Consider the following 72089-nt stretch of genomic DNA (forward strand, 5'->3'; position numbering starts at 1 on the left):
TACTTAGGTTATGAACTAGTTGTAACCCATGAAGGGGATATGCTTCCTTCCAAGGGAGAACCTATCACTGATTCAGGGGTCAGCAGGTGCTAGCTGTCGTCATCATTCTGAATAGAGCCAGTGAAGCTGTGGACATGCCCTGAGGGAAAGAGTGGAAGTGACAGCAGGTCTCTGCTGATGAAAGCTTCACATGCTTTTTGTACTCCTTGAGATCTTAAAATGGCTGGTATTCCTACTCCCTGCATTTGCACAAGTTTCATGTCCCTGATCCACTGTAGTTCTGACTGTGTGGACCCAAGGGCAGCGGGGGTGTCTGAAGCATAATTTGCACGTGGCTAATAGGGTTTCAGTTCCTCACTAGGCAGGTTTTTTTCTGGCCACTGAAGAATGCACATTAAAGATCCCATTTTTAAACAGTTTTCCTTCCATCTACGTTCTTGGTCATAGTCCAGAAGCATGTACTCAGTGTCCCTGGCTGCTCCTGCTGGCTGCCCCAGAGAGAAAGCTACAAAGAATGTGAATTTCAGGACTAAGTGAACCACATCATGTTATTTACAGTAACAGCGGGCGGCTGGCTTGCACCTGCAGGGGAGAGCAGAGGGAGTGTTTACAAGCCCCTCCTGGAGCCACACTCCTGCATCTGGATCCCAGCTCCGATGCTAGCTGTCCGGCCTTGTGCAAATTTCTTAACCTCTAGGGGCTTCAATCTCCTCACCCATATAATGGGGGGATAATAATAGCAATTTATAGGACTATTGTGATGAGTCAATTATTTACTAATTGTGAAAACAATTGGAACATTAACCGCAGGCATGTGAAAAACTCTACCTAAGTATAAGCTATGAATATGGTGACCAAAGTCTTAAAAAGGTGTTTTTCTTAGTTTTTAAGTCATCAGTTTGTAGAGAAAGCATTTTGTTTTCTCCTCTACACTCTTTCATCATCCTTTTCTTCACAGTTATGTCTTCATGCTTGTGAAAGGAATAACTTTTTGGTGTGTGTGTGATTAAATGTGAAAATTAGTTAAGGCTGAGAAAAATGTATTATAGAAGGTATATTAAGCCTTCCTCTCTTGTACAGCACATATAGGCCATTTAAATAGTATGCATTTTTTAAAAGTCTGCATAGTAATTTTTTAATTATGTATTAAGTAAACATAATAGTTAAGAATGCTTAAATACTTACTATTGCTTCAGCACATATCTATTTTTCAAAATCCTCACAATCACCCTGTGGGGAAGGTAATATTATATCTCTTTTACAGATGTGAAAATAGAGCCACGTGGAGATGTTGCAATTTGCCCCAAATGAAGCAACTATTAAGTGAAAGTACTGAAATTCTCAAAGAGCCCAAAGACACACTAACTGTATAGCACTGTCTCCTACATGGTCTGTAAAATCAATTCTAATTCATTTCAGAACTTTTACAAACTTGACACATTTCCATTTTTCTTCCAAGCACTTAATGGGCTCACTATTTCTTAAGAAACAGGAAAGCTTTCCGTTCTCCTTCCTCAAGTTTCTTCTTATTTATCATCTTTTCTGATCATAAATTTAACATTTGCTCATTAAAGAAAATTTGAAAGTACTCAGTAGTGGACAGAACTGCTGTCCTGGATCTGTCCCCAGTCTTAGAAGAGGACCCAGAAATTGCTTTAGGATAAATAACCTCCCTTTTGTTTTTAGTCCTGTGATTTAACCTCGATTGACCCACTCTTTCTGAAGCACCAGAAGTAGATCTCAGTTGGTTTAAGACAAATAATACCCCTCATTGTATTGGCCTCGCACATGATTGGAGAATTGGCAAATAATCCAGGAAGAGCCACTATTATGTGAGGAGATACATGCTGGTGCCCATGTGAAACATAAACTTCTTCTATCAAGAGAGGAAGCTGCCAAAAGAGACCTGTCTTGGTTTGGATGGATGATCTGGGATGCTGTGTGCCTAGAAGCATCATGCTGAGACATCTTTGGACACAGAATGAAGACAGGACAAAAGTAGCCCTTGACATCATCTGGGCTAGAGTATCTCTCCTTGACTGAAGCCAGACCTCAGACCTGAGGTTTTCATTTACAGGAACCAATAAATCCCATGGATCCCCATTTTTTGGTTGTTGTTTAAACACATTGGAGATTGATTTTGTCACCTACAATCAAAAGACTCCAACTCTGAAAATGAATAAAAAATAAAATAAGAATAATGCTTCGACCTATAGACATAATTCCTTCAGAACGGTGCATTGTTTGTATATTACAAATCATTTTATATATTAATTTAATTCTCCAATCTATCATAAGCATAACAATTTGACATGTCATAAAATATTTTCATGGACACACTTTTTCATGACTGCATACTATTCTACTTTGTGAAGAGTTGGAAGAATATTTTGGCTGAGATTTTATATATATATATACACATATAAAAGTATGTCTGTGACTTGCATCCATACTGACTTCTCCCTGCCATTTTGAAATAATTCCTGATTAAAAGTTTTTCAAAGCTGAATTAGTGGATTAAAACATATGAATATTTTTGACTCTTAATATCAACTGCCAGACTGCTTTCTAAGAAGGCTTGAGGAGTACACCAGAAATTAACACAGCATTGTAAATCAACCATACTTCACAAAAATTATCCAGTAACCTAGGCATGGGATTGGTGATCACTGGCAATTCATCCTCATAAACAGAGCTGTGTCACTTGAGAGGTGGAAAACTATTTCATTTTGATGTGCACTGAGTGAATTACCATTGAAGTGTGACATCTATTTTTTCTTTTGTGAATGTGTGTTCATCTTCTCTGGCTTCTACGCTTCTGAGATATTTTGATGTTACCTTTGAAGGGATCTGAACTCTCTATATATTGAAGGAATTAGCCCCTTGTCGGATTTCTAAACAAATAACATTCTCTGGAGTTTTGTTTAAAATTAGGATGCTCTGATGCATGGAAATCTTTGTATACGTTCCTCTGATACTTACTGTTCATCTAGAGGTTGTATACTCATCCATATTTATTTGTAGTTTTTTTCTAATTGTGTTACCTTTTAAATGTTTCTGGAATTTATCACAATATATGGTTCACTGTATGATTTCAATCTTTTCTTTTCCCCCAAGTAGCTAACAAGTGTTCCATTCACTGAATAACCTTTATTTATCTCCCTGATTTGTAATGCCTTCCATCTCTTATATTAAATTATTATTGATATCAGAGCCCATATCTGGACTTCCTGCCTTATTTTATAATCTGGCTATTCTTGAACTAGTAAAACTCTCATTATCTTATTAATTTTTATATTACTAATATGATTTTATTCACAATAAACCCAAATCAATTTTATAACTTCTGATATTTTGGAGATATGATCTTTTAATCTAGAATCATGTGATTAAAGCACCTTTTATATCTTTCAGTAGTTTTTACTTTTATTTTTTGATAGTTCCTTCTATCCTTTTGTTAGGCTATTCTTAGACATTTTACCTAGGTTGTTACACTTGGAAAATTTTAGAAATTTAATGCCTCCATCTGGTCTCTTAATCAGACCCTGGAGAATCCTAAACCACTGATCTGATTTGAACATATGAGGTGAAAAGAATTGGGGGAAGAACTGTGAGCAGAAGAGACTGTGGAACCTCCGGAACGGCGCCCTGCATTGGCTCAGAAGTTCTCTGGAAAAAGTTTTCTCTATGAGACTACATAGTTCCCAGCTTGACTTTCAGTTTTCTCAGCATTTCACATTAGATTTTAAAAGTCTGTGGCATGTTCTTACCCAGAAAAAGAGCACTTGCACAAAGGGTTATATGTATACACTTACCCCAGGAGGTAAAGGGAACACGCTCTTCTTCTTAATTAAAAAAACAAGTTTAGTCAATCAAGGGATTACACCAATGAAATGATATTTCTCCTAACTGGTCAGTAAATCCTAAACATAATATAAAAACAAAATTTCAGACATAGCCTCCTTGTTTGTAAATGCATGGGTTTTTTCCTGTTTTTTTTCCTTTTCTTTTCTGTTAACGATGTCAAACACACAACAAAATATGTACAGTGCTCGTTTTAATACTATTTTTTGAAAACGCACATGTGAACAGTAAACTGTTTCCCTGCCATGGTCTGAGCACCTGACGAGGCCAAGATTTAAAGCTCTATTCCTTAGCTTGCCTTTGATTTCAGAAGTGAAGGTAGTGACAGCTTAGGGTCTGTGCAGGACAGAAAGGATCACAGGTGTCTGCAGCTAACTGGTGTCCACTGTGTGTTTCTTGGTTGAGCTTTATGTGTTAATCAGCTACAACTATGAAGTTTAAGAGTTTCCATTTTAGAGTTTATATTTAGAAATTTTTTAAGAGATGAAATCAGCAAGAATCAAGATTTAACTGGATTATAAAATCAGATATAGTATAATAATAGCTGTAACTAAGTACATGGTCCTTCCTCTGTGCCAGGAAGCCTTCCAAGTAGATTCTATACATTACTTCGAGCCGTCCTTACCACTGTCATGAAGAAGCAACTCTCTTATTCTTATTTTATAGAAAACTATGGCACAGAGAAGTTAAGTTGTCCAAGATCACTCAGGAAGCAAGCTGCTGTGCTCAAATATGAATTTAGGCAACTTCATTCGCAAGATCTCACTACCAGAACGCTGGCCTCTCTAAACAATAGAGCATGCTTTCTCAAGTAAAGTAAAATACTTCAAATAAAAAATTAAAAAAATAATAAGGCAATTTTTTAAATAAGGAAGAATGATAAAGTTAAATGAGTCTTCATCTTCAATTTTTCAACAAGCATGTCCCAATGAAAATTTAAACTTATTAGCTTGCAAATTTAAATTTAAACTTGGCAGTTTAAATGACCAAAAAACTTCTCTTCAGTATTTTTTGTATGCTGCCAATATGATAAGTTTTTGTTTTTCAGGACTCAAAAGCATTATGAACATCTAATTTTGTCTAAGATTCTGCTTTCATCTCTGAATGTACAGTCTTTCACCAACATATGCTTTTACCCCCATCTTCAGTTGTAAACAATGGGAACAATTCATAATGGGGATTATTAGAAGCTTATTACATTGTAAAAGACAAATGTCACTTTCTATTGGTAGCTGAACCTCATTTTTTTCCATTTATAAAAAGAGGAGTTTGACCTGCTCCCTCCAGACTTTTTCAATGCCAACATTCTGTAGATCTGTGATTCAATTTATTAAATCTATATTTGGAGACATTTTCAGATACTCCTAGTAAAAGCATTTTTTTCCCAAGGGTTATTCATTCTCACAACCTACTGTCCTGCTGCTGCTGACTGCAAGCACCATCAGCTCTAAATTATCTCAGCTGATGGAAAGAAGCAGTAATACAAATGACTCAAAAATCATCTTTTCATAGCTCTGGAATGTTGATACAAAGATATACAGTTTTATTTTTTTAATTTTGCAGCAGGAGTGGCAGCAATACATTTACATTTCCAATTATGTAAAATGACTAGCTTTAACACTGCTCAAACACTGATGGCACCTCAACAAATGTTTCTCTGCTTCTTCTACCCTTTCTCTGACTTTAGGATGAGAGTCATGCTGCTTTGTGCACATCCCAATAGGAAGGGGGAGCAGTGACCGGGACTTAGTTCAAGACAAAGGGGCACCTAGTCTATGATGAAAGGGAGGCCACAATAATGAAGGCGCATGTAAAAAAATGGGAGTCAACTATAAAAACCAATTTGTCTTTCCTTCTACATCTATGTCATTGCAGCTAATTTATATTTTGCATTTTTTTATTGGTGTTATGAAAGGATACAAATCAATGCCTCTTTTCATATACAATTATACCAGTCTTTTTCTTTTCCCCCTTTTTACTGTTATTATGAAGGAAGGACCTCACTTCTCTTCTGTGTCCACCATTCCAGGCAGTGCTCCTTCAACTTGGCTGCACATTAGAATAACCAGAGGAGCTTTAAAAACTTCCCTATGCCAGAATGCACCCCAGGCCACTAAGTACCATCAGAGTTTGCAGTGATGGAACCCAGGCACCAACATTTTTTAAGGTCCCCTGGTGATTCCTACATGCAGCCAAGGCTGACAAGTCCAGAAGTAAACAGAATAAAGTGCATCTAAACAGCGCCCGCTTTTCCTGGGTAATCTCATCTATCTTCACGTGGGGACACCGCGCCTCCTATTCTGGCCGGACTTGTTCTTCCTGCTCAACCGTGTCCCATTTGTACTCAAGTTCTGCCTGGCGCCACTTCCAGAACTCCAAAAGTAAGGTGACTAACAGAGAGACAGAACAGCAGAATGTGGATCTTCAGTGATGCCTGATGCTTCAGAAATCTGCACTTAATATTTATTACACTTAACACTTTGGTAAATGGTTAATAAAATCACATTTTATTTATAGGCGATACTAAAGAAAAAAATGAGTTAATACCTTTTTTAAGAAAAAAGAAAATGTAGGTAATTTATTGAACTTTTGGAAACAGACTAGCTCTGTAGCTCAAGGGAAAGGTATAAACGTGATGGTCAGAGGCAGGTGACTGTTTCTGATGCTAAAGTACCTGCTACCAGCACATTATGCCCACTAAAAACACAAATATCGGGGGGAAGGGTGGGTATAGCTCAGTGATAGAGCACGTGCTAAGCATGTACAAGGTCCTGGGTTCAAACCCCATTACCTCCATTAAAAAAAAAGATAAAAAAAAGCACAAGTAACTGTCACAATTTAAAAGCAATGCACGGTGCACCCTCCAAGCTTTCTCCTCACATCCCTCTGTCTCTTCTGTCCAAAGGACCTGAGGGTGGGGAAGGAGATGAGAATGCTTTAGTAGCCCCTGCATTTCTATTTTCCACCACCCCAGTCACACAAACTTAAAATAATATTCTTAAATATGGAAAACTGCCATTTTTCTCAATCATCGGTAATGTAATTTTTAGAAATCGTCATTGTGTTTTAAGACTCGTAACTTTAAATAGTAGACAAAAACAACATGAAATGTTAATTGAAAATGTGGCTTCAGGGTAAATCCCCTAAGCCCTTCTTCCCACCAGACTGTTACCCCTAGGCCCCAACTCTAGAGAAATTGCAGAATAACCACTGTGCCCTCCACCGTTATACCTGAGTTTCTACAATGCTCTGAGAATAAAGAGGAAAAAGACACAGTCCCTGCTTCCGGGAGCTCCTAGGTGCACAGGACTCATTGTGAAATGATGGCTGAGGAGGCATGTTAAGTGGGCTTGGATAACAGTCAGCAGAGGGTGCTCGGGGCAGGGAGCCGGAACTGTAGCCAAGGCTCTCCCAGAGGAGAGAACCACTGTGGTGAGCTCTGAGATGCCCTAGAATTGATCAGGTGAACTTATAATGTTAAGGCCATTTCTCCCTGGGGAGCTGCGCATGCAAAGGAGGGAGACCAAACAGAGCCAGGTCCCTTCCAGGAACTGTAAATAGTCTAGAAGCGAGCACAGGGTGTGGGAGGCAGATGAGGCAACCAGGTGGAGAGATCACAGGTGCACATCACAAAGGACTCTGTGTGCCTCCAAGGTAGAGGAGACATGCAAAGTGATCTAGAAAGAGACAAGATAGAGGCAGGGAGGACTATTGGCAGGTTCATGTGAAGGCCTGCTGAGGCCCTGCCAGGAGGAGAGAGAAGAAAACATTTCAGCAGGTGGACGGATTGGCCACAGGTGTGATGGAAGGGCAGGAAGAGGTCAAAGATGCCGGCCAGCTTTCTGGGTTTGGCAGTGTCTAAATTATAGTGCCATTCCCTGAAATAAGAAGGGCAAGAACCTCCTAGAGGAAAACATAGGCAAAACATTATCTGACATACATTTCAAAAATTTTCTCCTAGAAAAAATAAAAGCAAGAATAAACAAATGGGACCTAATGAAACTTACAAGCTTCTTCAGAGCAAAGGAAACCAGAAATAAAACAAGAAGAAAACCTACGGAATGGGAGAAAGTTTTTGCAAGTGAAACCGACAAAGGCTTGATCTCCAAAATATATAAGCAGCTCATACAACTCAAAAAGAGAAAAATAAACAACCCAATCCAAAAATGAGCAGAAGACCTAAACAAGCAATTCTCCAAGGAAGACATTCAAATGATCAAAAAGCACATGAAAAAATGTTCAATATCACTAATCATCAGAGAAATGCAAATCAAAACTACAATGAGGTATCACCTCACACCAGTCAGAATGGCCGTCATTCAAAAATCCACAAATGACAAATGCTGGAGAGGCTGTGGAGAAAGGGGAACCCTCCTACACTGCTGGTGGGAATGAAGTTTGGTGCAGCCACTATGGAAAACAGTGTGGAGATTCCTCAAAAGACTTGGAATAGACTTACCATATGACCCAGGAATCCCACTCCTGGGCTTGAATCCAGAAGGAAATCTACTTCAGGATGACACCTGCACTCCAATGTTCATAGCAGCACTATTTACAATAGCCAAAACATGGAAACAGCCTAAATGTCCATCAACAGGTGACTGGATAAAGAAGATGTGGTATATTTATACAATGGAATACTACTCAGCCATAAAAACTGACAACATAATGTCATTTGCAGCAACATGGATGCTCCTGGAGAATGTCATTCTAAGTGAAGTAAGCCAGAAAGAGAAAGAAAAATACCATATGAGATCGCTATTATGTGGAATCTAAAAAACAAAAACAAACAAACAAACAAAAACAAAGCATAAATACAGGACAGAAATAGACTCATGGACAGAGAATACAGACTTGTGTTTACCAGGGGGGTAGAGGGTGGGAAGGGATATACTGGGATTTCAAAATTGTAGACTAGATAAACGAGATTACACTGTATAGCACAGGGAAATATACATAAAATGTTATGATAAATCACAGAGAAAAATTGTGCCAATGAGTGTGTATATGTCCATGAATGACTGAAAAATTGTGCTGAACACTGGAATTTGACACAACCTTGTAAAATGATTATAAATGAATAAAAAATGTTAAAAAAAAAAAAGAAGGGCAGGAAGAGCGGCAAGTCATGAGAGGAGACAACTGATTCAGTTCTGGCTGGGTGCCTGTGGGCTCCAGGAGAGATGTGCAGTAGGCAAATAAAAGTCTAGAAATCGGGAGAAAGTTCTAGGCTGAGCCAAGTAGTTTTACTGTTTCAAGAGGCTAATGGGTGTGAGTGGACAAGCTCACAAGAAGTGTATAGGGATAGCTCTCACCCTCCTGCATATGGGATGCATTTGGGAGCCTTTAAAAAATAGTGCACCACAGCCTGGAGTGGGGCCTTTGTACTGTTTATTATTTTTTAAATACTTCTTTTCTTTTTGTGGGGAGTATTGAGCATTATTTATTTTAATGGAGGTACTGGGAATTGAACCCAGTACCTCTTGCATGCTAAGCACGTGCTCTACCACTGAGCCATACCGTCCCCACCTTTTTTTGTTTTTAGACATTAGCTCTACAGAGCAGCCAGGGTTGAGAATCAACCTGCAGAGAGCAGAGAACCTTGGGGTTAGAGAACAAGGAGAAGCTGCCCAGAGCCCTGTAGACCCCACCAGGGGCAGCCGGAGATGCAGGGAGCCTCAGAAGTGCTGTGAGAAATGTGAACTCAACACTCCCCATTGGCAAAGACGAGAAACATATTTAAAGCACCCACTTCCCAGCAGTGTTTGTTCTGACTTTACTAGTTTTCCAGTAATACTGAGTGAGAATAGAAATTACCTGGACACAGGGATCAAATTCAAATGCTGATTATGACCATTATTAGCTGCGTGATTACTGATTAAAAGTTATTCATCTGCCACGTGTAAAACGGGGGACCTAGCACCGTGCTCGTGGGCTGCTGTGAGCGTAATGGAATGACATCTATAAAGACGCTCCTGACTCTCAGAGGTAATTGCTACTATTGTCCCCAATTGGGACACCAAGAAACAGAGGCACAGAAAGCTTCAAACATTTGCCCAAGATGAGGGTTGAGGTCAGGAATCAAGCCAATGACTTCTTGGATCCAGAGCCCAGGATCTTCTTACGAACAACACGGCACTGCCCAGGCTCCCTGCTCCGAAACCCGCCTCCCTTTGGCTCAGTTCCATGGCACCTGCGCTGCACAGATGTCCTCACTGCCTGCCTGCCCTCCCGGTGTCTGACCCCGGCACTCCTCCCTCTGTCCCACACAGCGTTTCCTTGGGCACACCATCGCTCACGAGGCCATTGTTGTGGCTACTCGGATGTTTACACGGAAACGCAGGTGGCAGCCCAGGTTATTGCTATACATGCTGCTGTCAGTGGAGGCAAAGAGCTCACAGTTGGTGGGGGAGGCCACTTGTGGTCTCCTTGGCTGCAGAGCTGGATGAAATCCAGTTTCTCTTTGCAACTTAGGCATCCAGCATGAGAGATATGTAAGGCCATCTGGCCTCTCAACATAGAAATGATGCCCCTGCAGTCGTTCTTAACATTGTAATCTCCTGGCTCCACCAGGGAGCAGAGGCCACGGCCTGTTGTCCACCAAGTTTTGTTTCCTTGCACAACAGCTACAATGGGGTGAGTTAACATCGGACCAGAAAATCTACAAAGCCCTCGTGTACTATTTCCTGACACTTGCAGGTCACCAAAATACCCCAGATCCTCCAAGTAAACAACTAGTAAGAGGAACTGAGCTGGCTAGTCTGTCAGACCCCTGATGGCAGGACTGATTTGGCCTCTCCTGCTCTCGGGATGATCCGTTCCCCTTCTGTGTGCCCTTCCCCGAGTGAAAGGGACTGTTCCTTGTTTATGGGCTAGGGAGTATTTGTGGCTGTCTGATCAGAACCTTCAAAAGTAGAGCTCTTGGTTAGAGTGGAAGCATGGCACCTACGTCTCATGAGCTCAGCTTCTCAACAGCCTCATCTAGCCAAGACTGTGGCCAACACCAGGGGTCCATGCTGTTGAGTGTTGGGTCTGGGGAGCAATGCCTTCGCCACTGAGAAGCTGCCCCACCACTTTTGACCTTGTCCCCATCGAGGGGGAGGTGACACATCCATGGGATGAAAGCCACGAGGGCACTAGGTGACTGTGGACCAAGCTGTGACTGGCCGGTCCTGCCCCCCCATGTGACCCATGTTAGCCTCAAGTGCAGAAAATCCCCAAAAAGACCCCTGCTTGAGTGAATGGGTCACATATAAGCCAACTGTTCTCGAGCCGCCTAAGAAGCAACACAGTATATACAGTGAGCCACCCACTCACTGAAGTCCCCAAGGCTCACATTTCCCTAATGTGACACCAGGTAATCCCAGCAAACAGAAGACCCTTACTTTATAATTAACTTGAGAATTCTACTACCAACACTGCCTTCCACCTTCCACTTATGAAGTTCTTTCCACTCTATCCCCTGCTCTGCAATTGTGCAATCAGTCCAGAGCTCCTTCATGAGACAGGAGGGAAGGGGGCCGGGCACAGCCATTAAAAGCATGGCACAGCCATTAGCACTGAGACGGTGGAAAAGTCAACTCCCAGTAGATCTTGAGCTTCAATACACACTCACTGAAATACAGCAGGATGCTAACTGGCACTCCCACAGGTGCCAGGACAGGTTCAAGGCTGACCATGAAAGGTCAAAGGGTGAGTGGTGGCCCAATTTCTGGTAATCGCAACACCTTCCCCAAAGCGGTTGGAATATTCCTCCCACTTATTAGCATATGAAGATACTGAGTGCATAAAAACTAACAACCACACCTCGTGGCTGCTCTCTCTGCTGAGGGAGACAGCCCACACTATGTCTGTGGAGTGTGTATCTACTTTTCCTTTAAACTGGAGCACCCAACCCTCACACCTCATGGCCTTTCTGTTGCCATCTGAAACAGCCCACTCTGTCTGTGGAGTATATATCTCTCTGAATAAATCTACATTTACTGAATTGTGGCTCTCTCTTGGATTCGTTCCTGTGCAAACCAAGGACCCACACATCACGAGGTGCATCTCAGGGACCCAAATAAGACCTGGGATACGGCCATCCTCTCCCCCACATTTTCCTGTATCATACATTCCTTCCCAAATGATCTCACCTTGTGCACTCCAAAGTAGACAGCACTCATGTGTCCTGACCTGGATCTGCTTCTGCGTTTATCATTTCTTATGTCCACTAGAATGTCATCTTCATGAGGACAGGGATTTGGTTCTGTTCACAATGGAAGCACCAGCACATGACAGGTGCTGGAGAAGTATTAGCTGAATGAATAAGCTGTGGGAAGTCCTGGGAATTCAATCTTGAACTCCTAGCCACTTGGGCCCCAGCTGACTCCAGTTGCTCCCTCTTACTCATGGCTGACCTCTTGCCACCACTCTCTGCTCTGCCATCACCTGAGCCTGGATGAGCTGAGATGAGCACACACCACGGAGAGCATGGTGAATGGTTCACGTAGTTGCAACACACTCGCCCTGACTGCCAGGGGTTACTTAGGATGGACAAACTGAAGGGAGCACCATGAGCACTGCCCTACCCTACAACTCACTTGAAGCACCAGGACTGCACACATGGGAAGCGCTGGCCCTTTCCTACCTAAGGAGAGGGACTATGGGTGAGAAGTGGGTCTCTGTCAACTAACAGTCTCTTTACAAGCCCAGTCTTAGAAAAGCTCTTTAAAGACACTTTTGGTATCTTCCTTGTGTTTCTGTAATCCCTCTAGATTTTGTCATTTTAATCTATGTATCAGAAATACAGATGCTCTTGAAATCTCTATTGATTTTCAATGAAGAAAATCCTCAATTTCCTTTTCTGCTAGGAAAATTACTGCACTTTATACAAAAAAAAAGCAGCTTCCTTTCATGAGTTTCTATCTTCAAACACCTAATTTCACAAGAATCAGTGAAGCAGGACATGAAAATCTCGCTGTGCTTTATCACCTACTGGTGGGCAGGAATGAAATGAATGAGTACTGATCTCATGAGATGGGAAGGCTGGGGCTGTCTTATTCCTGCTACAGATGGAAGGGTCCATATCTGTGAAGGGGAGGAAGGACCAAGGATGAGAAACCAACATTTACTAACCCATTTCTCTTTCTCAGAGTCTCAGACAAAACACTGTGATTTTATAAACAAAACAAGAACATCTGCACCCTTTTAAAAGCACGTTACAACTTTACTACTACACACGGCACTCTGTCATTGACCTAAAGGCGAATGACAGCCAAGAAATTTGCAGGGATCTTATTCTGTGCTCATCCCTTTTGGTCTTTGGAACCTCAGGAAGTTTGCCTCCTCTCCCTGAGTGTCATTTTTCTCATCCTTCAAATGGGAGTGTAACAGTCATTCATTTGCTCAGTGTCCATTCGACAACAGGAGATGGCTTATGAAAACAATAATAAAAAAAAGCAAAAGAGCAATTCTGATCTGTGCTTCTTCCTCCTCCTCCCTGAACATGAACTTGCAGGCTAAAATGGCATCTTTCACTAAATCCCGAACGTAAGGAGCAGTTCTGATAAGGAAGTCACAGGACTGCATATGTAACTGAGAAATGACCCAGTGAAAAAGAATGAGTTGCCAGCAAATCCTCAAAACCCGTAAGGGTGCAAACCCTGGGAGTTACAGCCATGGGTGGGAGTTCCTTAGTTCCCCATTTCACAAAGTCGAGAACTTTGCAGGGCCCATGAAAGACACAGATAGCCCAGTAAAACCATACCATGTTTTGGAGTACACCGGGGCCACATCGCTGCTGACCTGCACTGCTGTCTGTCCCAGAGCAAGAGCCCTGGGAGGGGGTGACTGTGTTTGAGGCTGGACAAGAACTTCCTGTTCTGTCTCTTTTGCTCTCTCTCTTCCTGCAATAAAACAACTGGTAGGACTCTGGTGGGGAGCACTGCACCCACATTCTCTGGGAAACCACACACCAGACAGCTCTAGCTGATCTGAAAGAGGACTCTTCAATGAACATATATACTCCAAAGTCAGGCAGAAGGCTGCCTGTGGCCTTGGGAATCCAAACTAGCTTGTCCTGTTAATCAGGATATTACACATCTAAAGAAAGTGTGCACCAGATGAAGACGATGCCTTAGACAGCGTCGGTGGTTATGTCCAGCAGTGTCTAAGGACAAGTCATGCTCTGGTAGATGGGAGCATTTTGGTTGCTTTAAGAGTTTGCTACTGAAGGGCTGGGACATTTCATTGGGACTTGAAACTCCAGACCTCTTTACTCACAAAGGCAGACAAGTTATGTGAGCCAGGTCAGCCTTTATTCCAACTTCCTAATCAAAAGGCTATGAGGTCGAAAATATATTTCTCAGACACTTCCGCAACAAGGGTTCCAGATGTGGCTTTAAATATTTCCATCAGAGATTGAGATTTGCAAATATTAACTACTATATATAAAAATAGCTAAAAAACTAAATTTCTTCTGTATAGCACAGGGAACAATAGTTAATATCTTGTAATAAACTTTAGTAAAAAAATATGAAAAGGAATTCATACATATATATGTGAATATGAAGGACTGGAACATGGTGCTGTACATGAGAAATTGACACATTGTAACTGACTATACTTCAATTAAAAAATATATATATATATATAATGCCCATCAGCAGCATCTGAGTGTCACTGAAAGCAGAAATCCAGATGAATGGAGGCAGAGGTGGTTGGAGGAGCTACGTTATTTTGCTGGGGTGGATGCAGCCGGCATGGCAGAGATCTTGAAGGAATGCTCACAATAGCCACTCACTTATCTGCAAGTGAGTTAGGTTAACATCTTCCTGAAATCCTCACCGCCCCTCCTGTTGAGCCAAGTGTCTGGCGTTTCTCTGGGAATCACTAGGCGCAGCCTGGAACTCAAAGGTAAAAATTAAAAAGTGCAGCCAGGTAGCAAAGAGACTGGCAGGACGCATTGGACAAAAGTAGGTCAGAATCAACAAGGAATGGGGAGGGGATAGAACGTGTGTTGAGGACCCTGAATTCAGGGGTGGATTGTCTATGTTGAGTACTCTGAGTCAGTATGAGTAGATGGATTGGTGTGGACTAAGGACTAAAATGGTGGCCATTGTTCAGATAAGTGTGTGATTTGGAGTATATTTATTTGAGGAGGGTTTTTTTTCCCCCTTCAACATTGATCATTTCTAGGGAGCAGAAAAATACTCTGCCACACAACATCTAAGTGCAAAAGTGATGCTATGGGATGATGGTGGTATGAAAAATTTCAGTACTGCAGTTTCAAGCTTTCCTTAATGAGGTGCACAGCAGTAGGTACTTAAAATAAAATAAGGTACTTATAATAAAGACATCATCATATGTACATATCCTTTAAGATACACATATGGTGCTATATGTGGGCCTGAAATGTGTTCTGCATTCTAAAATCCGATGAAATAAAATCAGTAGTTCAATATGCCTGCCGGCTCTAAAAACATGATATAGCTGATGATCACAGAAAGCAAGATCAGCTAGGAAATTTGAGATTTGTCGTTTCCAGTGTTAAAGTTAATATTTTTTGCTTTACTTAAAAAGCATTTTTTTAATTAGGTCTGTCAGCATCCATTGGTATACGGGGAAGAGTAGATGTGTTCAGATGTTCCAGACAGTGAATCAGAGCAAAAACTGAAGTTTAGACAGTAGTTATATGCCTCACCCGTGTGATCAGCATTCACAAACTGCTATACTGAAAATCCATAAATGTGAGAACTTCATTAAAGCAACGATAAGTGAGGGGAAAAAATAGCTACAGACTAGTGGAAGTTTTGTAACGTGTAAAAATGACAAAAGGCTATTCATGAGCATATTTTTAAAAACCCCTACTCTTTAATAAGAAAAACAACAATCTGACAACAGGTTGTACACTGCTGTAGGAGAATCCATGAAGATGGACTCTTATGTGAATGGGGCTGGAGCTGTAGAATTAGTTAGTCTTGCAAGTAACTCAGTTAAGCACAAATGCAAATGGGATACACTTCTAGACTATCTGAGTAAACATCTTGGAAAACTTACTCCTCTATGAAGCAATGACAATGGCAAAATTTGGCAAAATTAACCTCTGTAGAACTCTGGAAATTAAACCAAGACTTCCAGCAATCCGGGGAGTCTTTATTTGAGGAAAAAAACCCAGCTAAATCTCCATAAAGATAGTGAGTTTTGAGGCACTGTAACTTGATCTACCCCATCCCTGTATCCTCACCTAAATGGTGGCCTTTATAAGCAATAGTCTCACAATCAAGGTAGGGGCAGAAGTGACTTAAAGTTACCCAAAAAATCTGCCCCCAGAGAGCTGTCACTATGTGACCTATCACAAACTCATGCTGTGCAAACAGCCTGTCCCCAGAGTGTGTGGGGGAAACAGCAGTGAGTATCTAACATTACAACTGTCTTAGGCAGTGGGACCAGTAGAGGCTAACTAGGTGCTGACTAGGAAACTTAGAAGGCAAAATTGAGTAATGAGACGTTCTGGGGGTGAAGGTAGGGTTAAAAAGCTCCAAAAAATTCTGAGAATTGTAGAAGGCAATATACATGTGTGGCACATGGCAAGGAAAGATCTGAGAAAATCCTAAGCCTTCAACTCTGGCTGAACTTGAGGTTCTGCATAAGCAAGGACTAAAGGCTGCAGAAGAGCTGCTGACTGCATGCCGGTGCTGAGGGCATCCCTCAGCACGTGGACACACAGCCACCAGGCAACAGCTCAAACAATTGGCTCCAGGCATTGAAAGAAATCACTGTCCAATCATTACTACAGTGATGACAACTAGGCTTTCTTCACACACACTGATCTCATGGTCATGCATGATAAAGAAAACAGACTTTACAGAATTTGTTCAGGAAAGTAACTAAATAAATAGCAGCAGCAGCAGCAATGACAATGAAAGCAACGATAAACCCTGGAGATGAGGAAAATCAGGCTTTCAGATCTGCCACATTGTAATATTTTAAATGTCCAGTTTTCAACAGAAAATTAGAAGATGTACAAAGAAACAGAAAAGTTTGGTCATAACAGACGGGGAAAAAGTAGTCAACAGAAACTCCCTGAGGTAGCCCAGACACTGGACTTACTAGACAAAGACATAAATAAGCAATTACACATATGTTCAAAATACTAACAGAAACCATGCCTAAAGGATTAAATTATGTGCTCATCTCATTGTACAGAGAATAACAATAAATAAAATTTATAATAAAAACCAACTAGAAATTCTAGAGTTACAAATATAATGACTAAAATAAAAACTTCAATAAGTGGTTTCTCTGTAGATATGAACTTGTTGAAGAAAAAGTCAGTTAAATTAAAACTACTGAGATTATCCTGTCTGTGGAACAGAAAGAAAAAGGAATGAAAAAAAAATGAACACTGTGTCAGAGATAGGTGGGACACCATCAACAATTCCAATACACACATAATGGGAGCGCCAGAAGGAGGGAGAGAAAAAAAGGGGCAGAAAGAATATATAAAGAAATAATGGCTGAAAACTTCCCAAATTTGATGAAAACATTAATTTGTACATCCCAGCAGCTCAACAAACTCCACGTGGTATAAACGTAGAGACATCTAAAATAGGCACATCAGATTCAGTGTGTCAAAAGACAAGAATAAAGTATCTTGACAGCCGAAAGACAAAAGTGGCTCAACATATAGAAAGGCTCCTCAGTAAGACAGTTGATTTCTCATCAAAAACCATGAAGACCAGAAGGCAGTGGATGGTATCATCAAAGAGATAAAAGGAAAAGAGTGTCACCAAGTATTTTATAGCCAGCAAAATGATTCTTTAAAAAAATTAAAGGAAAAATTAAGACACTCCTACAAAAACAAAATCTGAAAGAATCCATTGCTAGCAGGCCTGCCCTACAAGAAATACTAAGGATAGTCCAGCAGGTGTAAATGAAAAGACACTCACCTGAAAAATAAAGAGCACTACTACATGAGTAAAAAAATAAAACAGTATAAATCGGGTATTACATGTAAATGTTTTGTTCTATTTGATGTAAAGACAACTGCATAAAACAATACTTATGAAACTGTGTAGATGAACTTATAAATGCATAAAGGTGCAATTTGTATGACAGTGACAGCATGAGGAGGGGGAGGGAAAAGACTGATACCAAAGCAAAGTTTTTGTGTACTGTTGAAATTAAGTTGGTATTCATGTGAACTAGTTTGCTTTAAAACAAGATGTTAATTATAATCTCCAGGGCAATGGGAGAGAAGGAGGAGGAGGAAGAGTAGGAGGAAGAGAAGAAAAAGATAAAATAAACAAGTTAAAATGGCACACTTGAAAATGCTTACTTTGTACAAAAATGTGTAGTAATAGAGGAATGGGAAAAAAAGACATATAGAAAGTAGACAGCAGTTGTAAATTCAACCTGATAAGAAATTACATTAATATAAATGAATTAAACATTCTAATCAAAATACTAAAGGCAGAAATAAATGGAATAGAAAATAGATAACAACAGAGAATAATCAACAAAAGGAATAGTTGGTTCTTTGAAAAGATCAATAAAATTGACAAATTTTATCTAGTACTGAAAAAAAAAGAGAGAAGATTCAAATTACTAAAATGAGAAATGAAAGGAAGGATGTCACTACTGCCCTTACAAAAATAACAAGGAATATAAGGGAATACCATGGATAATTATATAGCCAATACATGAGATAATGTAGATGAAATGGATAAATTCCTAGAAGGACATAAATGACTGAAGCTAATTCAAGGAGAAATAGAAAACTCAAATAATCCTACAGTAAGTAGTGACTGAAATAGCAATCCAAAACATTCACACAAAGAAATGCTAGGCCCTTATGGCTTTGCTGGTGAATTCCATCAACTACTTAAAGAAAAAACAAAAACAAAAACAAACAAAAAATGCTTCACAAATTCGTCTGAAAATAATGAGGTGGGCACACTTCCCAATTCATTCAATGAGACTAGTATCACACTGATAGGAAAACCAGACAAAGGCATCACAAGAAAACTAAAGACTATCTCTTATGAATATAAATGCAAAAATCCTCAACAGAATACAAGCAAATCCAAAACAGTAACATATAAAATAGACCACCATTAAGTGGGATGTATCCAGTTATGCAAAGGCAGTACAACATACAAAAGTCAATTAATGTAATACACCATATTAATAGAATAATGGATAAAAACTAGGAATAGAAGAGAACTTCCTCAACTTGACAGAGAACATCTATGAAAAACCTGAAGCAAAGATCATACATAATGCAGAAGCACTGAATTATTCCCTCCCAAAATCAACATTGTACTAGAAGTTTTAGTCAAATCAATCAGACAAAGAAAATAAAGCCTCTAGATTAGAAAGAAAGAAATAAAACTGTTTTGATTCCAGATGACATGATATTATATATTGAAATCACAAGGAATCCACAAAGGAAAAATAGAGAGAAAAGAAAAAAAAATCCTCTTAGAATTAATAACCCAGTCTGACCAAAATTGTAAAACACAAATGAATATATAAAAATTAATTGCATTTCTATTCAACAACAGTGAATAATCTAAAAATAAAATGAAGGAAACCTTTTCATTTACAATAGCATCAAAAATAATAAAATAATTAGTAATATTAAGAAAAATATGTGGAATACTGAGAAAAATATCTGAAACTTGTATATTGAAAACTAAAATACTAGTGATAGAAGTTAAAAATGACCTAAAATAAATGGAAAGCTCTTCTGTGTTCATGGATCAGAAGCCTTATTATTGTTAGGATGGCCATTGTCCTCAAAATGACCTATACATTCAATGCAGCTCTGGCTTTTTGGCAGAAATGAACAAGCTGATCCTAAAACTAAAATGGAAATGCAAGATACCCAAAATATTCAAAACAATCTTGAAAAAGAACAAAGTTTTGAATTTTCCAAATTCAAAACTCACTAACAAAACTGTGATCCATACAGTGTGATACTTGCAGAAAGGACAGAAAAATAGATTGAGAGAAAAGAACTAAGAGACCATAAACAAAGTCTTACACACAGCCATTTAATTTTTGACAAAGGTGCCATGACAATCCAATGGGGAAAAAATAATCTTTACAAAAATGATGCTGGAACACCTGTACATACACCTGGAAAGAAAGAAAACTGAACTTTTATCTTAACACCATTTATGGAAATTAACTCAAAATAAATCACAGACCTGAAAATATAAAACATTTAGAAAATGAACAATGAGAAAATCTTCAGGAATTGGATTACAAATACTTGTAATATATGACACCAAAAGCACAAACAACAAAAGAAAAAAAATCAAGTAAACTGGACTTCAGTAAAATTAAAAACTTCTGTGCTTCAAAGGACTTCATCAAGAAAGTAAGAAGACAATCCACAGGATGGATGAAAATATTTCCAAAATTTTCCCTGATAAGGGACTTTTATCCAGAATAGACAAAGAAGACTTAAAACATGACAATACAAAGACAAATATAATTAAAATGGGCAAAGAATTTGAATAGGTGTTTCTCCAAAGAAGACATACGAATGGGAACTAAGCACATAAAAAGAAGTTCAACATCAGTAGGCATTAGGGAAACAGAAATCAAAATCACAATGACATACCACTTCATACCAACTAGGATGACAAATATATATGATATATGATATATAAATATGAATCTATAAACCCAGTAATAAAAAGTGTAGATGAGGATTTGGAGAAACTAGACTCCTCATACATTATTTCTGGAAATATACAATGCTTCAGTCACTTTAAAAGCTATATTAGCAATTCCTCAAAAATTTAGAAGTAGAATACATCCCAGCAATTCCATTTTTTGATATATCCTGAAGAGAAGTGAAAATATGTGTTCACACAATAACTTGTCCATGAGCATTTACAGCAGAATTATTCATCATCAACTGATGGATGGATAAGCAATGTGGTGTATTTATAACTATGGCATATTATATGAATACAAAAAGGAATTTGGGTATTGATATATGCTACACGATGGATGAGCCTTGACAACGTCACACTAAATGAAAGACGATAATCAAAAAAGGCAGCATACTGTATGGTTCTACTTATATGAAATGCCTAGAACTGGCAAACCCATAGAGGCAGAAAGTAGAGTGGTGGCTGTTGAGGGCTAAGGGAAAGGAAGGTTAGGGACTGACTTACTAAAGGGTACTGGTTCCTTTTGGGGGTGATGGCTACACAACCCTGAAATGTACATAAAACCCTAATGCACACTTTCAAAGGCTGCATTTTATGGTATGTGAATTATATCTCCATAAACCTGTTATTCTTGAAGCTGAGCCCACCTATGGAGCAACTGACACAGCACTGACTGTGGCATCCGGACGGGGAGTGACCCACCCACCCACCGCGAAGGAGAGCAGCACCTGACCCAGTGTTGGAGGGGTGCAATCTTCTTGCCAATGGACACTGTGAGCAGCACAGACGAGGGGGCCAACAGAGCAAGCTGAGTTCATGAAACAGGGCAAAGACACAAAGACCTCTCAATAAAACCATTAAGAGCGTTCAGTCTCTAGGAGAACACATCTTTGTTTTTAAAATCTTTTTATACCTGTTTTATTTTCTATTAGCTTTTTAATCTTTACTTTTTAAACAGTTCTATATGTTTACAATTCTCATTTCATTTTTAATTCTCTTGGATTTGATCTGTTATTGATTATTCACAGGTTTTAAATATTGTGTTTTGATTTTTTTCTTCTTTTTATTAAGGTTTTAAAAAGACATCTCAACTCGATTCCTATTCTTCTTCAACTTGCTCTTCTATTATTGATTATGCACTGTTTTCAAAACTTCTTTTCCTCCATTCTTTTAAAATTCTATTTCTCTCTCTCATTTTTAAGTTTTATTCCAGCATAGACCTTAGATACATAAAGAAATAAACCCCTTTAAAGGCCACAATAGATAACTGATACTCCTTAAGCCACAGTGCCAGAGAGATATGAGCAGTTGAAGAAGCAGAGGAAGTATTCCCAATTAAAAGAGAAAGAGAAATCCCCTGAAAGAACGATCAATGAAATAGATATTAATGGCCTATTAGTTCAAGACTTCTAAAAAGAAGTGATTGAATTACTGAAGGAATTAAAAGAGATAGTGTTTAGAGACATAAAATATGTCAAAAACAAAACAGTAGCTATAAAGAAGAGCCAAGTAGAATTGGTAAATTCATTGGCTGAAATGAGATCTGACCTAAAGGCAGTACAACGCAGGCTAGATAATGCAGAGGAACGAATAAGTGACCTAGAAGACAGGACAACAGAAAGCACACAATCAGAACAGTTGAGAGAAAAAAATAAAAAACAATGAAAACAATATAAGAAACCTATGGGATAATATATAGCATGCCAATCTATGCATCATAAGAGTTCCAGAAGGGGAAGAAAGAACAAAGGGGATGGAGAAGGTATTTAAAGAAATCATAACTGAAAAAATCCCAAACGTAAAGAATCAGACACCCAAGTACAGGAGGCTCAGAGGTTCCCAAACAGGAAGAGCCTAAAGAGACTCACACCAAGACAACAAAATCAAGATGGCCAGACTGAAGGTTAAAGAAATGATCCTAAAGGCAGCAAGAGAAAAACAAAGAGTGAGTTACAAGAGATGGCTCTCAGCTGATTTCTCTACAGAAACACTACAGGCCAGAAGGGAGTGGAAAGATATATTCAAAGTCCTGAATGAAAAAACAGATGCAGCCTAGGATACTTTCTGCAGCAAGGCTATCCTTTAGAACAGAGGGAGAGGTAATGAATTTCACAGAGAAGAAAAACTAAGAGACTTTAGCAACACTAAACCCATGCTAAAAGAAATAATGTAAGGTACACTCTAAATAAAAAAGAAGCAGGATGATACAGAAATGAGAGCTTATAACTGGAAAGGTGATAACTACCATGAATTACAAATAGAATAAACATGAAATTGTAAAAGAAGACATCTAAATCACTGAGTGGGAGAGGGAAGCAAGAAAATATAGAGTATATTTCTTTCTTCTTTTTTCTTAAATTTTTTGTTCTCGGTAGGATAGGTTTGAGATTACATTACTATCTGTTTAGTACACACAGTTACAGTAATTGGTTAACAGACTTACAAAAAAGTGTAACCACAAGCCAAAAACTTACAAGTGAGTAACAAAAACTAAATACAATCCAAGATAACACAAAGGAAACTTACCATACCACAAAAGGAAGAAGAAAGGAACAAAGAAGAAATATGAAATCAACTGCAAATATAAGTTCAAATAGCAATAAACACTCATTTATCATTAATTACTCTAAATGATAATGGACTAAATGCTCCAGTCAAAAGACAGAGTGGCAGACTGGATAATAAAGCAAGAAACTTCAATAAACTGCATACAAGAGACACACTTTAGGGAGAAGGACACATATAGATTGAGAGTGAATGGACGGAAAAGGATATTCCATGCAAATGGAAATGCCAAAAAAGCAGGTGTAGCAGTTCTGATTTCAGACAAAATAGACTTTAAAACAAGGGCCATAAAGAAAGATAAATAAAGGCATTTTATAATGATTAAAGGAGCAATACAAGATGAGGATATTACAATCATTAATATATATGCATCCAACATGAGCACCTAAGTACATAAAACAACTACTAACAGAGATAAACGGGGAAATTAATGGGAATACAATCATTGTCAGAAGTTTTAACACCACATTAAAATCACTAGACAGATCTTCCACACAAAAAATAAATAAGGCAACAGAGAAATTAAATGATACAATAGAAAAATTAGATTTAGTGGATATTTTCAGAGCATTACAACCCCCCAAAATAGGATATACATTCTTTTCAAGTGTGTGTGGAACATTTTCTAGGATTCATCATGTACTTGGTCACAAAAGAAGCCTCAAAAATTTTAAGATGATAGAAATTACCTCAAGCATCCTTACTGACCACAATGCCATTGAAACTAGAAATCAACTTCAGAGAAACAAAACATAAAAAAAAGGAAAGCATAGAGATTAACAACATGCTATTAAAAAAACAAGGGTCAATGATGAAATCAAAGTTGAAATTAAGGAATACTTTGAGACAAATGAAAATGAAAATAACCACAAAAAACTTACGGGACAAAGCAAAAGCAGTGCTAAGAGGAAAGTTTAGGGCGATACAGGCCTTCCTCAAAAATGAAGAACAATATCAAAAAAACAATCTAACCCACCAGTTAAAAGAACTAGAAACTGAAGAGTAAAAACACCCAAAAGTCAGCAGAAGGAAGGAAATAATTAAGATCTGGGATGAAATAAATAAAATAGAGATTAAAGAAATAGAGAAAATAATCAATCAAACCAAAAGCAATTTTTTGAAAGAGTAAATAAAATCGAGAACCTCTGGCCAAACTCACAAAGAAGAAAAAAGAGAGAGCATAAATTTGCAAAATAAGAAAGGAAAATGGAGAAATTATAACAAATAACATAGAAATATAGAATATCATATGAGAATATCATGAAAAACTACATAAAAAAAGGGATAACCTAGAGGAGATGGACACGTTTCTGGAAACATACAGTCCACTAAAACTGAATCAAGAAGAAACTGACCACTTGAACAAACCGATCACTAGGAATGAAATCGAATAAACAATAAAAAAAAATCCCTACAAATAAAATCCAGAACTGGACAGCTTCACCAGGGAATTCTACCACACATACAAAGAAGTACTCATACCAGGCCTTCTCAAACTCTTCCAGAAGATTGAAAAGAAGGAATATTCCCAAACTCATTCTATGAAGCCACAATCACCCTGATACCAAAACCAGGCAAAGACACCACCAAAAAAGAGAATTACAGACCAATATCACTGATGAACACAGATGCAAAAAAGTCCTTACCAAAATACTAACAAATAGAATTCTACAGCACATAAAAAAGATTATACAACATGCTCAAATGGGGTTCATCTCAGGGACACAAGTGTGGTTCAACATATGCAAATCAATCAATGTAATACTTCACATCAACAAGAGAAAGGACTAAAACCATATGATCATCTCAATAGATGCATAAAAGCTTTTGATAAAATTCAACACCCATTTATGATAAAAATTCTCACCAAAGTGGGTATTGAGGGAACATAACTCAACATCATGAAAGCTATATATGACAAACCTACAGCCAGCATAGCACTGAATGGTGAAAACCTCAAAAGCTTCTCACTAAATTCTGGGACAAGACAAGGATGCCACTATCACCACTCTTATTCAACATAGTCTTGGAAGTCCTGACCATAGCAATCAGGCAAGTAAGAGAAGTAAAAGGGGTCTAAATTGGAAAAGAAGAGGTAAAAGTGTCACTACATGCAGATAACATGACACTATATATAGAAAACCCTAAAGGGTCCACACCAAAACTACTAGAGCTGATCAAAGAATTTAGCAAGGTAGCAGGTTACAAGATTAATGTTCAAAAATCAGTTGCATTTCTTTACACTAATGATGAATCAACAGAAAAAGGAAGTAAAGAAATAAAACACTTTAAAATAGCACCCAAAGTAATAAAATTTCTAGGAATAAATCTAACCACAGAGGTGAGAGAATTTTACACAGAAAACTATAAACCATTGGCGAAGGTAATTGAAGAAGAATTTAAAAAATGGAAAGGCATCCCATGCTCTTGGATTGCAAGAATCAATATTGTTAAAATGGTCACACTGCCCAGGGCAATATACAGATTTAATGCAATCCCTGTAAAATTACCCCAGACATATTTCATAGAACTAGAACAAATCATAATAAAATTTATATGGAACCATCAAAGACATAGAAATTCCAGGGTATTACTGAAGAAAAAAAAGAAAGAGCCTGGAGGAATAACTCTCCCAGACTTCAGACAATACTATAGAGTTACAGTCATCAAGACAGCACGGTATTGGTACAAAACCATACATATAGACCAATGGAACAGAATAGAGAGCCCAGAAATGAACCCACAAACTTTTGGTCAACTAATCTTCGACAAAGGAGGCAAGAATATACAATGGAATAAAGACAGTCTCTTCAGCAAGATAAACATAAGACAAGATTCAATAAACCTCCTAGAAGAAAATATAGGCAAAATATCTGACTTACATCTCAGAAATGTTCCCTTAGGGCAGCCTACCCAAGCAATAGAAATAAAAGCAAGAATAAACAAATGGGACCTAAAGAAACTTACAAGCTTCTGCACAGCAAAGGACACCATATGTAAAAAAAAAAAGACAACCTACAGAATGGGAGAATATTTTTGCAAATGAAACTGACAAAGGCTAGATCTCCAGAATATATAAGCAGCTCAAATGACTTAATAAGAAACAACCAAATAACCTAAACCAAAAATGGGCAGAAGACCTAAACAAGCAATTCTCCAAGAAAGACATACAAATGATCAATGGGCACATGAAAAAATGCTCAATGTCACTAATTATCAGAGAAATGCAAATCAAAACTACAATGAGGTATCACCTCAAGCCAGTCATAATGGCCATCATTCAAAAATCCACAAATGACAAACGCTAGAGAGGCTGTGGAGAAAGGGGAACCTCCTACACTTCTGGTGGGAATGCAGTGTGGTGCAGCCACTGTGGAAAGCAGTATTGAGTTCCCTCAAATGTGTAGGAATAGACTTGCCATATGACCCAGGAATCCTGCTCCTGGGCATGTATCCTGAAGTAACCCTACTTCAGGATGACACCTGCATCCCAATTTTCATAGCAGCACTATTTACAGTAGCCAAGACATGGATACAGCCTAAATGTCCATCAGCAGATGACTGGCTAAAGAAGTGGTATATTTATACAATGGAATACTACTCGGCCATAAAAACTGACAATTTAGGGCCATTTGCAGCAACATGGATGCTCCTGGAGAATGTCATTCTAAGTTAAGTAAGAACGGTAACAAGGAATAAAGACAATTACCCACAGGTACAGTTATTTTGATTAAAATATCCACACAGAAAGCAAGTCACCCCCACGACTGCTGCCAGGAGGAGCATCTGAGTGTAATAGCCCAGCCAAGCAAAGTAGATTCCGAAATTCTCTCCTTAGAATTTCCTGCAGAAAGACAAAAGGAAGTTTCAGAAGACACAAATAATCACTCTGTAGCTTCATCCTCATGTTAATCTATTTTTTTCTTTTTTGGGGGGCATAATTAGGTTTATTTATTTGTTTTTAAATGGAGGCATTGGGGCTTGAACCCAGGACTTCATGCATGCTAGACATGCACTCTACCACTGAGCTATACCCTCCCTCCATCATATTAATTTCTGATTCTAAATCAAGGGGGCTTTAAGTTTAATCCTCAGACTCAATTCACTCTTAAAACATATGCGTTTTCATAGCAGCCCCCAAATTCTACCGTGAAATAAGAAGTGTTTTATGTATCATAGAAGTACAGATCACTGGCTCACCTGCTGAAGAGAGATAAATGAGAACAGAGCAAAGGAGAGGACGAGGCCGACTCCAGAGCAGATGCAGGGGATCATCACCACTCACTGGACAGTCTGACACATTCAACAAATCCCCCCAAAAATCATTCTTAACAGGCTTGACACAAGTGGACATCAACAAGTGGCTCAGTCATCTGCTCCTGCCTTATCTCGGGAATGTCCCTGGAGCAAATACATCGTAAACCACAGATAATAAGGAAATGGCTGATAATGATAACAACTGGGAGTGCAATGTCTGTCTGACAAAATATTTATAAAACTCATTGTGGGAATGGGAGAGGGCAGGAGGGATGTGACTGAGGAAGGCACTGCCCTGCATTCTTTGTATCTAGCACGTCTGTTGTTCCTAGGTTTTAAAACCTCTTCTCAGTTAATCTGGAGTAGATGGAACAGGCCAGGGAGGCAAGATTAGAAGAAAGGAGGCAGGGCATGAAGTGGTGCCAGGCTGATCCTAAAAGGGAGACCGACACAGACAGGCAGACACAGAGAGTTTAGGGATGAGGCGGAACAATGAGACGGCGGCTCAGGTGTGCCTTGCTGTTGCTGAACCTTCCCTCAACTGGCTCACTGCTGACTCGGCAGTGCTGGGTAAAACCTGTGGATTTCCTCAGCTCTGAGTTCTCTCTGAGGCTTCCGGCTCAGTCTGGAGCTGAGATGAGTTCCGTGGGCTTAGCCTAGGGGGGACTCTGTTCAGAGAATAGCCTGGAATCCTGGAAAATTTCACGCAGGAACCCCGGAGGCTGGACCAGCACTCACAGGGCTGCTGTGAGACCAGCTCCATAGTCAGAGACCTGGGCGTGGACCATTCCATGGGGAAAAGGGCTGAGCCCGATGCCAAATCAGATAGGAGCGAAAAAGTGTGTTCATTCTCATGTGACTGGGCTTTGTGGCCTGGCTCACGGGTGGCAGGCTCAGGATGGTGTCTGGCAGAGAAAACCCTGGCAATGGGTTTGAGATGTCTTGGACTCTTTCTTGTTAAGCTTTTTGTAATACATTCTTATCAACTATCCATCCTGAAAATGCCAAATTCAAAACTGAAAGAATGTTAGAATTTGCCTGCTCCAACTGGCCAATGGTAAACACACCCTGCTACAGTTAGATAGCTGGTCAGGCAGCCTCTGCCTGGATATTTACAGTGACGGGGAGTTCATTACTTCCAAAGGTTACAAGTCGGCAGGAAGGTCAGACAGAATTTTTGAACCTTAAACAGATATCTGCCTCCTAGTCCTTGCTGAAAGGCAAGGAATAATGAGGATCCCTTCAAATGTAGTTTTGCCTGATTGTTATCTCTCTCTGTCAAAAGCACCCCAATTCTTAACATAAATTTTTCAAAATTCAGCTTTGATTTCTTTTTATCAAAGTAATGCCATACATTTAATAAAGAGTCAAACAGTTCTCGAACACCGATTGTAAAAAGGAGCAGTTCCCAACAACCGCCCCATTTCCTGGCCAGAAACAACCACGTTCAGCTCCTACTGCTGACTCTTGGAATACTTACTCCCTTTCTCTGACTAATATCCTTGTAACACAGCCTACTGACTTTTTCAGCTTTATGTATCACCTATTTAACTTTCTATTTTGGAAAATGAGGATTCAGCTCTCTTTCAAACCCCATCTCATCTACACACCCAAACCTTCATTCTTCCAACCTTTTGATACAATTACATTATAATTTTCATCAGCTCAGTATCCTTGATTTACATTATTATTACTCTGTACAGACTATTCAAAGCTGTAGCAATTTGTGCTAGTCTTACCTTTTCTTCCCTACTTCGTTTTCCTGGAGTTAAAAATTGTCTTGGTTTTTCATTGCTTAGATTTCTGTGCACTTAATAATTCAACCTCAGACCTTCTCTTAACGAACAACTTTCACAATACTTTCCAATACATTGTCTACAAATTTCATCTCCTTGAATAAATCTCCTCAGATCTCCTTCCACATGGATTAACGACATGCTAGTCTTGTCACAGAGCTCATGGGGCCACTAGTGGGAAGTAACATGGGAATACATGGACCAGGATCAGGGAAAAGATCAACATAATTGCCTTAGCAATACATACTTAAAATAGTGGGAAAATTGTTTTCTTTACAAACACACACACAAACTCCAAAAGCCCATAAAGAATGATTAAAGAGCGGTCAAACCCATTGCCCTGCCTGCAAATTCTGTATAACATAAAACAAAAATAACAGAAGGAAGATATCATATAAATATGAATCTCAAGGGGGATTGGGTACACTCAGTGGCAGAGTGTGTGCTCAGCATGCTTAAGGTCCTAGATTCAATCTTCAGTACCTCCATTAGAAAAAAAAACTAAAAAGAAAAAAAAATTATCAATTTTAAATATTTACATATTAACAAATATCCTCCTTTAAAACTGTGTTCTAAAGGATAACCCGGGTTAAGGAGAAAGTACCTCTTCATGACTGTGATCCTGCTGATAATTGAGGGAGGAAATTAGAGTATGACCACATGAAATAAAATTCCTTATGAAATAATGATCCCGGGTGACAATCATTTTTGGCTGCTGTCATCACAAAAAAGAGAGTCAAATGTAATATTATGTACCTTATGACAGGAGTACAAAACTTCACATAACAATTATTTTTGCACAAAGTTGAACCTCAATCAGATCAAGCTTTTAGGGGAGGATTAAATCACTTAGCTAAAGCCAATACATAGGATGGAGAAACAAGTCTAACACCATAGGGGAGAATGAAATCAGCCAAACAGGAAATAGAGAAACCCCTCAGCAATTTCAAGGAAAATGAGAAACAGGAAAATTATAGATTAGAACGCACTTGAGAGATATGCTAGCTGCAATGTCTGAATCTTGTCTGGATCTTGATTTCAACCCCAAAACTACTTAAAAGTGTATTTTTGTGACAAGCAGGGAATTATTTTGTAACCCTAAAAAAAGGAATATTCCAATTTTATTTGAAAGAGACCTTGGCATTTCACTAATGAAAGTTTAAGCTATGTAGGATTGTCTTCAAAATGACCCCATAGTGGGGGAGGGGAGGAGATGGAGATGAAAGATGCAACAACAGTGACTCTGAGTTTATAATTCTGGAGCTGGGTGACTGATAACACCCAGGCAGGCTGGCTGTACTGTTCTCTCTATTTCTGTACATGTTTGAATCTTTCCATAAAATGTGAAACAACAAATAGACTTCAGTGTTTTAAAACCCTCACTTTGAAGGTTAAGAGGTTTGCCCAAGTAGGTGGGCACCTGCATGGGGCACTGAGATAAGAAAGAACAGACACCTGGCTCCAGACCGACCTGGGGCTACCTTGACACTCCTCTTCTCCTAACCATCCACAGCCAGCCCATAACTGCATCCCGTCAGCCCCACTCAACAAATGCATTCCTCATTGGCTCCCACCATCTCTCAACTGGCCCAATCCAAGAGCCTCCTACCTGGCCTCCCTGCTTCCTGGGTCCCTGCCATACATTCTCCACATTATCTTTGCAAAATGTGAGTGAGAGAAAATTACTTAAGTGCTTAAGCTATCATGACTGCTTCTCACTGTGCTTAGAGTCTACACTCCTTTCCGTGCTCCTGATGCCCTTCTAAACCTCGCGTCTCATCACTCTCACCAGCGCTGGCTCCAGTGTCTCCACAAACCTGCTGAGCACATTTGTGCCTCGGGGCCAATGGACAAGCTGCCTCTATTCCATGGGTGACTTTTCCCAGATCTTCAAATTCCAGCCTCCTTATCGCCATCTCAGCTCACATGTAACCTACTCAAACATAGCTTTCTTAACTCACTTCCCCCCAAGTCTCCCATCTCAACACTGTGTTATTTCTTCATTTCAATCTGACATTGTTTCCTTATTTGCACGATTATTTTTGTTTTCTCGGTTGTCCTTGGCCTCCATCCCCCCAGCAGCCTTGCCCAAACAGCATAAGCCCCCGGGGAGCAGCCGGCGCTGGTGCTCTGAGAAGACACATGCTGAGCGCGACATTACAATCACATGGTGTAGTGAAACGGTGTCGAGCAGCAAATACAGAAAAGCAGTGAGAATTTCTCTCTTATTTTATAATTTAAATGAACTATAACATTTACTCCTATGTAATGAAGAAATTGGTAGGTCTTTGTTCCCAGTTCCTAGGCAGCAACCGCTAAAGCCTCGAAATTTCCCAAGATAAGAGTGTCTTTGCTATTCATGGTGGAACCTTGGATGGCTTGTGTTCATGAGATGACTCAGGATGGGGACTGGCCAGCCAGAGACACCAACCATGTGATTAGAGGAGTGGGGCTTTGAGCTTTGTGACAAGTGAGTGGCTACCAGGAGAGGAAGGGGCTCAAAATTTAGGGCTAAGGAAAGGTTTGACTTACAGTTAGGGTTTGGGTTAGCCATGTCGGTAGTGACCCAATAAATCATGGCTTTGTAATAAAGCCTGCAGTAAAAACTTGGGGCAACGAAGCTCAGAGCTCCTGTGAGCTTCCTGGTTGGTAACACTCTTGGAGGACTGTCACACTCAGATGCCATGAGGACAACCCTGAGCCCTTCCCACTGGGGTGCTCTCCACAACAGCTCACCTGATGAGACCTAAGGGCTGCTGCTTGTCTGTGCTTCGAGGAGGAGCCCATTCCCTGTACAGAAGGCCCTGATCACTGGGGCAGCTGAGGTCCTCTGACGGAGGCTGAAGTGGCACTGGGAATCAGAAGCAAACAGGTGAGCGTCACTGTCACAAAATGTTCACATGTTCTGTTGATAAAATTTGGTGCTAACACTTCATGGTCATTTGTAAATAAGGGGCCCTCACTTGCCAGGAGGGATGGAGGTACCATATAATTTTTCATAATTCTCACCCAGGATTAATATTAACCCCTTGAGGGTCATTTGCAAACGTGGGTGGAAAGGAACGCTTGGATGTCACAGTCCTGGGACCACAGTGGGTACCTGGTGAGAGCCTTGCAGATGCTTAATGTTCTACAACTGGGCCAGTGTTCCACAGCAAAAATCTAGTCCACCCAAGTGCCCAAACTGCTGCAGTGGAGGGACACCTGATGGTCCAGCCCCCTCTTTGGACACCCGGAGGAACTTGGACCCTGACAGGTTAGGGGCAGGGTCAATTCTAAAACCCAGGCATTTTTGTCCCCACAATTCAGTAGTTATTCGGTGACAGCACATGGAATATAAACAACAAAGTAACTTGACATGATGTTATATATTTAGCTTACTCAAGAAACAAAGTTTAAATCCAGTCATTCTCCTTCCCACCTGACCTACTTTCCTTTGTCTTGTACTAGCACCAGATTATTACCCACCCAGCCTTAACAAGGGTCCTGACTCCACTTACCTCCCTCCCAAACACCACATGAGATGATTCCTCAGCCTGGATGTGGGACCAGCAATTACAAGAAGCTTTAGTGGAAAAGAACTGGTTATGCACAGATACCAACTAAACACTGTAGATTCCTGGTGTCCCACAATAGTAATCATGACAGCTGTTTGCAAGTGTCCCCAAAGTTCATTTAAGACTCTCACTGCTAATTTTGCTGGGACATAAATATGAAACATGTGGACTGCTGGGCTGGACTGCTAAGCTGGGTCTCTAATCCAGGAAGCTCAGTGTCTGCTCCCTGCACCCAGCTCCCTGTTCTGTTCATGCATATGCATCAAGAAGCTGTTTAGTGTCCATTTTAATATCTTAAACAGTGCATTTCAATATTGTCTTCATCCACAAATACGTGTACCACATAGTAGTAATGATCAATCTTAGTATTTGCTTTCTTTGGTCTTAGAGAGTCAGATAAATGGATAGCAAAGATAACAAAGTCATAGAGGGCTATAATATAGTATTTCCTTTATTTCAATGACAGGATTTATTTAAAGAGCTTAGATATAACATCCTTGCATTTATGGCATCATTAAGCGTCTGAAGCTGTTACATTATAAAAACTTCATTTCTAGCGAGATGTTATCAGTTAGAGAAGAGCTCCTAAATTTGAGGGGTTGCTGTCATCTCAGACAGAGTCCCTAAAAAATGTCAGCAATCTGCAGTATTGCCATCATGACAAGAACCCAGACAGATGAAATTTGGAAAGCCCTGTGGCTTTCTAGTGCACAGACATAAAATGGTGTTTCAGAGGGAAAAGCCTGAATTACAGAAAGTGATAAATGAAATGGTCTAACATGCATTTCCCTTTCAAAGAACTAATACGTCTTTTGTCGATAATAACATCTGTCAGTAATTATGAAAAGAGCTGACAGATGCATAGTACTTAATATAAGCCAGGGCAGTTGTATCACTGACACAGATTCATTAATCCCCATAGCATCTCTACGAGGTGGGTACTACAATTATCCCCATTTTATTGGTGAGGAACTTGATAGACACAGAGGGTAAATGACATTTACAAGGTCGACAGCGAGAAACCAACACAGGTGTTCCAGCTTGAGTCTACGCTCTTGGCTACTTCTCTTTTTTTTTTTTTTTTTTTTGGTGGTGGGGAGATAATAAGGTAATTCTGGTGGGGGGTGGGGAGGTAATTAGGGTTATATGTCTATTTTAGAGGACGTGATGGGGGCTGAACCCAGGACCTTATGCTTGCTAAGCATGTGCCCCATCACTTGAGCTGTGCCCTCCCTTCTAGAGTCTATGCTCTTAGCTGCTAATCCTCACTGTCCCACATGGTAACTGTGGGGGAAGTACAGTTCATTCATTCACTCGTTAAACTCAGCCTTCCCGGTGCCTGAGATTCAGCAGTGAACAAAACAACATGTTTCCTGCCTTAAATGAGCTTGTCGCCTCCTGATATATTATCTTCATTTTACCCAGGAAGAAACAAGGTCAAGAAGATTAGCCTTTTCCTGTTAACACCGGAGGATACATGAGGTGCTTTATTTCAATTCTGCCATTTGACTTACACCATGGGGAGGGAAAGCTGCCTTGCAAATCCTGGAGCTCACAAACCTGTTAATCCTGAATTTTTTTTAACACTGTCCCTTACTTGATACTTGATCTGAGAAAGGATGAAGTAAACCTAAAAATGTTCTAAGAGAGCTTGTGGCTTATACAAGGTAACTAACCAGCCACTGTTTACTATCCTAACAGGAATCTGTAGGCATATTTCTTTTCTTTCTCTTTTTTCCTTTTTATGGGCAGCTTTTAAAAACCAAATCAAACCAACCAAACCAAATCACTGATAATTCAACAGCAGGTTCTAAATCACCCCCAAGACAGCAGCTAAACTCGGTTTAGACTTACAATGCGGTTTCTGGTGGTTGGATTGAAGAATGTATCTCTATCCTGAATATAAAAGTCTTTCATGGAGCTCTTCTCAAATAGGGCAACGAAAAACTCTTGTTCCGGTTGTTGATACTTTCATCCACTTGGAGGACTTTCATCAAACAGCTGAAGTTATCAAAGGCTGAGGACCGGGTTTTCAAATCATTGGGCTTCAGAGGCAATATTATGTGCAGTATCTCAACGTATGTACAGAACACCTCCCACAGGGGGTGTACTTTTGCAAATACAAGCTTGTCATCCAAAACCTATATTGGGAGAATGAAAACACAAACCAGGAAAATATTTTCACATTTTTAGTATACAGATTTTTCCTACGTTGCTGGTAGTTAAAGCACTTGTGCAAACACACACATATGTCACACTGGTAAAAGTGAAGATATAATAAAAATAGATTTGCAATCCATCATACATTTTTGCCTTAAAGATAATTTCTTTGTTGAAATTACTGAAAAGTTTTTTAAATTCCTTACAGTTCCTTCATAAAATAACCAATGTTTTAGATAAAGAAAAGCAAACTTGTTAATTTTTAGTCCAAATTAGTAACTAAAAATAGAAACACCAAAATATTCTTTGCAGTGGTATTGTAATGATAATTTTTTAAATTTCTGAAACCTAGAACTATTTACATATCTGTTCAATATATTGTTAAACAGCCATTAAAAGGGATTTAAAAGATTTATATTTATTGATATGGAATATATAATAAAAGGAGAAAACAAAAAAAATGTGAAATAATAATTTTCCTTTTTGGAAGGGAAAAATATCTTCATTTGAACAAAATAAAGTTTAGAAGGATTTTATGATCCTTTATATATAATTAAGGTACAGATGTTTTTTAATTCCACTGTTCTTTCACTTTCAATTTTGGGGGAACTTTTTATAATAAAAAAATCTTTAAAAAGGTTCTTGCATAAATACATTAATAGATATATTTATGACTATATTCTCTGGCTATTAAAAAAGATCTCCTAGCTGTGGATCTGAAACTTACATTCCATAATGCAGATTCTGACTGACTCGCCTCCCAGCCCACAGCAAAGGCACGGCTAGTGTGACATGTTTCAAATACCATTCCAAGGAACATGCAGGCTCCCAGCCAATGGCTGCAAGGGGACTGACACTGATCTGGTTGCTCCCAGCTGCAGACCATCACAGATGATGTTAGATCCACAGGCTCATATTTTCTCTGTCAAAAGAAATCAGAAAATGTTAGGCTTTTACTTACACCAGGGAACAAGAATTTGTTTTCTTATGCAAAAAAATAACAACAAACCAATTTGAACCTGATGAAAAGACATTTACTCAAAACAGCACAGTAGCAATGAAGGTGCTCTGGCAGACAGGGACTTGTTGGATTCCTGTGAGTGCTGGACTCCTCACATGGAATTTCCTTGGCACTCCAGAAGGCCTGTGGTTGTCCTCATGGGTTTGTGGCCATAAGTGGCGCACAAAAGTCTCTGGCTTTGCCACAGTTTCAAAGCCTTTTTGGCTTATGAAAGGTTTTGCCCTCAAATGGAGTTTTCTTGAGTCCAGTCACTGATGTCATTTACCAGAGTTACAGTCCAGATCTGATATTCTAGACTCTTAATATCTTGCAGACATTCAAATGGTTCAGGTTTGGATGTGTATTCACCTCTGCAGGCCTGGACCAAATCCGATAAAGACACCCGGACAAGTTCAGCAAAATACAAAGAAATTTTTCTCTCTGCAAGACTGAAATGTCTGTGAAGCTATAAAAACATCTGCACCTACAAAAACAGGGAACCAACTCATCAATAACATATCTATCCATAATGCATGGACATTCAAAATAAATACTGTATTTACTCCTATTAAATTCTATCTGGCTTTTGCCAAACTGTGTCCTAAACTGAAAGGAAAGTAGGTAAATGTAGAGAATTTTTTACCTTTTAAGAGAAAAAGGAACCCTCCTACTCGGTTGGTGGGAATGTAAATTTGTGCAGCCTCTATGGAGGACAGAAAAGAGGTTCCATAAAAAAATGAAAATAGACTTCCGTGTGATCCAGCAATCCCATTCATGGATATATGTTTGGAGAAAAATTTAATTCAAAAAGACACATGCACCCCAATATTCACAGCAGCACAATTTAAAATAGCCAAGACACTGAAACAACCCAAATGTTCACTGACAGATGACTGGATAAAGAAGTTGTGGTATATTATATATATATATATATGTATATATATATATATATATATATATATATATATATATGTATATATACATGTATGCATATATATACACACGCATATATACACATGAACACACACACAAATGGAATACTGTTCAGCCACTAAAAAATAAAATAATGACATTTGCAATAACATGGATGGACCTACAGGGTATTATGCTAAGTGAAATAAGTCAGAGAAAGAAAAACAAATATTCTATGTATTAACTTATATGTATATTTAAAAAATAAAACAAATTAATGACTATAATAAAACAGAAATAGACTCACAGGTACCCAGAACAGACTGGTGGTTACCAATGGGGAGAAGGAGAAGAGGGGAGGCAGGAAGGGGTTAGGGGATTGAGAGGTAAAAATACTACGTATAAAATGGATAGGTTACAAGGCTGTATCATACAGCACAGGGAAATATAGCCATTATTTTATGGTGACTTTAAATGGAATATAATCTATAAAAATGTTGAGCCTCTGTTTTGTACACCTGAAACTAATATGATGCAAATCAACTACTCAATTACAAAATTTTTAATCAAAATTTTCTTTTCATATTATTTGCAATAAGTTAGAAGCCAGCACTGTCAATAGAAACATAGTGCAAGTCACAATTTTCCAGTAATCCCATTTAGAAAATAAAAAGGAACAAGTGAAATTAATTCCAGTAATAATTACATTTATCCCAAAATATACAATATATTATCATTTCAAAAGTGTGATTGACACTTTTAAAACTTATTAATATTTTACATTATTTTTGTTGTACAAAGTCTTGAAAATCTATTATGTATTTTCCACTTATAGAACATCTCAATTCACAATAGCCACATGTGGCTGGTGGCTACCATACTACACAGACCAGATTACACCATTCACACTTCTGATAAATTAACTGCTCTTACTTATTTAAAAAACTTGCAGAAAACGGTTTAGATATTCCCTCTATCAAACAAAGCAACCTTGACAGGTGGGGATTATTTTCATTATTAAGTGAAAAATAAAGGTAAGAGAGCCATGCTTACATGTATGTTAAGGTAACAATACCTTCTTAATTCATTCAGGACTTTACAATCTTTCTTCATATGCCAAGGATTCACTGTCACTGCGCAATGTTTCTCACTACTATCATCTTTGTGATTGAGAGGCTTCTGATGACCCTGCTTTGTGCTTCTGTACATAAAGTAACAAAACAGAGAAAAAGACCTTATTAAAGATAATTTAGGGGGGAGGGTATAGCTCAAGTGAACGATCATGTTCTTAGCATGCACAAGGGCCTGGGTTCAATCCCCAGTAATTCTTCTAAAAATAAAATAAATAAATAAAAACCTAATTACCACCCCCCAGCAAAAAATTAATTTATTACTTTAATTAAAAGTTTAAAAAAGATAATTTAGTGCAGGCTTATCAGGCTACAAGAGCTACAATGAATGCCCCCACCCATTAATTTAGAAGAATTCTCACAGTATTTCTCAACGTAAAGGCTAAAATATAATTGAGAACACTTCCTGATGGTCAGCATCATTTTAACAAAAATGTAGATAATTACGTCCCTGTTGTCAAATTTCTGTCAGAGTTGGGCATGGAACATTTAGTTAGTAAAAGTGATTTTGCAGCTCTCTTTGAAAGAAATGCTGAGAAATGATCTTTTCTGTTGGAAATTAGCCTGCTTTTAAATTCTTCAGTAGGCATAAGTGTTTACAAACCAGGCAGGAACTGGATTATATTTTACATATACTTTAGAAACTGATTTGAATTTTGCCCTCTACCTGCAAGGCTATTTCTTAGGTAATAACATAAGCAGGCCACTATACTAAATTTTGTTTCCCTGTTTGCTTAATCCTCACAACAACTCTGTAAGCTGCTATTATTACCCCCATATAACAGATAAAGAGCTTGAGGCAGAAAATAATTTGGGTAACTTGGTAAATGGTGGAGCTGGGTAAGACTGCAGCCAGTCTGACACTCAGGTCCATTCTTCTCACCAATGTCTGATACTGCTACCTACATTCAGCAATGACTGCTAATTTCATATTTAAGTGTGTCATTTCTAAAAGTGCAAAGCTATATTAGTACTGCTGTGTAAATTATCCGTTTGAGATGTGATTGCCAAAAAAAAAAAAAGAAATAAAATCAGGGTGCCACTGAGGGGGGGGCAAACTGCATATGGACGGACACAAGGGGACTTCGTGAGGACAAAGTTGCACAAATCTAGAAATAGCTAAAATGGCTGACTTGTACAATTATAATGTGTGAATTTTATGGCCTGTAAATTACACCTTAATACAGATATTAAATTAAGAACCTGGGATACAAAATTAAGACTAAAACACATATATAAATCACACAAAGAACAACAGGCAAATATCATTATTTACTGCACCATTGTCCTTGATGCAGCTTCCTATTCTCACCCATTCCTGAAAGGATGATTCATTTTTAAAATAGTCTTTTAATTTATTCAGCAAATAATTTTTGATTGCCTACTATGTACCCAGGACTAGTCTAGGCAGTTGGAATAGATAAATAAACAATACAAAAGTCCTGTCCTCACGGAGCTTTGTTGGAGTCTAGCTGGGATGGGGGTGGAGATGACAATTCACACAACAGAGCAGCAGAGGAGGTGGCATGTTAGGAAAGAGGAACCATGGAAAAATCAAAAAAGGGCAAGGTAAAGAGAGTTTAGGGTATGGGATGAGGGTGATGTTGTATTAAATACCAGAGCAGGCCACACTGAGGACTGAGGTTAGAACTAAGACTTGGAGGTGAGATGTCCCAGGTGGACGGAATAACCATCACCGAGGCCAGCGTGCACTTCGCATGTTCCAGAATGGGGGCACGGCTGGAGCTGCGGAGAAGGGTCAGTTCAGATCCTGTATGGCCTTGGAGGACGTTGTAAGGACTGTGGCTTTTACCCAGAGTGAAGTGGGGAGGCACTGCAGAAGGACGACACAATCTAACTTAGGTTTTCGAGGCTCACTTGACTGCCAGGTGAGAATAGTCGAAACGGGTCAGAGATGAAAGGAGGGAAGCCTCTGAGAAGGGCTGTGCAGGAGGAGAGGACAGTGGCTCAGGGTAGGGAAGCAGCAGTGGAGGCAGGAACCATGGTGAGAAGTGGCTGGGTTCTGGATATATTTTAAAGGCAGTGTTAAACCAGATCTATTGACAGAATTCATGTGGTATGTCAGTGAAAGTCAGAATAACTCCAAGTTTTTTGACCCAAGCAGCTGGATGGATTAAGTTTCCACTAACTGAATGGGGGAGGTTGCAGGAAGAACCAGTTTGGGGTGTAGGAGAACAAAGAGCTCAGTTTTTACACATGTTGCTTTTAAGATATCAGAGTTTCAAGTGAAGATGTCAAATCAGCAGAAGATTGTAAGAGCCCAGAGTTGGAGAGAAAAATTCTAGCAGGAGACAGAAATGTGGGAATCATGGGTCACACAGGTGGCACAGGAAGACATGAAACCCAGGTACTCAAACATTAAGATAACCTGGCATTAACCATAGAAGTTGTCCTTGAGGGCCTGCCTACTAGGTGTGGATATCAGTCCTATTTCCTGACCACTCGAGTTTTAAAAAGCAACTTACAAATTAATTCGTGCAAGACACTGCCTCCAGTGGGTGGGTCCAGAGCTGGAGTGGGAGAATTGGATGGTGCACACTACTCCCTACAGTAGAATGTGTGTGTTTGTGTGTGTACACATGTGTGTGTGCGCAGGGGGATGAGATACACCTGGCTTAAGAAAAAGAGCTAGTAAGTCTAGAAGCTGAAACATGAAAGAACATCCAGATATGGTAGAGGGAACAGGGGAAGCACTGTGTACTGTAAGACATATCCCCATAATGCCATTTCCCACCATCCTTTCATCAGGAACACAGTTGGAAAGGGGGGAATTATGTAGATACGTGTGATGTACACAAACTTTCTGAGTATGTAACACAGAATATCTACATATGTAGCAAGTTAGTGATATTTATATATGCTTCAAGTTTAAAAACAAGTTCACAACAGAGGGAAAATAAAATACTGAGGAGTGGTAGAAGTATCATAGAAGGCCTTTCAATGCTCAGATGGAAGCAAAAGCAGCTTCACCCAACAAAGAACGTCAATAAGAGTCAAGAATGTTTATATTTGCTTAAGAAATTGAGAGTTACAACTTCCTGCTTTAAAGAATTAACATAAGACAGATACCACACTATAAGCAACATCTATACTGGAGCTTTCTTAAAGCTATTTTAGTTCCTGCTTGTTCTGATGTACTCCAGACACTCTGCAAAGAAAACCTTCTATTCAAAGGCTTAAAGGAATAAAATAAGAAATAACACTGCATTCTTTTCAGTGGTCACTGTACTGAAAGTCACTTGCAAATGCAGCACCCTGCCACAGGTCTACATTTTTAACAATAAAGACCTTTGCGCAATTTTTCAATTGCTATGTGACTTTGGGTCAGTCTCTCACTCAGAAGCAGAATGGAGTACCAGAAAATGACACATCAGGTCTAAAACTACAGATGTGGGAGATGAACCTACACCAGGAAACAGCTAAGTGGGAGGGTAAGGTTTACCTTTGAAGTTACCGTAAGTGCAGTTACACCTGCTCCCTGCTTCCCCTGTGAAGTGAAGAGCTAGTCTTTTCCAGAAAAGCTCTCATTCTGAGAACTGTCTTCTTTAAAATATTCGGAGATTCTCTTTTAAGGTTCTTGCACTTTTAAGCCTTTCCCCAACTCTACATCCTATAACAAGTGTAAAAATTATCCTATAGCCTATTGTTACAGAACATACTCTACAAAAGCTGAGGTTTCCCAGGGTTTGGATCCCAGAACTCTGCTACCAGATAATCCTAAAGCTTTCCTTCCATGACAGACTCTTCCGCCAATTCCCAGCTGTGGGCAAATTCGGCTTCTCAGATCAGGTAACTTTCTAACTCTGCCTACGAACACTCTGCTGCCAGTAAAGGAACTCTCAGACAGAAAGCACACAATGCCCCTAGTGAGGGTTGCCTCCTTCAATCAATCAAGATGCCATCACCAAGCAAATATTTAAACCTACTGCAAAACATCTAAAGACATCTTACAAACAATATAGTTTGTATAGATGCATACTATTTGCTCTGGAATAGTGATTTCCAATGGAAGGAACAAAGGACCACATGACCCAAGCAATTTTTTAAAACTGCACATAACCATCCCTCTTCACGTGAGGATTCAGGCAAGACGGTCTTACAGGCCTAGGTGTAACAGAATGACAGCACCTCTAGGAGTAGGTTGAAAAGCAGCGAGGTAGACTTCTAGTGAAAGGGGGTGATGTAATAGGCCCCATCGCCCACTTACCTACCAGCACAGGACAGTCATCTCAGATCGAGAACAAACACTTTGGTAAACAGAGGTTGTTTATATTTTTATGGTATTCTGGTGGAAATAATGCCCTGAGTCATGTGAAGTTGTGGCTGCAAAATTGAACAGGGGACTGGACATTTTCACATTCAGGACAAAAATAGCCCCTGGATAGCCACCATATCTGCTCTCCCCTTTGCCTGTTCACCCCAAAAGCTGCAGGACTCTCCTGCTTGCAATGACACCCACCACTTCTCACAAATTCTTGCCAAGTTCACATCAGCAGCTGGTGGTGTCAAAGTCACCATTTGTACTGCTATGAAGTCCCTCCAATTCTTTATATCCCTTCTATTTTCTCTGTTGTCTTCCTAGCTACACTTGCATTCACAAGATAGTTACCGCACTAACATTGCCTCTGTAATCAGTCCAGGATATAGGAAGTAGAGATTCAACTGTAACCAGTCCCAGAATACTTGTCATGCCACACTAGTGTCCCAAAAAATACTCTGGCATCCCTCATCTCACTCAAAGAACCACTGCATTACTTAGAGGTTGTAAAATTAGAGGGCTTTCTCTACTGGGAAACACTGTGGCTTGTGGTAGAGTTGTGATTTCAGTTTTTGCAACTACTTACAGGCAAAAAGACATGGCCCGCAAATTTTCTTCAAGCGTTTGGTATTTAAACTTTCATTAGATACAGAGCCGGTGGACTAACCGTAATCTATGAACATATGGTCATATTATCAAATAATGTTCATGTCTACCTTACAGACATGTAAGAACTTGGATTACACCTGCAAGCCTCTAGGACTTTAGAATTAGATGTGAAGCATCCTGTGAGATAAAAAACCTCCTATCCAGTCACAGAACACAATTATAGACAACATGACACTAATGTCAATGAATACATTAGTATAGTCCATGTATGGTTAAGTTACATCTCCAATTTCTCAGAGCTGGAAAGGAGATGTCTAGAAAAGCTGGAAAAGCCCAATTACCAAAACAGCTCAAAAGTTAATGCAGACTCCTGCACCTCCCAGAGCAGAGGGCGGAGGGGTCATTTCCCAAAACTCTGTCCTCCCCCAGGACGTGGCATGTGGGGAAGCAGGCAGGAATGGGTGGCTGGGACTCGGAGGTGGAGAGGTGATGAAAGCAAGAGTGGAACTGCTCTGGTCCTAGAACAACAGAGCTGTGAAAAGCTCGGCTTCAGTTCAACCAACTCCCTCTCCCACTTTCCCTCCCACCTACGTGACAAACAGAGCACAACCAGGCACTTTCTGCCCATGACGGTGACTACTAGCAGGAAAGGGACCAGGATAAAAGCATGTCCTATAAAAGATCAGTCTGATTTTAAGGCTATGTTATAAACAATGAACAGCACTGTCAGAGTGGGACACTTGTGTGGCGCTCAAGTAGGGAGGAGGAGGTTGAGGATCCATTTCCAGCACTTCCATGTCTTTTATCACTCCTATTTCTGACCTTTCCTTTGCCACTTTTTGAAGCACTGCCATCACTGGCAGGTAAAGGGGCAGCAATGTGACTTGGCCGTTTGGCTGATGGGGCTACATTTCCCAGCAGTGGAATGAAAAGGCACTGGAAGACTATCAGCTGGAAGATGTGAACTGCGGTCCTGGCCTGTGCCAAACACTAACCAGGTGACCCTGGGTTAGGCTCTTAGTCTCTCTGGGCTTCCGGCTGTTTACTTATAAAAGAAGGTTTTGTCATTGCACAAATATATCCAATATGAAATGTAACATGAAAGTCAAACATAATGACATCTCACCTGCTTGCTTCAGGGAACTGTACAAGCACTGAACACTATGTGAATGTAAACACAGTCTTAAGAAAACTATTGAGGTAAAGCACTAAACTGAACATGGAGATAAAGTTTTATGGATTTTCTTGGCTTTCTTTTTTAATTGCAACACTGAATTAATAGTTATTAGCTATAATCCACACCACCACCACTGCGAATAAATAAAGAAGGTAAGCACTGCCTGGATGCCTGTTATTGCCCGATGCTAAGCAGGGTGAGGGGTATAAAGGAGGCTGAACAAGTGAGTCTTCTCCAGTTACCAGCTAAGTGAGGAGACACATTGGAAACCACCCAGGAATGGTACCAAGTCAGTACTCAAATCCAAGATTACAGACTACTGATCATAAACAGTACAGGAATACAAAGAGGAGCTAGAAGTATTTGGAATAAATAGGGAAGACTCTATGAAGGGGATGGGGCTCCAACTAGTTCTCAGGGCAATTCTAAGCTGTTTTAACTGAGGACTGGATAGGAAAAGGCTGGTAACTCCTGGTTTTTAATAAGGCACAGGTTACCCTAGGAGGCTAAGTTACATAATGATTGGAACAAATAAGGTAAGTCCAAAATGATGAAGGGTCGAGACTCCCTGGCTGAGATCTGGTTGTGTTAAGTCTTTGACTTGACTGTAGATGTGGGAGCACCAAAACTGTAGGTTGACTGAAAGGGGGGGAGAGAATATCCAAGAATTCAGCAGAAGGAAAAATTCATGTATCAGGGATGAAAGCTCTTCATCAGAGTATCAGCAATCAGAATAGACACTTGAAACCAAAAACATACAGTTCAAGAAGCTGACAAAATGTGGAGGGTGGTGAGAGAAAGATAAATCAAAGACCACTCCAAGCCTTTGTGTATTCAAGACCGAAAGAATGATTATCCCACTGAATAAGTGGAGACGCTGCAAGAAAAAAGATTATGAAATCAGCTTTAGACATGTTGAATCTGACGTATGAGCTAAGAGTAGGTTTTCTCTAAGAAGCTCAAAATTCAAAACTGAAGCACAGATGTTGAGTACAGGCTTAAGATGCAGATGGACAAGACATGATAAATCTCCTAAAAGAAAACATAGGCAAAACATTACCTGACATAAATCTTAGCAACATTCTCCTAGGGTAATCTACCCAGGCAATGGAAATAAGAGAAAAAATAAACAAAAGGGACATGATTAAACTCATAAATTTCTTCACAGCAAAGACAACCATAAGTAAAATAAAAGGAAACAACAACCTACGAATGGGAGAAAATATTTGCAAATGATACGACTAACAGAGGCTTAATTTTCAGAATATATATAACAGCTCATACAACTTAATAACAAAAAAAAAAACAACTCAGTCTTAAAATAGGCAGAAGACCTAAACAAGCATTTCTCCAATGAAGACACAAATGGCCAATAGGCACATGAAAGAATGCTCGATATCACTAATAAACTGAGAAATTCAAATCAAAACTATAATGAAGTATCAGCTCCCATCATTCAGAATGGCCATCGCTCAAAAGTTCATGAATGATAAATGCTAGAGAGGCTGTAGAGTGAAGGGTACCCTCTTACACTGCTGGTGGGAATCTAGTTTGGTGTAGTCATTATGGAAAGCATGGAAATCCCTGAAAAAACTAAAAGTAGACTTACCCTATGACCCAGCAATCCCACATCTGGGTATATAACTGGAAAGAACTCCAATGTGAAAAGATACCTGCACACCAGTATTCACAGCACCACTGTATACAAGAGCCGAGACATGGAGGAAAGCTAAATGTAGCAACAGATGACTGGATAAAGAAGTTGTGGCATATTTATACACTGGAATACTACTCTACCATGAATAGGACAAAATAAAACCATTTGCAGCAACATGGATGGAGCTAGAGATCGTCATTCTAAGTGAAAGCAGCCAGAAACAGAAAAATACCAAATGATACCACTCATATGTGCAATGTAAAAAAAGAGAGAAAAAGACACTGTGAACTCATCTACAGAACAGAAACAGACTTGCAGACTTAGTAAACAATCAAGGTTACCAGGGAAAGGGGATAGGAAGGGATAAATTTGGGAGTTCGAGATTTACAAATGTCAGCCAATATATATAAAAAGAGATTTTAAATTAAGTTTCTTCTATATAGCACAGAAACCTATGTTCATTATCTAGCAATAACCTATAATGAAAAAGCTGATACAGCCACCAACTGAGGAAGCAAGAGAAGAAAGGAGAGTTAGTTATGCTGGGCTAGAGCCCACTTCTAAAATCCTTGTCAGCCACTGAGGCTGCCCCGAGTACACTGAGCTTTCCTCCCACGGACAGGCTGACATGACATGCGTCCTGCAAACCTGGGGCAGCAGAGGCCGTCCCCAGGTCTGGCCCTAGGGGAGATGGGAGCAAGTCCACCTGCTCCCCTTGGGGCAGCACCCCTCCCTGCAGCCCCCGCCACCTGACTGCACCACGCCTGCATCTCAGGAAACCACTGACTTGAAAACAACTGATCCACGAACCTGGGGCAGCGGCAGGGAGATGGGCAGCGACCTGGCAAGCTGGTAGACTTGCCCCCATCTCCCCCATGGCCTGTCCAGGGCTCGGCCTCTGCTGCTCCAGGCACGGTCCGCAGGTCAGCCTGCTCTCGGGAGGAGGGCACGGTGTGGTTGAAGGCAGTGGCGGGTTATGGGGTCTGCCCATGGGAGCCCTTGGATTTGCTTCAAACTCCCCAGCGCATGGCCTGAGCTTGGCCTCTGCTGCCTCAGGTTCGTGGAACTCAGGTTACAGGTCAGCCTGCTCCTGGAAGGCGGGTGCTGTGCTGTCAGGGAAAGGCGGCAGCTGCGATGGCGGGATTGGGGCTGCCCTGTGAGAGCGCGGGGGTTGCAACAATTTCCCGCTGCTGCTGCAGCCATCCCAGCACACTCATCGCACCGAGCCCATCTCCCAGGAGCAGACTGACCTGTAACCTGAGTCCCACTAACCTGGGTCTTTAGAGGCCGCCCCCAAGGTCAGGCCGCGGGTAAGATGGGAGCAAATCCAGGGGCTCTCATGGGGCAGTCCCCATTCCATCCGAGGCCCCGCGACCGCACCGCACCCGCCTGCAAGGAGCAAGCCATCGTCTGAGGGCCAGTCGGAGATGCTCTGGAACCGTCCGGCGCCCTCCCAACTCCCGGGGCTGTACCTGCTCTCCTAAACCCGTGTATAAGCGGCAGCAAAAACGCGGTGTTCAGGAACTACTAATACCGGGGTTACCACGAACCACAGCGGCGGCTGGGACCCGCCTCAGGGTCCTAACGGGACGCGCGGCCGGGACCTCACCTCCGCACCCCTCCCTGGGCGCCTCCTCAGATGCACAGCCCAGGCGTCACCCGCCGGCTCCCCGAGCAGCGCGCCCCCACCAGCGCCCTCTTAACTGTCCGGCAGCGGCAGCCGAGCCGCGGGCAAGCGGCGGCCCAGGCCCCAGGCCGTGTTCCTCTTCCAGGAGCTGGTCCAGGAGCAACCGGCTGCCGCCAGCTTCCACGCGTTCTGGGTGGGTTCCGGCGTCTGCGCGTCTGTCCGTCTGCGCGTGCGCGCCCCTCCTCCTCCCGCCCGCAGCGCAAACTGCTCGGGTGGGTCTCCTGCTTTACCGGCCCTGGCCGCTGGGGCCGGGAGGAGCCAGGTGGGGCCCCTCCTGCTTGTCCCGCCGGGTCTCCATCCCCAAAGCCTTCACCCAGCCACCGACTGGGTCCTGGCATTGAACTAGAACCACGACTGCCCTAGGCCAGGCCTCACCCACCCAGCCCCACTTTCCCTGCTCAACTTCCCCTCCCTGTTACTACCCTCCCACCACTGGCCAGGCCCAGTCTCCCACCAGACCTTGAAGACAGGGCTCCTTCTCCTCACACCATGGTCCCTGCCCTGACACTCCATCCTGCTAGGTCCTAACCTATGGCCCCTACACCCACAAGCTTACCCCTCATGCCTCAGCACAGGACACCCAACATCCTGAAATTATCCCCCTCACCTCTCAGCCAGGTCATTTCCACTCTGATCGGGCCCCACACCTCTCAACCTGTACCCCCACACCATGAGATCCCCTTAAATCTGAGTGCACCCCTACCCTGAGCTCACTCACTCACCCTTCACCCTGTGGTTGGGGTGGGGAAATCCGTGCTCCAGTAATGATGACTACTGCCACAAGTGGGGGATCGAGCCTAGTGTGTACCTTCAGAGTTAATGTCTGAGGCTACAGGGTGAGGCAGGCTGGGATGAAGGTGGTTCCAAATCCTGCCTTGGCACCCTGATCCCCGCAGCCTGTGCCTGAACTGACCTGATGGGTCAGGTTGATCCCAGACTGCCAGCCACTGGCCTTGGGCTTTCGGTGGTTGATGGTCCTGATGGTGATCTGGACTCCTAGGGCGGAGGCACTGGGCACACGGACCTTTGGGGTGGGGGAGTTCAGAGTATGCACTTAATCTCAGGGTTAGACATCAGATGGTGGGCTGTGTGCATGGGGCTTTGTGCATGGCATGGACTCAGCACAGGTGGGTGCAGGGAACTTGTTCATTCACACCAGGCCAGAGGGAAGAGTGAAGGGAGCTTTTAAAGTGTCAAAGTGAGGAAGCCAAAGCTTTAGAGCAAAGTAGGAAGGTGCACTGGCCAGGCCACCATGGATCTCGCCGCAATGCTTGTCCCTTGCATCAGGGGAGACTGGCAGTTGACTGGCCAATGAGACATCCCCTGCTGTGGTATAGTTTACAGGCAATTGAAGGGATTTTGAAAGGTAATTTTAATCCAATAATTTTCAGTTTCTCTGTGGTAGATTAGGTCCAAAATCATGGTGAATCTGGCAGGGATCCTGCCAGAACTGGAGCCTGGGACAGTAGAAGACCCACCCAGGAATCATCCACTTAGCTCTCACCAAAAGTCACTGTAATAGAGAAGAACAAATCTGACTCCATATTGGATCTGTTCCTTTTCCTTTAACCCTCTGCCGTGTTTTCTAGGCTTAGACTTGCAAGCTCTGCACTTTTTGTAAAACAGTGTTGCCTTTAGCCTGAAATAAACAGGAGAGCCTATTCTCAAAAGTCTGAGCTTTAAGGATATTAACACTTTGCACTCCTATAAAGATAACAAGTTGCAGAATAGAAAAAGTTTGTTTTGTTGCAGGTTTTGCAGGAACACCATGATCTGACCCACGTGGACAGCTGCAAAGGATTCCAAGAACAAAGAATTCCTACACCAACAAGTTTGCAACAACCAACCACAGCCCCTCCCCTTTTTAGTAGAAAAGGAGCCTGAAGTTGACATGGGGAAGATGGTTCTCCAAGATATTAGTCCGCCATTATCTTGGTTTACAGCTGTTTACGTAGACCAGGTCATAGTGCCTCTGTAAATCCTCTAACAAAACAAAAGTAGTTTTCTATTCTACAACCTGTTGTCTTTATATAAGTGCAAAAGTGTTAATATCCTTAAAAAATCAAAGCCTTGAAAGTAGGCTCTTCTGTATATTTAAGGCTAAAGGCAACATTGTTTTACAAAAGGTGCAGAGCTAGTAAAACTAAGCCTAGAAAAGAGGGCAAAGGGTTAAAGCCAAAAGGACAGATCTTCTATGGAGTCAGATTTTTTCTTTTCTATTATACTATATTCTATTTTTGTTTTAAGTATATAAGAATAAAGTTTAGCCTTTTCCCATTTTAAATTGTGCAATTTTAAGGAGCATTAATTGCATTCACAGTGCTGTGAGACCAGCACCACTTGTTTCAGACTATTTCCTTCCTCAAATTAAAAGCTTGTATACAAAGAGCACCCCACGTCCTACCTCCCCTAGCCCATGACAAGCCCTAATCCCCTTTCTCTCTCTATGTCTTTACGTATCCTGGAGGTTCCCTATCAGTGAAATCGTATAAAAGGTGGCTTTTTTTTTGGTTTGTCTGCCCACATATCTTAAGTAGGGACGGGTGAATTATTTTTTTTTTTGTTTTCACGTGAATTAGCATTTTTGTATTTTGAGAGGAAAGTCCAGATGGATTAAAGATGAGACGTACCAAATGAAGCCCTTTTAGTAACTCTGTGTATAATCTCGGGGTAGGCACTGCTGTTCTAACTGTGAAACCAGAGCCAGAAGGGAGATGCTTAGCAATTCTTGTGGCAAAATAAATCCAAACAAAAGCAGAAAACAAAGGCCAAGAAAGACAGCTGGAAAGACAAACCACAGCCTGGAAAAACCTTTCCTCATGACCCAAGATCGGAAAAAAGCTTCACATCCCTGTGGTCCAAAAAGCTCTTGAAGCCCAGTGTTCTGAAAAGAAACAAAACACACAGAGTCAGTTCCAACGAGAGGCAGTGCAGGTGGCCGGTTTGTACTGGAGATGCTTGACCTCTCAGGTGAGGACACAGGCAGACAGACAGACTGCAGAGACAGCATTGGCCACCATCACCCTGGCAGGTCTTTAGCCCGGTGACAACCAGCCCTGGTGACAACGTGAGCAGGCAGAGACCCCAGGAGTTACCCTGGAAGGAAGAGCAAATGGACGCTCCTCTCCGGCAGAACAAGGTGTAGGATGCATCAAAGTGCCACAGGTGCATCCCTTCCCTAGCAGTGCTGAGCCTTAGAGAAGATCCCACCAAAGTGCTTGCACAATTTTCAAAGATAATGTTTCTTCAGTAACATGAATTCAAAATAATCAATATGTCGTCAAGGGATTTTCAGAAGTGACCTGCCCTGGACCCGTACAATACACACACATAAATACACACATATACACATAAATATATACACACATACATACAGGAAAAGAGACAGACAGACTGAAACACAGAGAAGCAGGGGGAGACAGAGAAACAGAGAGAGAGACAACTCAGAGAGGCACTGAGAGACAGAGACAGAGAGAAGGAACACTGGAGCTGGTAATGAGTGGAACTCACATACATTTTCACAAGTCAGTGTATGTGTCAGAACCTGGTCCCAAAGTCGATCCACCCTCCAGGGGAGGGTGTGGGGATCCCACAAGGGTGTGGGAACAGAAGGCAAAAAATAGGAAGCCATTGTGGGGCAGTCCACCACAGAGGCCGAGATGGGACACTGGGCCTGTATGTCAACATGACAGAATGACCTAGGAGGTTGTATGCCAGAGCGGACGATGTCAGAGTTGTATTTAATTTCAGTCTCACGACTGTGAGCGGGGAAGCAAGCAGCAAGGAAGGTGACTTTCTCCAGACCCCAGGGCAGACCCCGGCCTGTGTGGGGTGTGCTTTGCACTCCGCCAGCCCTCTGTGGGGTCCTTCCTTTGCTGAGTCTGTGCACGATCTCCCTGTGATGCCAGCCCGTGGGGGTGACAGATGCAATAGTTGTTTCTAGGTCTAGAGACAGGATGGCTTCTCTAGGAAGCAGGGGCCAGAATGATCCCCACTGTGCTGATGGGGGATTGGGGAGACCCTGAGAGGCACGTGGCTTGTCCAGGATGATAACACTGCTGAGTAGGGGGAGCCAGGTCTGAACCCAGCTGTGTCTTCAGAGCTGCGGCACTGGTTGCATCCAGGACTCCCCAGGGCTATGGGGGGGGCTGAGTTGGTGTCACTGTGTGTGGACATGGCATGGAGTGAGAAATGAGAGATTGGAAGCCCAGAAAGGCCCTTGAGGAGCTTTGTGTCAGGAGGAAGCTTGGAGAAGTGGACCCCAGGAAGTGACCTCACTTCCCTGGCAATAGAGCCCAACAGAACTTGGAACCGAAGTCACCAGGCACCCGCTCTGTAGAGAAGTCCCTACTCAGCTCACCTGGTTGGAGACAGAGGCATGTTCTGCTGCATCCCATTATCCTGAGGCCACAGGCCCCGGAAAGCCCGCAGCGAGGGTCTCTACCAACGCTGCCGGCACTGGGTCAGGTCTCACCCAAGGCGCCTCTGGCCTTTTGGCCAGAGAGACCCAAAGGTAACACAGGGAGGCCCAGGGCAGGTCCCCCAAGCTGGGCCACCACTCAGATCCCATCCAGGTAGCCACACGGCCCCATCCTGCCTGGTGGAGGTGGAGCAGTCATGTTGGGGATGGGTATCTGCCTCAAGAAAGAGCAGGACAGAGGCCTGGGGGCCTGGTCACGTAGACAGCCCAGGACAAAGCTGGCTGGCTGGGATGTGGAGAGCCGGGGAAGGGTCCTGCCGCCCGAGGTGGAGCCCATGCTCTCTGGGTATGCATTTTCCCTCCCGGATGTCTGAGCTGAACAAGGTTCCGGTCTGATCTAGCAGCAGGGGGTAGAGTCTACAGAATCAGGAGTGTTCCTGGCCGGGAAGGACTCTGAGACTTCCATGCTGGGTCAGCTGCTGGTCACTATCATTGCAGAGCCAGATACCACATGTTGAAATGAAGCTGATGAATAAGAACACCAACCCCCCCTCCCCAAATGAAGGACTGGTGTGTCACTCTTCTGAGGGCCAGCGCAGACTCCTGGTGGGTCTGGATATGGAGGGGTCCCCACCACCATGGCCCACAAATCAGTGGGGCAGGCCTCCGACCCAGACATCACCCAGGGCTCTCCCAGGGACATACCCGGGGCTGACGGGTAGCTCAGCACACCCTGGTCTGACCTGGAGCACCGTGCCCACCTCGCTGCAAGTCAGGTGGAGGACCAGGAGCCCCCGAAGCAGAGACCAAAGGTCAAAAAGGCAGGGCTGGTGTATGTGTGTAGGTGAGGGTGGGGCGAAGGCTGGGCCACACAGGGAGGTGTCCCTAGAGGCTACTGTTGGGACCAGAAAAAAGAATGGCCTCAGAACACCTGTCTGGAAAAATTCAGTCACAGAATACATCCTGTGGGCACTTTCTGGGTGGGAGCTGTCTGGAAAGCTCTGGGAAGATTTCTGTCCTTGTAGAGGCACATGGAAAGGGAGGCAGGTGCGTAAATTTTTCCTCTCTCACAGCATGAGATCTTCCACAAGACTTAAAACTCTCTCCACTTCCAATAGTTACAGAGGAGGCAGGGGCAGGGGAAGATGTCAGAGACCAAAAATGGGACGAACTGGATCCAGCAGGAGACCTCGAGCTCCCTCCTGCCGCTCCTGCAGCTCCTCCTGAACCTGCGTCTGCAGCTGGACTGCTGGGCAATGGAGAAACAGTTCAGGCATCACCACCACCTGGGGTAGAGCCCCCTCTGCACCCACCCACACCTTCTTCTCCAAAATGTTCTCCAAATTTCCACCGTCAGTCCCCCCACAAACTTGACGTCCCTTCCGCTGGAGATGTTTTTGTTTCATTTTCTTTAGTTTCCTTTGCTTGTTTCACATCATTTATGACATCCTTTATTTTTCTTTTTAGAGTTTCATGTAATAAAATGTAGACTTTTCCCCTTTTAAATTGTGCAATTCAGGAGCATTAGGGGCATTCACAATGTTGTGCGACCATCACTACCATCTAGTTTCACAATATTTCTTTCCTCAAAGTGAAACCTTGGATCCAGAGCATGCACTCCCCTCCCTCCTCACCCAGCCCCTGACAACCCCAAGTCCTCTTTCTCTTTGCATGTCTTTACCTCTACTGGTTGTTCCCTGCCAATGAAATTTTAAAAAAGAATTTTTTCCTTCCTTCCCACATGTTTTTACCTGGGGCTGAGGATTTTTGTTTGTTTTCACTTGAAACAGCATTTTTATTATTTTCAGGGGATATGCAGGAGGATTAAAGATGTGATGCACAAAATGAAGCCCTTTTGGTAACTCTGTGCATAATCTCAGGGTAGACACTGCTGTTCCCCCTGTGACACCACAGCCAGAAGACACAAGGGAGATGCTTAGCTCTTCCTGTGGCAAAAACAAAACCAAACGAATCAAAAAAATTAGTAAAAGCCCAGAAAAATTGCTTGAAATGCAAACCACAACCTGGAAAATGCATTCCTCATAACCCAAGGTTGGAGAAATTTTTCCCATTCCTGTAGTCCAAAATCCTTTTGAAACTCAGTGTTCTAAACAGAAACAGAACAGACATGGGCAGTTCCAATGAGAGGCAATGCAGGTGGCCAGTGTGTGTTAGAGATGCTTGACCTCTCAGGTGAGAACAGAGGCAGACGGAAACACTGCAGAGACAGTATTGGTCACCATCACACTGGCGGTTCTTTAGTCAGGTGACAACCAGCCCTGGTGACAATGTAAGCAGGCAGAGGCTCCAGCAGATCCCCTGGAGGGAAGAGTGAAGGGACGCTCCTCTTCAGGAGAACAGGGTGCAGGACGCATCAAAGGGCTACAGATGCATCTCTTCCCCAGGAGTTCTGATCCGTACAATTCACCCCACTAAAGCCCTTACACACCTATTCAAAGATGCCTTTTCAAGGCTGTTCATCACAGCACTGGTTGAAACAGTCGGAATTAAAGCAACACTAATGTTGATGGAGAGGGGATGGGGTCCATTCGTTCTGGTTCATGTGGATGAATGAATGCTGTGCAGTTGGAAAAGTGGGTGCCTGGTCTCAACCCAATGTCAAGGGAGGCCTCAGGGTGGAAGTATGCAGACCCACTCTCTGCATCCAGGGTCCCATCTGCACGACCACATGTGTGTGAAATCAATATAGATGGAAATTGATCTGATTGTGAGTGTGTGAGAGACAGAGATGGAGAGAGACATACTGAGAGACACAGAGACTGAGACATAAGCACCAAATCATTCATGACAGACACCGCTGTGGGTGGGAATTACAAATCACTTCTTTTTTAGGCAATATTTCAATTTTTTGTACCGTGTCTGTATTACTCTACTAATTCTAAAAGGATTAAAATCCTATGCTAATGTGACCCATTCATTACTCATCTATGGAGTAATTTAAGTACATTAATCCTATTTTTAAAAGAATTTAAAGCCTTCTCAGGACTCAGTTCCATTTCAGCTCAGTGGAAGCAGAGGTTCTCCAGGAGGTCGTGTCTCTTCTGAATCAGCATCCAATACAGGTGAGCAAGAAGAACCCGACTTGGACACTGAAGACTACAATAGATGAGAGAGTCTGTTGAGAGAAATTAAGACCTAAATTCAAAGAGAATAATCCCATATTCATGGAGCAGAAGGCTTCATTCTACTAAGATGACAAAGGTCCATGAATAGATCTAAGGATTCAAAGAATGCCTACCCAAATCCCAGGTGGTATTTTGCAGGAATTGACAATCAATCTAAAATTCACGTGGAAAATCCAGGGGGTCAGAATACATGAGTGAATCTTGAAAAAGAAGAACAAAGTTCGAGGAATGGAAAGTCAGATGGAACCCACGGTTAATACAAAACCTCTTTAAGCTGAAGATAACTGAGATTCAAAAGATGCAGAAGAAAACCTGTCATGGAAGCCAAATCTCTCCTTTCCCTTTTCCCTATTAAGTTAGGTTGATAAAAAAGCCTTTAACTTTCACCATTTAACATGGTAGGTACTTTTCTGGTTGGCTCCTGCGTGTGTATAAATAAAACGTTTCTCTCGTTCATCTCCTCTTTACTTCTGTGGGCTCTTTGGGAGGGACTCTGGATTATGGGGACCTGCTCTTTTCTCACCTTCTTTAGTGACATCTTTTGCCCATGGTGAAGTTCTTAAAAAAAAGAAAAGTCTCATTGGTTTTGTGTCAGATTTGGAACATGTATACCTTTGGAGACCCCCTGGAGGAACAAGGGGGTTCAATACTGCCTGGAGAATTCACTTGTCAAAATGCCTAACAAGACGCTATTTGCAAGGTTTTTTTTTTTAAAGATTCTTACCCTAAAACAAATCCCCTATCTAAACCTCTTGGATGATCAAATATAAAGAAAAAAGGAGAATCATGTCTGGCCTAAGAACACTTGCTTAACAAAACAGAAGGACAGAATCAGTTTCAGAGCAAAAATTAAAATGCATTTATACCATCAACCCTCCCACCCTTTTGTACACTGTCCTCATGTAATCTGCCAGATGGCCCCCTGGAGAAGGCCCTTTGCCCGGAACTCGTGCTCATTTTCAGAGCTCGGCCAAGCGGGAGGTTGGTCCCCAGGGCCTGAGAGGGGCTATGTGTGAAATCTTCTCTGCTGAGACCCAGCGGACTGAAGGGAACTGTGTTCTCTGAGGGAGAGAGAGCACACCGAGCCTCTGTGGAGGCATCTCTGAGATCCTCCCAAAGGCACACATCTCTAACTCTGGACACGGGAATTTTTGATTAGCATCTTAGTTGGAAATCTCCTCCTGGATAGAAAGAAGCAGATTCAAGATGTTGCAATTGGATGGGCAGGTCGGCCTCTCGAATTAGTCGATGAGGAGGACACGCAATTCTCTGCAGAAGTAGGAACACCCATCCCTGCTCGGCTGACGTCATGTACAGAGAAACAGACGCGACTCTAGGGGGAATTCAAAACCCACCAACCCTTCTTACCGACGTCAACATCCCCACTTTATTCTCCTGTCAGGTCTCTGCACAAAAACTGTGGCTCATCCCCAAATATCACATACCCATCACCCTGTACCACTCTGTGTCTGTGTCCAACTCGAGCATTAAGGCCTGTGACCGTTACTGTTAAATCGTGTCCCCCTTTCTGCCCGTCTCCCACCATCATCCCAGCCCAACCTCGGTGTCTCTCTCCAGGTCAGCAGTACTCTTCCCACTGGCTTCCCATCAGCTTACCTTGCCCTGCTTCCATTGCTTATTCCCCATACGTTACCCACAACGGTCTTATTAAAGTATGAATCAAATCAAGTTGTTCCGCATTGCAAAATACTTTTGTGATTTTCCATTGTATTTAGAAGGATATCCAGAGTCCCTACCAAGGCCCTATGTGATCCGGGCCCTCACCGATCTCTGCAGCCTCAGCTCTCACCGTTCTGCTCCAGCCCATCTTCACCGCCCCGATGGTCCCCACCAGGACAGCTGCGTTTCTAACTCCAAGTCTAGTACTTACACTTCTTCCGGCCTGGGAGGCTTTTCTTGTCTGTTACATACGTGGCTTATTCTTTTGCTTTATTCAGGACTTTGTTCAAATTATTTACCCTCAGAGAGGACTTATCTGACCGGATTATTTAGAATAGCACGCACATATTTCCTATTCAAACATTTTCCCTCCTAAAATGCTTTATGTTTCTTTGTGGCAATTATTAGTACCTGGCAGTACATCATATATTTATTTGCTTACTGGTTTACTGTCTGTCTTTCTTACTAGACCTATATTCATGGAACCACAAATAACTGTTTTAACCAGTAACTTTCAAACCACCTTTAAATGAATTCTTTTATAAGATGAGAATTTCAGAGGCTTCCACGGGTTGCTTAGGGGAAAAAAGAAAAAGGATTCAGGTTGAAATAATTTATTAAGGACCTGAGAGTTGGTTATTTATTTTATACATAGTAGTGTGTACCTGTTAATCCCAAACTCCTAATCTAGCAAAAGACCTAGCTGACTACTATTTTTAAAGGAATTTTTTTTCTTTTTAAACTGGGGTTGTTTGAGATCTCTTTTCTTCTTCATTATTTTTCTTTTTTTAAAGATTTTTTCTTATTATTTTTTTACATTGAGTTTCCGCAAATTGAATCCAGCATGTACTCTACCCCTTGAACTATACCATCCCCTCCAAAGACAATTATTTTTATACTTTGACAATACCATATTGAATTAAGATTTTTGTTCCATTTTCCCTTCATAGAGTTTATAACTGAGGGAGAGAGTCAGAGGAAGCCCTGGGCCAACCCTTCCTTCTCAGCGGGTCACTACACAGCAGAGGAGCTTGGCTGTCTCCAGGCCCAGCTCACCTTTCTGCTCTGAGGGCCGACTCAGGCCACTTCTCTTAAAAGCGGCATGTTAGAAGCAGCAGAAAGCCAACTAGCGAGCAACAATCACAAAACTGACCCACCTGCAGTTGGACATCATCTGCTCTGAAACGAACCGCTTAAATTTCTTCTTATTAGTGGATGGTTTTCAAAAATATTCCCAAGGAGATGAATCTCACTCCATTTTTCTGGATTTCTTAGGCCTTCTATGACTTTAACTGCAGGCTTCATTTTCTGCACAACATCTGCAGGGAAGCCAGGCAGAAAACGTGAACAGACCCTGCAGGCTGCGGCTGAGGCCTCCCGTCAAACATCCTTGTTGTGCAGAGCCTACGTTCATGGGACCAGTTTCATTACTGCTGTAATTAGTTCTTGTCCAAGTGTCCCACCGGAAATGTTTCTAGATAGAACGTGGCCTGACGCAGATGAGCAGTGGGGATGTGGGGTGCAGATGACACACAGACTGGAAGGAGAAAAGGGAAATGTTTCTTCAGGCTTCAGTTTGGAAGATTTCTGATTTTTATATGGACATTAAACTTGGTCAGGCTGAAGCACCATTTGCTCTAAGACGGGGTGATGTACACGTATCCCTACAACTTCAAAAAATATGTTGAAGCTGGGCGTAACAGCCTAGGGGACAGACAGCTTTGAGTGACACCTCCGTTCCAGGATGCCTATGATCTCGGGCTCACAAAGAGGAAAAGAATACACATATTTTGCCTCTGTAGTTCTATGTGAAATTATTTTGACCCTTGCCGGATGGTGTAAGATCAGAGAGCATGTAGTCTTTCGTACATCGCAAAGACGACAAGTCTTCTTGATGAGTCAGCACACTGTTTCCGATGGCCCGGGGTCTATGTCAGACATTAGCTGTCTAGACAAATACCACACAGCCCCCCATCCCTCAAGGAGATCACAGTGTGTCGTGGAAGATACAACTTTAAATAGATTTTCAAAACAATGTGGTAAGAGTCACTTTGCATCATATATACTATATGTTCAGAGGGGCTCTTGCACTGCCTGGGGCTGTGTTCTAGAAGGTAGAGAAGGTGTCAGAGAGGAAATGCTTTCTGCACTGACATCTGACGGATTCCAGCAAATCTCTAGACCAGGAGAGTGCGTGGTGGGGACGGGATTCTCAGCAGCTTGCGTGTCTCGTGCAGACCCCTGGTCATGTCTAAGACCACTTTGCACTTAGGGAAGGAAGGTCAGTGAGGCTAGAGGCTGTGAGGAACTAACGGAAGCTGAGGCTGAAAAAAAGCAGCAACGAGGTGATGAGAAGGTGTGACGTTAAATCAGAGAGCGTGGACTTCCTCACACACGCAGCGTGGAATTCCTTGCGGTTTTAAGGAGGAGAGTGACACAGATTAGTCATTAAAAGTGAGCAAAGTGGATTGTTAACTCTAAAGTACTGCACTGGGGAGACTAGAAAGGGGTGGGAATTAATGCAGTGGGGAGCAAGGAGCAGGGACTTAGTTGGGGGACATTAAGGAATAGAATTGTAGTACTGATGGGGGTGAGGGAGTGGAAAAGTAAAGGAAAACTCCCAGATGTTTGGCACAGAAAAGAGATGGGACAGTGATGCCATTGTTTGAAAAAGTAAAACTAGTTCTGGGCGAGTGTAAATCCAGACAAACAGAGCTTGAGATTTTTATGTGCTAACCAAATGTGAATGTCTACTTGTCAATTAGAAGTATATTTCTGGGACTGAACTGAGATGTCCATGCTGGAAAAGATTTGACAGTTAATCATTGGACAGAGAGCAGTTGAAGCCACGGGAATAAATGCCGCCCACTGACAGTTTACCAAAGAAAAGGGAAGGAGGGCACTTCTGGTTCAGAAAATATGGCAGACCAGAATCTTGAAGACCCACTCACTTAAGACACATAAAAACGTAGGACAAAATGCTGCCAGTGTTTTCCTGTTTTTTTTTTAAGGGCACGTTTATTGTGGTATGATAGCTGTACAATAGAATACACATATTTCACATGTACTACTTGGTGAATTTGATAAATGTCTACACCCAGAAAACCATAACCACGATCAAGATAGCTAACATTTCCATCACTCCCCAAGAGGGGCACTTTTCGAATCCCCATATTTATCCCTTCCCATCCCCTTCTCTCCCTGTGAACCGTAAGTTTGTTTCTCTATGTCTGTGGGTCTGTTTATCTTCTGTATTTAAGTTCATATGTTTCTTTTTTTGATTCCACATATAAGTGATATCATATGGCATTTTTCTCTTTTTCTGGTTTACTTCACTTAGAATGACTATCTCTACGTCCATCCATGTTGCTGCAAATGACATTATTTGTTTTTTCATGGCTCAGTAGTATTCCATTGTATAAATATACTACTACTTCTTTATCCAGTCACCTGTCAATGGACATTTGGGTTGTTGCCATGTCCTGGCTATTATAAATACTGTTGCTGTGAGCATTGAGGTGCATGTGACTTTTTGAATTAGAGTTTTCTTCTGACATATGCCCGGGAATGGGAAGGCTGGATCATGAGTTAAGTCCATTTTCAGTTTTTAAAGGAACCTCCACACTGACTTCTCTAGTGACAATGCAGCCCATCTTGTGAAAGCAGAGCCATGCTCAGAAAGTAATGGGTATTTCTAAGGGCCAGACATGAAGTGCAGTGAGTGTGGCCTGTTCAAGAATCAGAGGGCAGTCTGCCAGGGCTGGAGGAGAGTGACAAGGGAAGTGTGGTACAGGTAGGAGTCAGACCATGTGGGGACATGGCAGGCTGGTATAAGGAGCCTGGACTTCCAGTAATCCCTTGGTAACCATGGGGCACTGGTTCCAGGACTCACCCTGAAATCAACATCCATGGATGCTGACGCCTCTTGTATAAAATGACATAGGACTTGCATGGGACTCATGTACATCCCCCCATCTACTTTTATATATATATACAAACTTTTTTTATTGAGTTATAGTCATTTTGCAAAGTTGTATCAAATTCCAGCATACAGCACAAGTTTTCAGTTATACATGAGTATACACATATATTTGTTGTCACTTTCTCTTTCACTGTGTCCTCCTGTGTACTTTAAGTTATCTCTAGATTACTCATGGTATCTAATACAACATGAATGCTATGTAAGTAGTTGCCAGTGTATGGCAAATTCAAGTGTTGCTTTTTGAAACTTTCTGTTTTTTCAACAATATTTTCAATCCACCGTTAGTTGAATCTGCTGGATAGGGAGGCCCTAGATATGGAGAATCCCCAAGCTCCTCCTTCCCACATCCTATATTTTCACTGCAAGCACTGAAGGGGTCCAAACATAGAAGAGACCCATCTACCTGCTGGAAACCCTGAGGAATTCCGTCAGCGTATGTAGAGCAGGAGAGAAGGTTTAGGGCCAACTAGTGGGAAAGGAGGGCCTGCCTGGAGAGGATGGAGGAAGGACAGTAGTGGAAGCCATCACGTACTCTTACTGGAAATAGCTGATAGCAGTGAGGGACGCCAAGGAACTGGGTACACGTCACGTGTGGGGCGATCCTGGCCACCAGGTGCAGGGTTCACATAACTGGGACCCAGTTTGCAGGATCAAAATAACAAGGAGGCAAAGGGGCTGCCTCAGTCCCAGGATCCTGACAACGGCCACAGCGACGTGACCCCAGCTAATGCGGTTCCCCTAGTAAGCCAGAAAAACGAAATTCTGAGCCAAGATATTGCAGATTCCACTGCAGCCACATGGATAACTAGATCTCTAACCTGACAAAATGTAACCACCAGAAACAGGAATCTTTCCTTTTCTCTTCCTTTGGAACTTTGGACAGAGAGTCACACATCTTTGACGGGAACCACCTATAAACCAATAGAGAGCTCACTTTTTCAGGAATAAGCATGGAGAAAAAGAGTGGGGTGATGGTTTAAAGCAGAAGTCAAAGTTGAAGCCCATCTGAGAAATGGTAAAAACATGTTTCTCAATGATTTCGAGTTATGGCAAAAAGAAGGAGGAAGGTTAAGGAAATCTCTATTAATATCCATTCACCATAAAAGACTAGCCAGCCATAAAAAGACAACACCTTAAATTAATAATTTTTTTTTTTTGGTGATGAAAAACAATGCCTTAATTTAAAACAAGGCTTGGGCCATCAACAACACTCTGAGAATTGTTGACGAGGAGAACATAAATCTGCATATAGATATGTAAGTGTTCCAAGTCCACCACTCAAAAACAATTAGTCAATCATGTGTCCAGTTGATTGGGAAATCCCAATAAGTAAATAACTCAAAAGTGGGAAAGACATGGGATTAAATAGTGGTAGTGAGCAATGAAATCCAAGATGTATATACCTATATTTTCTTTGTTAATGTAACAAACTTAAAGCAACTGTGTAAAAAGTAGTAACTGGAGCACACAAACACACACACACACACACAATTTAGAACAACAGAGAGGTAAAATATGCTAAATTTATCATTATTGAGGAACAGGATCTAATAGATTATTTCATTTTTGAGACACTTAAAGGAATACTGGTCCAATTGCATATAAATATATGAACTTAGAGATGATTTATAAAGATTTAGAGAGAATTTTCTTTAAGAGGCAATATAGCTTCCAAATCACTGAAGAGAAAATTAACAATAAAAAAATTAATTAATCTAGGTAATATGGAGTAACACTGACCATATTTACCACCCTAAAATAAACCACAAAATGGATAAAATATATGAAGCAATGATTTTTAAGACACGTGGAAACGATCATCCACTAGGACCTTGCCTTGCCACCTCGATACCAAGGCTCCTAGGCCTCCTACTGCCATCACAAAGGATGTCCACCAGGAGGCGACATTTCCTTCCTCTGCTCCTACTGCAGAGCCAGTCCTGAGCAGTCCTTTTCCAGGTGTTGGCAGGCAGCTCCCAGAAGTGCTCTCGAGGGCCTTGATCCCTTTTGGCCACCAGCAAAGGGATCAAGGATGAGCAGTGAGCCTCCTTCCTCATCCAAGACCTAGGAAACTATCTGACTTCTGAGCAGCCCTTCACTCTTGTCTGCTGTCTGGTACTCTCCACCCGGCTTCCCGAGTCCCCGGCACGGGCAGCCTGCACGCTGGCCACAGCCCATCAGAATCTGTTCCCCCGCCAAGAGGCCATGCATGATCATGAGCAGGGCTCCAGGCCTCTGGAGCAGCGCGGCTTGGACTGGGTCCTGGCCCTGGGCGCGCGAGCTCCATGCCCTTGGTTGAGTCAGTCAAAATCTCTAAGCTACAGTTTCCTCATCAGTAAAATGAGGACATAATCAATATGGAAAAAAACCAGAATCTGAGGGGGACTAAATTTCTGGTGATTGAAGATAATTTTAATTTTGATTTATACAGCAAAGGACACCATACAATTTTTACTACATCGTATTTCTAAAGGAAAGCTTCTACTATTAAAAGTAATGCATGCACGTACACACAAACACACGTGCAGACACACTGGCTCTAGTCCACATACATCCCCACGGGCAAACACACATGGAGTCATGTACCACCCACACACCCATAACATACGCACAACCACACACATCCTCAGGCGCACACACACACATAACATACAGAACCACATACATCCCCAGGTGCACGTGAGAACACACAAACACACAGTCATGTACAACACACGTCCCCAGGTGCGTGCGTGCACACACACACGTCTTACACACTTTGGCGTTATTCTAAATCAATTTACAATTGAGGGTCACAGTGTCCATTGTTTTATCCACTCAGAAGATCCTGACTTTGGAGCGTGAAGCAGGAGCTCTCCTCTCTGGAGATGGTCTTTACCAATTACAGTCTCAGTAGAGCCAACATAACTGCTCTGGACCTTTGGAAGTGCAGGCCAGAGCATACCTGGGAGCTCACATCCTGTACATGTAAACATGTTAAGTGCAGTAGGTTCTAAAGTCCTGCCTTTACAAATATACGTTCATTATAAGGGGGAAGACCAGGTTCAAATTTAGAATTCCAAGACACAGGGGAGTCCGGCAAAGAAAGTGAGCGTGTGGGGAGAGCTGATTCCCAGTCTCTGACCACTAGCCTGATCCTTTTCTTCCCAATGCTGGGTCCATCCCTTGCCACAAGTGGCCTTGGATGTTCACAGGGGGACACTCAAAACTCACATTTGGGATCTGCTCATACCCTCCATACATACAGCTGCCCTTTGGCCTCTCTGTGAGTCCTGGGAATCTGAGCTTCCGGGAGAGCCGGTGCAGGCACTAGGAATGGGTCAGGGGCTGCTGAGACAGGGCATCTGGGGTCCTGGGCTTCTAGAGCATGGGATGGAGCCAATGACCCTGCCCCCTTGGCCCTGCTGACTCCACCCCATGGAGGGCGTGGCCAGAGGAAGTGTCAGGGCCAGAGGGACCCTCTGCAGTGCAGGACCCAGGGCAGCGGGCCCCCTTGCCGGGGTCTAAGAGCAGAAGGCCTAAGGAAAGGTCTGAAGAGGCTGTAAGGTATCTTCATTCCCATTAATTAAACAAAAATAAAAGCATACCACAGGCGTGAGTGGAAAGGGATTTGTTAGAACAAGGGAAGGCACTTGCCAAGGTCTGGCCATAGAGGGCTGGTGGGTTTGTCAGGTTGATGAGGAACCAAGAGGCTGTTAGTCCCCTCTGGGTCTAAACACCTCTTGAATTCCTCCGGGTGACACTGAAATGCAGTGAGACACGGAACTCTCTTAAGTTGTTAAAATCTTCATGGTGAAGCATTCAACTCTCTCCTCATTCTTGGCTGCGAAAGCACGATAAACACAGGCCAGAAACTCATCAGCCTGTTGGTTGGTTCACTATCCGTCTGGCGCCTCCTCTTGTAGGAGCCTTTATCACATCACCCAGGGCTGACCCGGCTCAGGATTATAGCTGATTTTCCGCAGGTGGCATCACTTGCTAGTGACATGAAGCAGGCACGTTAGCCACCTCCCAAACACTGAGGCTCCTCCTGGGAGGAGCCTTCAGACCCCCAGTCCAGCCTCTGCACCACGATGTTCCTTAGTGTCACTACCGGTTTGCTGCCTTGGCCTCTAGCTTTGACCAGATCCTCGCCAGATTGTCGATAAATATCACCCATATACCACATCTAAGCTTGCGGTCCAGATGTGACCATGGTTCTTATTTTCTTCCCATTGATGGATTGTTTGATCTTTGTGTAATCATGTCGACAGCAAGGCCAGTACAGCCCTCTTGAGGCCTCCCCGAGCCGCCTCTGTGTATAACTGTCCTAGCACCCCAGGGGATCGGGTCTGAAGCCTGGCACTCAGACACGAGGATGTCAGCTGGAGAGACAGGAATCCACTCCTGCTGTGGCTTCTGCTGTGGCTCAATGTGGCCATAAAAACGGATCCCACAGGCCCTGACGTCACTTGACTCACTGCAGGGATGCTCCCACACTGCCGCATTCCCCCAGAGACTGAGGGCTTTCTGCTTGTTCCGGAAGGCCCCACCCCCGAGGGGACACTGGGTCCAGTGGAGCGTCCAGCCTGCTTCCCCGCCAGCCCTTAGGGCCTTTGTGGGGCCTAGAACATCAACTAACCTCCCCTTAGGGACCCCTTTGTCCTTTGCAGCCAACAGACCTAGGTCATAAGCACTTTAACTCACCTGAGGGTGTTTTCCTCACTTCAGGGGCAGTGAGGACTGGGCTTCTTCACACTCCAAGTGCCCCCGGTCTGGATGCAGACAGTCTGCCTCTCCCCCCAGTCCTGCAGGTCCCGGCCTCACCTCCTGCTGGTCACGGAGTCTGTGCTGTATTCTCTTCCAGGACAACAGGTGCACTCTGCCCCCCGCCCCGTCCCCACCAGCAGTGGCAGAGGCGGAGGACAGGCGGGTGAGCTTGGGCCTGAGACACTGCCCTGAAATCAGTGCCCCAGAGGCCGCTGGTGACTAGAGGGACCACGGGGAAGAAGGCAGCATGGGATGGGAGGGGGAGGAAGGTTCAGGATAACGAGATGAAAAGGGGAACAGATAGCACCGTGAGGACCTCGACCATGAAAGGGAAGAAGATAGACAGTGACAGCTGGAGCGGTGTTGGCGTTAAAAGCTGCGGGCATTTTCATTTAATTTTATTAATTACCATTACATATAGTGACATATTTTTATTTGATTAAAGATTAGGTGCCATGTCATATAACAGGATATAGTATATTATTTATTAAATAATACACAATAGTAGATATACTAGCATGTTATGTTCTGTTTATTTATTATCAGATAGTATATAATACATATGTAGTTATTTATATACATAATATATAATTCATGCATCTATATAATATATAACACATAACAATGTAGGATTATGAATATTATATTTTATAACAAGATTACATAACAATAATTATGTAATATTATCCATTGTATATCTTGGCTCATGACACATTCTCACCTTAGGTGCCTGTCAGAAGTATTTATGTATTAAAATTAATATTATAAGAAACAGTTGTGAACCTATCACCCAGCACCAGAACAGGACTATTGACAGTGACATACTGTGTCCTATCCTGCCCTAGGCCTCTTCTCACAGGAAGTAACCAGCATCCTGAATCCTGGCTTACACTTGCCTTGTGTTACTTTCACACACACAACATTTAAGATCAGTTAAAACAAATGAACTGCAGGTACATGCAACGAAGTGGATGCATCATACACCCTATGTTAAATTGAAAAAGTAAGCCCAAGAAGGTAGCCTATAGTGTGCTAAGCTTTTAACTGTGTATATATATGTCAACTAAACTCACTAAATTAAGAACAACTACAGCTAGAGTCCAGGTGGGAGAGGGACAGATAAAAGGTGAGGTGAGCAGATTTGCTGCAGGTGAGCGAGTTCCTTTCCAGTAACATGTCATTCTCTCTGAAGCAGGAGGCAAGGCCATCTGCTGGGAGTCAGGGAAGAGACAGAGGGAAGCTTAGAGGTGTGCAGAGAGCATAGAATGTTGACACCACTGTGTGGCAAGTGGGGAAATGTGCTCACTAGAGAAATCCTGGAGGATTGCCTGGCAGTGGCAACATGCTGGGCATTGATTTGTAGTCTTAGAAATCTGTGCTGGGAGAGCCTGCTGCCTGCAGGCTCAGAACAAATAGAGCTGGGTGAACCGAGATGGAAGTCGTCCTGGTGAGGAAATGAAAAGATCAAGGGTCAAGGGAGTTTTGTTTGTCATAAAGAGAGTGCTGACTGTGGATGCAGAGCTGGAAGGTGGGGAAGTGGAAGTAAGAGGAACGTGGACAGGTAGGAAAGCAGAGAAGTCAGTGCATGATGCCCCAGTGAGGGTGAAGGAGGGCCAACGAGGCTGGTGGAGAAGCAGCTGGATGGCTAGAGTTGGGCACATAAAGGAGAGAGGCTGGACCTGGGGTGGAGACACGCCCGGGTATGAGCCCGGGGGTAGGGTGAATGGGAGGTGTCTGGCTCAGGCTGACGGAGAAGAAGACCCTACAATGACCATACTGGGTGGTGGAGGGAGAATCAACATTGACGTCTTGATGGTAGGCGGTGAGGCAATACAGATTTGGTGGTCCAGCTGCTCCTGACTGAGGCAGATGAGCAGGGAGGCCAGGGTGGCAGGCACTGCTAGGAATGGACTGGGTTTTCCAGGTGTTCCCAAGAGAGGAGGAGAAATCACCTCATGGGGGAAAGTGAGCACAAGGAGGTCAACCCAGGCTCCTGATCAAACGGAGAGTGTGAGGGGGCAAATCGTCAACTCCAGAGATGGTGGCCTAGGAAGCAGGGACCATGGGTAAAGTGAGGGGACACTCAGAGAAGAGAGAGAGATGAGTCTTCTGGGTGTAGGGGGAAGAGAGGCCCCAGGACAAAGGAGCACAGGGGCACAGTGATGAGGATGGACTGGCTCTGTTGTGACACTGCAGGAATGGCTGGATCTTTGTCCTGAGGGCTTAGTTTGGGGGGGCTACTGGCCTCATGAGGGCCCCCCTCTCAGCAGCCTGGACAGATGCTCCCGCTCCTGATAGCTCTGTGGCCACCACTGTTCCCGGAGGGGCTCTGCCTCCATCTTCTATCAGACATTCCTGCCCAGTCCCCGACTGCCAGCGAGGGAGCCTGGGCCTCAAAGCCGTTTGCCGTGGAGGGACACAGGCTCCTTGGAGAAGCAGGCTGATCTTATTTTTCTCCGTAACCCACGGCCTAGCAAAGCGCCAGCCTATGGGTGGGCCATTCAGGGGCTCGGATACTTCTTAAATTAACTCAAAGCAGTAGAATAGCAGAGCTGGAGGAAGTGACCACTGAGCTCACAGAGTTCACTGCCCACACCCCCATTCTACAGATGAAGAAACAGAGGCCAAGCAGCCAAGGTCATGCTGCTCTTTAATGCTGGCCTCTGTTGGGCATACCAAGTGATGAGCTGCACTGAAGGGCCTGAGAGGGGGCTCTGGGGTCAGACAGCTTGGGTTCAAGTCCCACCCCTGCCATTTACTAGCTGTGTGATTAATGACTGTCCTTCCTGTAAAGTGCCACCTCATTTGTTTGTCATGAACACAGAGTTCCTTGAACAGCAGGACAGAATTCTTTAAAGGTTTGCTGTTGCTTTTGTTACTATTATCACCAAGTGAACCCTGAAATGAAGAACAAAGACAGCAAGATTTTTTATTTTAAAAGATTTTAAAATACGATGATGACTGTTTGATCTAATCTATTCAAGATTGCATTTGACCCTTATTAACAACTGCACAATGGATGACTTTTGAGGAAATGTTACTTCATGTCTTTAATTCTCACTAAATACACAGGCTATTCAACAGGAAGCAATTTTTTTTCCAGGAAGAGGGACAAAAAGTTAACAATATCTCTGTACCTCTCGGTTCCCAGTGAGTTGGTTGTGATCTGTCAACCCAACTTTGGGGAAATGCCCGCTCCTCCTGGGCTCGCTGCACTGCCACGTGGCCTCCAGGGGGCGATTTACCCCCACACGAATCCAGTATCTTGGTTCATATCTTTGCTTCAGATCCCTCAAGGACTGCCCATGCACCAGGGCCCCATCTGCCCCGCCAGTCTCACCTGCTGGCCTCCAGGAAACTATCCTGGGTCTCAACCATTCTCTGTTCCTATGCCCGCCCCACTACTCTTCATTTTGTCCTTCAAGTGTGGGCTCCTGTGGCTTGCCACCAAGCAGGGGTCTCCCAGTCCTCCACCTTGGGGAACTGCATCGTCCTGCACAGTGCCTAACGAACCTGTGTGGAGGCCGGAAGAATACAGAACAACAGGTGCTCAGAGGGGCTGCCTTTCCCACTGCAGGGGCCCTGGAGAGCTTTCTCCCAGCTGGTTATTCACAGGCGCTGAAGCTGTGGAATCTCGATCTTACCAATTTAAAGGGCATCATCACTAATTACAAAAGAAATCATTTTTTTCAGTAGCAAAAGGAGAAAAGACTTTGTGCCCCATGCCCCCATCTTTCTTCCTCCGCCTTCAGAGGTGATTCTCACTCTCTGGGCAAGGGTAGAAAGCAACAAACAGAATATTATTTTTCAATGATTCTTCTTTCCCACTTTGAAGATTGCATCCCAAGACTGATGAAGGCTAGGATGGTTTGGCTTCCCTGTACTGAGTATTCAGAGGCTCAGGGTGGAGGGGGTTAGGGAGATAATTCAGCATTATGGAACCAAACAGAAACATTAAAAGGTTCTACTCTAAACAGAAAGGAAGCAGGATGCTATAGAAATGGGAAAACCATCATTGGAAATGAAATAACGAGTTACAAGACAATAAACATGAAGATGTAAAAAAGAAAAAGTATATCAAAATACAAAAAGGTGGGAAAGGGAGACGGTAGCAAGAAAAGATAGATTTTTTTCTCTTTCTTTTTCCTTTTTCTCATTATTCTTAGGATGTGTTGGAGCCTACGTGATTATCAGTCTAAAGGAAATAGATATGATAATGGGTTGATATACTTGAAGAATAGGGTAACCACAAATCAAAAGCATATAATAGAGTTGAAAAAAAAAACAAAAAAGAAACAAACTCTAAATGGCTTAAAGACTTAAACATTAGACAAGATGCTAAAAAACTCTCAGAAGAAAACATAGGCAAAACATTATTTGACATATATCTCAGCAGTGTTTTCCTAGGGCAATCCACCCAAGCAACAGAAAATAAAAGCCAAAATAAACAAATGGGACCTAGTTCCACCTATCAGCTATTTCAAAGCAATAGAAACCATAAGCAAAATGAAAAGACAACCTATGGAATGTGAGAAAATATTTGCAAAAGATGAGACTGAACATGGCTTAACTTGTAGACTATAAAAATAGTTCATACAACTTAATAAGAAAAAAAAATAAACAACCCAATCCAAAAATGGGCAGAACAACTAAACAAGCAATTCTCCAATGAAGATATACAAATGGCCAATAGGCATATGAAAAAAAGGCACAATATCGCTAATTATCTTAGAAATGCAAATCAAAACTACAATAAGTTATCATCTCACACTACTCAGAATGGCCACCATTCAAACATCCACTCACCATAGATGCTGGAGAGGCTTGGAGAAATGTGAACCCTCCTACATTATTGCTGGGAATGTAGTTTGGTGAAGCCAATGTGGAAAACAATATGGAGATACCTCAAAAGACTAAAAAAAGACATCATTTGATCCAGCAATCCCACTCCTGGGCATATATCCAGAGGGAACCTTAATTTCAAAATATACCTGCACCCCAATGTTCACAGCAGCATTGTTTTCAATGACCAAGACATAGAAGCAACCTAAACGCCCACTGACAAATGACTGGATAAAGATGTAGTATTTAGATATAAAAGAATATTACTCAGTTGTAACAAAGAAGGAAATAATGCCATTTACAGCAACATGGATGGACTTGGAGATTATCACACTAAAGTGAAATAACTCAGACAGAGAAAGACAAGTAACATATGATACCACTTATATGTGGAATTTTTAAAAAAGATACAAATAAACTTATTTACAAAACAAAAACAGACTCACAGACTTAGAAAACAAACTTAGGAGTTTGGGATTAACAATTACAAACTACTATATGTAAAACAGACAAACAGCAAGGATTCACTGTAGAACACAGGGGAAAATGTTCAGTATCTTGCAACCTATAATGGAAAAGAACCTGAAAAAGAATAGACTATGTATATGTACAACTGAATCACTATGCTGTATACCTTAAACTAACAAAACAGCTGTATATCTGAAACTAACTAAACATTGTAAATCAACCACATTTCAATTAAAAAAAAAGATAAGCTCTAAATAGCTGTATTCAAAGAAAATCTTCAAATCTTACCTCCTACAAAAAGTAAAATGGGAAGCTTGAGCAGGACCAAATTATACTGAATGAGAGGTTACATACCTTCTCCAGCACGTGGCCCATGGTACACATACATCGTGTTTTCCTTCAGGTAAGAATGGCCCTTACTGCCCAGGGAGCGAGTCCTGCTGGGACAAGGCCTCTGTGGCAGTGGCCTCCTTGTCACCGCTCCATCTCACCAGAAGGCCAGGGTTTTCAGAGGGGAGGGAACACAGAGCTCATACACTTCAGATATATTTCCTGAGAAAAACTGTGGAAAGACCAAATTCACCTGCAGTGCAGGAAACATGAGCACGGCCCCTAAGCAGACTGACAAACCCGAAGCAAGACGGCCCGATGTTCACATCGGAACCAGAACAAAAACCGTCTGGCCCCAGTTAAACGATCACCATCTCACCTGCAATGAACTGTTCGTACTCATTGTCAGGGATGTTTCTGTTGAGACTTGAGAGATCAAAAATGTCAGACCAGGGAATCCGGACCTGGTGGATGTCCAGGCTCTGCCAATGGTAGAGGCGGCCCCAAGGGGGTATCACCAGCACCGACTCTTCCATTTTCAGCAGGGTCTTCAGGAGGAAGGCGATGTGGATACAGACGCCCCTACGGAGGCTGAAGCCCTCCGGAGGGTTGACATAACACAGAAGGTACCTAGCAGGGAGCAAAGGAGAGCGGGTCTTCAGAGCCAGGTCTCTGCACAGGAATCCCGGCTTAGATAGAACAGATACAATGGGAATCTCTGCACAGCACATGGCCTAGACTCAAGACACGTTCAGCAGCTTCTGGTTTGTATAGTGGAGGCACTGCCCACCGATCTGTGTGGCCAATTATTTCGAGTCCGGGAGCACATGCAGAAGACATCTTGGCATCTGTCTATCAACGCTAACTAAGCACCTGACTAGTACCTGAGCACCCGTTCTCCAGGGGATCTCAAACTTCTTGGCCTAAAGACCCCTGTACACTCTTAAATACTGAGGACTTCAAAAGGCTGCTGTTTATGTGGGTTAAATCTATCAATAGTTCCTGTGTTAGAAGTTAAATAAGAACTTTAAAAAATGCTTATGAGTTCACTTAAAAATAATAACAACCTACTACATGATACCATTAATACTCTTAAGCAAAAAATAAGTATATTTTTCTAAACAAAAATCATTAATGAGAGGAATAGCA

General features: G+C 42.2%; 2 long non-coding RNA genes across 2 annotated transcripts; both read right to left on the reverse strand.

Annotated features, from left to right (window-relative positions):
- Positions 1 to 14696: 14696 nt before the first annotated feature.
- LOC140694231 (uncharacterized) lies at positions 14697 to 34792 on the reverse strand. Its single transcript, XR_012069979.1, has 5 exons — positions 34567 to 34792; positions 31892 to 32006; positions 27303 to 27503; positions 26812 to 26946; positions 14697 to 14747 (listed from the first exon to the last, which is right to left on the reverse strand). It is a non-coding gene; the product is annotated as an uncharacterized lncRNA (long non-coding RNA).
- A 1759-nt stretch (positions 34793 to 36551) lies between these two features.
- LOC140694233 (uncharacterized) lies at positions 36552 to 47467 on the reverse strand. Its single transcript, XR_012069981.1, has 3 exons — positions 47246 to 47467; positions 37838 to 37985; positions 36552 to 36575 (listed from the first exon to the last, which is right to left on the reverse strand). It is a non-coding gene; the product is annotated as an uncharacterized lncRNA (long non-coding RNA).
- Positions 47468 to 72089: the final 24622 nt, after the last annotated feature.

Source organism: Vicugna pacos, unplaced genomic scaffold, assembly GCF_048564905.1.
Source record: "Vicugna pacos unplaced genomic scaffold, VicPac4 scaffold_20, whole genome shotgun sequence".
Lineage (NCBI taxonomy): Eukaryota > Metazoa > Chordata > Mammalia > Artiodactyla > Camelidae > Vicugna > Vicugna pacos.